This window comes from Trifolium pratense, linkage group LG2 (assembly GCF_020283565.1).
Source record: "Trifolium pratense cultivar HEN17-A07 linkage group LG2, ARS_RC_1.1, whole genome shotgun sequence".
Lineage (NCBI taxonomy): Eukaryota > Viridiplantae > Streptophyta > Magnoliopsida > Fabales > Fabaceae > Trifolium > Trifolium pratense.
Genome location: NC_060060.1, coordinates 64,438,844 through 64,509,102, shown reverse-complemented (window position 1 = coordinate 64,509,102; position 70,259 = coordinate 64,438,844). Strand labels below are relative to the sequence as shown.

General features: G+C 36.4%; 7 protein-coding genes, 2 long non-coding RNA genes and 1 pseudogene across 12 annotated transcripts; 4 read left to right on the top strand and 6 right to left on the bottom strand.

Annotated features, from left to right (window-relative positions):
- Nucleotides 1-9,997: 9,997 nt before the first annotated feature.
- LOC123908333 (beta-amylase 3, chloroplastic-like) lies at nucleotides 9,998-12,913 on the top strand. The gene is made up of 4 exons (XM_045958950.1): nucleotides 9,998-10,649; nucleotides 10,861-11,071; nucleotides 11,355-11,465; nucleotides 11,952-12,913. Exons 1-4 carry the CDS (start codon nucleotides 10,108-10,110, stop codon nucleotides 12,723-12,725), a joined length of 1,638 nt encoding a protein of 545 aa, XP_045814906.1. The 5' UTR covers nucleotides 9,998-10,107; the 3' UTR covers nucleotides 12,726-12,913.
- Nucleotides 12,914-18,998: 6,085 nt separating this feature from the next.
- On the bottom strand, nucleotides 18,999-21,087 carry LOC123908332 (signal recognition particle 54 kDa protein 3-like). The gene is made up of 4 exons (XM_045958948.1): nucleotides 20,994-21,087; nucleotides 20,250-20,402; nucleotides 19,623-19,737; nucleotides 18,999-19,496 (listed from the first exon to the last, which is right to left on the bottom strand). The coding sequence occupies exons 2-4, from the start codon at nucleotides 20,295-20,297 to the stop codon at nucleotides 19,252-19,254; spliced, it is 408 nt and encodes a 135-aa protein (XP_045814904.1). The 5' UTR covers nucleotides 20,298-20,402; nucleotides 20,994-21,087; the 3' UTR covers nucleotides 18,999-19,251.
- Nucleotides 21,088-38,168: 17,081 nt separating this feature from the next.
- Nucleotides 38,169-39,462, bottom strand: LOC123908331 (signal recognition particle 54 kDa protein 2-like). Its single transcript, XM_045958947.1, has 4 exons — nucleotides 39,034-39,462; nucleotides 38,842-38,956; nucleotides 38,442-38,746; nucleotides 38,169-38,283 (listed from the first exon to the last, which is right to left on the bottom strand). The coding sequence occupies exons 1-4, from the start codon at nucleotides 39,262-39,264 to the stop codon at nucleotides 38,191-38,193; spliced, it is 744 nt and encodes a 247-aa protein (XP_045814903.1). The 5' UTR covers nucleotides 39,265-39,462; the 3' UTR covers nucleotides 38,169-38,190.
- A 1,125-nt stretch (nucleotides 39,463-40,587) lies between these two features.
- Nucleotides 40,588-49,671, top strand: LOC123905227 (annotated as a pseudogene).
- Nucleotides 42,661-48,953, bottom strand: LOC123911147. The gene is made up of 3 exons (XR_006810382.1): nucleotides 48,921-48,953; nucleotides 48,712-48,784; nucleotides 42,661-43,119 (listed from the first exon to the last, which is right to left on the bottom strand). It is a non-coding gene; the product is annotated as an uncharacterized LOC123911147 (long non-coding RNA).
- LOC123911146 lies at nucleotides 43,235-44,215 on the bottom strand. Its single transcript, XR_006810381.1, has 2 exons — nucleotides 43,784-44,215; nucleotides 43,235-43,707 (listed from the first exon to the last, which is right to left on the bottom strand). It is a non-coding gene; the product is annotated as an uncharacterized LOC123911146 (long non-coding RNA).
- On the bottom strand, nucleotides 45,014-47,365 carry LOC123911145. The gene is made up of 2 exons (XM_045962502.1): nucleotides 46,847-47,365; nucleotides 45,014-45,503 (listed from the first exon to the last, which is right to left on the bottom strand). Exon 2 carries the CDS (start codon nucleotides 45,411-45,413, stop codon nucleotides 45,021-45,023), a length of 393 nt encoding a protein of 130 aa, XP_045818458.1. The 5' UTR covers nucleotides 45,414-45,503; nucleotides 46,847-47,365; the 3' UTR covers nucleotides 45,014-45,020.
- A 1,100-nt stretch (nucleotides 49,672-50,771) lies between the features above and the next one.
- LOC123907909 (beta-amylase 3, chloroplastic-like) lies at nucleotides 50,772-53,700 on the top strand. The gene is made up of 4 exons (XM_045958367.1): nucleotides 50,772-51,541; nucleotides 51,629-51,839; nucleotides 52,012-52,122; nucleotides 52,706-53,700. Exons 1-4 carry the CDS (start codon nucleotides 51,003-51,005, stop codon nucleotides 53,471-53,473), a joined length of 1,629 nt encoding a protein of 542 aa, XP_045814323.1. The 5' UTR covers nucleotides 50,772-51,002; the 3' UTR covers nucleotides 53,474-53,700.
- Nucleotides 53,701-54,857: 1,157 nt separating this feature from the next.
- Nucleotides 54,858-57,841, bottom strand: LOC123907910 (probable serine/threonine-protein kinase PBL19). Its single transcript, XM_045958368.1, has 4 exons — nucleotides 57,366-57,841; nucleotides 56,644-56,904; nucleotides 55,864-55,986; nucleotides 54,858-55,503 (listed from the first exon to the last, which is right to left on the bottom strand). Exons 1-4 carry the CDS (start codon nucleotides 57,684-57,686, stop codon nucleotides 55,147-55,149), a joined length of 1,062 nt encoding a protein of 353 aa, XP_045814324.1. The 5' UTR covers nucleotides 57,687-57,841; the 3' UTR covers nucleotides 54,858-55,146.
- Nucleotides 57,842-62,791: 4,950 nt separating this feature from the next.
- LOC123909447 lies at nucleotides 62,792-65,881 on the top strand. 4 transcript variants are annotated; one of them, XR_006809923.1, is made up of 6 exons: nucleotides 62,792-63,379; nucleotides 63,755-63,814; nucleotides 63,901-64,037; nucleotides 64,198-64,245; nucleotides 64,382-65,096; nucleotides 65,487-65,881. XR_006809923.1 is itself a non-coding variant. In XM_045960290.1 (5 exons), exons 2-5 carry the CDS (start codon nucleotides 63,798-63,800, stop codon nucleotides 64,663-64,665), a joined length of 486 nt encoding a protein of 161 aa, XP_045816246.1. In that variant the 5' UTR covers nucleotides 62,792-63,379; nucleotides 63,755-63,797; the 3' UTR covers nucleotides 64,666-65,881. The 4 variants fall into 4 exon arrangements, 3 of the variants coding, with proteins under 3 accessions (XP_045816246.1, XP_045816245.1, XP_045816244.1); XM_045960290.1 differs by having other exon boundaries at nucleotides 64,382-65,881; XM_045960289.1 differs by having other exon boundaries at nucleotides 62,792-63,404; nucleotides 64,382-65,881.
- Nucleotides 65,882-70,259: the final 4,378 nt, after the last annotated feature.

Genomic DNA, 70,259 nt, shown 5'->3' with positions numbered 1-70,259 from the left:
AGTGTAATACCTAGAACTAATATTCTATAACTTAAATTGCAATTTTCCGTTGCGTATTTTGTAAAAGATTTAATAAAGGTAGAATTACTTAAAATAATGGGTTCGAGTGTTACAATTGGTATCAGAGCCCCGTTGTCTTCGGACTGTGTGGGTTATGTGTCGATCAGAGCAGGTCTGTGCAGTCAGACCAAGTGAGTATTGTGTGTCAGTCGTGTTTGTCTAACGATTTTGGTGGTGTTTGTTTTGTGAAATCATTCATGTTGTTCGTTTAGGAACTATGAGTGATGTGAATTGGATTAGATTATCCATTCTTTTTGTGAGTAGTTGTGTGAGTATTATACTTCTATGTTTATAATAGTTGTATATGCTTAGAGTTTAACCTTTGTGTCATTTAAACTTGGTTGATTGATGCTTATTTGCTAATTGTTGATGATCCAGCATGATATAAAACTGCATGTGATGATCCGGCATGATATAAAACTGTATGTGGTAATGATTTGAAATAATTTTTAAAACTAATATTATTTCTTGAAGATTTTGGTGAAAATATAGAGTTATTTTCTTTTGGGTAAGTGAAAATTAAATTTCCAAAATAGTGAGAAGAATAGGATGTTAGTGTATTCTAGTATGTGGTTGATATATGTTTTGTTTATAACATGTACTAGACTAATACTAGGAACTTGAATTACTATAAATTTTATGAGTAAAAACATGAAGATATCATAATTCTATGTTGTGATTGTTGATGCATGATTCTAATTGTACTTTCAAGTCTATAATGATGTTATATGCTCTAAGTTTTAAATTTTGTGGATCGGTGAGTCGAGAAAATGAGATTTTAGTGGGCGTAAGTTCAAAACCGTAGCAGAGCACCCTAATTTTTGGATGTGCTCGCTAGGCGAAGAATGAACCTCGCTGAGTCTCGCTAAGTCTTGCTATATCCTGTGAATGTTTTTGACTTGTCTCGCCGGGAGCTCTCTAGCTTTTGCTAAGCGAGGGAGCCAGACAAGAATTTCATTTTTGTTGATGTCTTGTCCTAAGTTGATTGGATGTGAGATTCTTATCTTCTTATGTTTGTTAGGACTAGGATAAACGTGACTATGAATTATTGCTATGCAATGTTCATTTTTCTTGTGTTGTTTTGATTTCCTAACTTTGAGAAGTGAGGGAAGTATAGGTTACTTGGATGCTTGCATGATTTTGTGTAAGGGTTTAGGTATCGTGGGTTAGGTTTTGTCCCTTGTATGCGACATGCGTGTAAACGATGTCGATACTAGTTTCTTCTTAGGAAGAATATGTTTAGAGACGATAGAACCGTTAGGTGTGAGCACCGGAAGTTCTAGTGGAAGAGTACGAGTGAGTTTAGATAAGTGGGGGAGAAGGTTATATCCCTCCGAGATGTTTCGAACGTGAGAAGATTGGATGTATAGAGATGTTCTAGAAGCGGAATATTCAGGAGTTAGTGACGTTGTTCGAAGTGGAAGAATGGGAGCAACAAGTTGTGAGAAACTACTAGAAGGGAAGTTGTCAGACCAAGTGTTTTGCCGTAGGGGCGTTAGTGAGATTGGTTAAGTAAGATGAAGAGCATTTGGGACGATCGATGATTGTGTGTTGCACTAAAAGTATGAAGGCGTCATTTTGTGGACCAAAGTTTAAGTACCTATTTGATCGGAAGGAGTCGAATATGAGGAAAGAGGGAGTGATTAGGATTCTTGAGAGGTGATGATTTTGAAGTAAGTTGTCATCCAAGTGGATCGGATGTTGTAGCGGATGCTTAAGTAAGAAGTTTTATGTGTGTCGAGCATATGGTAGTAGGTGAATTGGTTGAACAATTCGGAGTTCTAAGCCTAGTGTGCAAGGTGATTTCTAGAAGAGGTTTGAGAAGCTTAGAGAAAGAGATGTGAAGATTAGTGAACCGTTGGTGTTAATTAATCGATGAAGGGAAGTAAGTTTTAAAGTAGATGAGAATGAAGTTGAGAAATATCATAATATGATTGGTATGTTTGTTGAATCGTTAGAAGTAAGGATTGTATGAGTAGTCAAGTTTATTCGACGATGGAAGTAGGATAACGATTCGAAAGATTTTGTGAGAGGCTTGTCGAAGAAAGGGTAATTAGATTTGGATAATGTCAGGGCAATTTGTGTCGAAGTTGAATGAGATCCTAGAGGTGGAGATGAAGCTAAATGAGAGGTATCATTTTTGAATGATGAAGAATAAGAAAGTTAGCCGTTGGAGAACGTGCAGAGAATGAGTATATGAGGTCATGTTGGAAGTGACTTGTGCTAGGTGAGAATTTGCGAAAAAGATTACCGCACATGTGAGTAGATGTTGTGTTTGAACACATATAGTGAGAAGTTGAAGGTGATGCCTAAGGTAAGTGTCGGAGAGAATTTGGTAGTGCCCACAAGATAAGAGTAAGTAAGTATTTACTAGGAAATTTGGATTTATGAAATAGGAAGGTCAGTGGAGACTAGTGTTGTTAGATGCATCGTGGATGTTGATGTGGTATGGTCACAATCGGTGACGATGAAGTAAAGGATTTTAAATTGTTTCATCGTGGATGATGAAACGGTAGTGATTTGGTGTATAACTTAAAATGTATTTTTGGACGAGAATTTTTGGAAATTTTCTAGAGATGTCATATTGGGAGTAGACAAGGAGTCATTAGTAAGAATACTAAGACGGAAGTTGATTAGAATTTAATGGATAGAATTAGATCGTATGGCGAATATTTGGAGTTTTGTAGATTAAATTCAAGAGTTTGATTTTGGTATCGAATGTACTAAGGAGGAGTTTATAGATAGCTATTCATAGAGAGATGATGATTGGTAGAGGTCGGAGGTGAATAAGAAACCGATGAGTGAATAAACGGAGAAGAGTATGCTTGTTGCAATGCAAGATGATGAGGAACATGGATAGATGGATTCTGGGAGAATTGAAGATGTCATTTTGGAATCAACGAGATAGAAGTTATGATTGTTTGGAGAACCAATTTTAGGCAGTGGTCTAATTTGGAAGTAGCGAATTACTAAGGGATTAAGGAGAAGTGGTATTGGAAAATGTTTGGATTAAGGAATGCAAAGGTTGGTTAAGAGATTACTTGGGAACATAATAGTCGTATTTGGATTCGACTCAATGATTGGAGATATGTGAGAAAAAGAATTTGACGGTTAGAGACAGTAGTTTTTAGCATGTGTCAATGAAGTTTGAGAATGTTGGTCATCAAGTGATTGTTGGAATTGAACTATCAAGTGATATGTTTGGAATAAGACCCGATATGAATAAGTGATGTAACACGGGTAAGTGATTCATGAGGGAGTCAGAGACTTATAGGATTTGTGGAGTTGTGGAAGTATTCCACGGAAGTATCTTTCGGAGAGTGTTCGATTGGTTGTACCTGTTTTGGGGTACAGTTGTGAGTGCCGTAGAATGTGAGTCTGTGGATATTTCGTGCGAAGTTGATGTTTTAGCGGTTTGCTAAGAATGGTTTATGCCGATATCATGATTGTTGACTATCTATCGACAAATTGAGGAACTGGCCGTCCTTGATCTCTTGTTGATAAATAGACAAAAATTGTGTTGGATGGGATAAACTAATTTTGTCAAACTTGGTAATGTGTAGCGTTTTGAGCGTTTCGTTGGAGGGTCGGATACAGGAGTTATCCGGAGTTGTTTTAGTCGCGTAATTTTCGAGGGCGAAAATCTTCTAAGTAGGGGAGAGTTGTAACGACCCAAATTTATTATTCACTATTTAAGTGTTTAATTATTTGGTGATGTGGTTTTTAAGTAAGATAGTAACTTTAAGTTATTTATCGAGAGTTTTAGTTAACACGCGAGTTAGTGAGAGTTAACGCAAGTTGGGCCAAGCTATTGGGCTTGAGGCCCAATGGGCCTTGGCATGTGAGGGGCGCCCATATAGGGCAAGGTAGAGAGAGAAATATCATTATTTCTCTTGTTCTTGGGAAGTAGAGAGAAGGAAGAGAAGAGGAGAGCTAGGGCAAGAGCTTGGAGGAGGGATACGAGGAGCAATCGTCGAGCTTTCGTCGGATCTAAGGTAAGAGAGTAGATTTCATATTCGTGGGTGACTCAAGGAAGGGGAGAATGTCGATTTCTCCTCACCCGAACTTCCTCCACCCCATTTTCGTTTTAGTTTTGGTTGGATTTTCTTAATGGAAATCGAATCTAAGGTTCATAACATGTTTAACATGCTTTTATCATGATGTATGAACGAATTTAATGGTTAAAAACGAAGTTTATGAATGATTAAACTCAAGAACTTTGTGTTCTTGAGAGTTTTGAGTAAAAGTGTTAAATCTCTACTTTTTCGTAGTAAAAATGGTAGATCGGTGAAATGAACTGTCCTTTTGTGTTTAGATATGTTTGTTACACTTGAATACAAACTCATTTGGGGTTTATAACATGAAAAATGGGATTTTTGGGTGAATTTGGGTGGAAATCGCATGTTTTGAGCATTTCTGGTAGGAGTTGTTCGCTACGGCTCGCTACAGCTCGCCACGAGCATGAGTTCCACTGGTGTGGTTCGCTACTGCTCGCTAAGCCTTCGCTCAGCGAACATGGCAGGTTCGCTACGGCTAGCTAAGCCCTCGCTCAGCCACCGTGACAGCACAACACTTTGCTGTTTTGAAAATTTGAATGACTTTGAGGGTTCTAATATGTTATATTATGTATTTTACCCAGTTTTTCGCGTAGATTCCGATTCCGGAGTTTGTTTTATGATAAAATGTATGCTTAATACACTTTACTTATATTATTAGTATTGTGTTAAAAATGTGAGGAAATGCATGGTATGTGTTGATGATTGTTGATGATGTTTGTTTAAATATCAAAGAAGTATATTAAGGTGTTAATCAACTTAATAAAGAAGGATATTAGAGTATGTTATTCTAATAAAGAAGTATATCGAATTATGTTATTCGATATAGACGTATATTAAGGTATAGTGTTATCTTAATAAAGACGAAATGTTGGATAGTGTTCCACATTGTAAATGACGAGCAAAATGCTAATTGTGTGAGTGTGAATTCATGAATTACATACATGCATTCATGAATTGTTGATGTATATTGGATATTCCAATAAAGACGGATATCGGATTATATTTATCCGATAAAGACGAATATTAGAGGTGAAATACTCTAATAAAGACGATGGTACCACATGCATTAGATATGTCTAGGGGACATAGCATGAAGATTGTGGCATTAGATTGCATTAGGATATGTGTACATTATTTGATATTTGATATGTGACACATATGTTTGCATTTATGTGATAATTGTCTATGTGTGTTAGACTTGTTGTATGTGTTGATTGTCCGATGATTATAAATGTAATTGACTTCAAGTTCTTGAGGATTATGTTTGATATTTGATTATAACTTCTTGTAGTTTATAATTAAATGAGATTAATGAAGTATATGCATGATATATGAATGGCATGAATATGCATGAATGTTGATGAAGTGTTTAAGTATAATTTACTTACACTTGTATATTTTGAGTATGTTGTCTAACTCTCTTTTATGTGTTATGTGCTGGACCGTTGGGGGTCCAGATTCACAGGTTTTGTGGTTATCGATGTCGAGTCGTCGGTGAAGCTCCGCTCTGATTGTGACACGGGAAAAAGGGTGTACTCAGGGTATAAAGTCTTTATGACATTCTTGTATTTATTTGTAAAACTATACATTTTGATAAAGAGGATTATTTTGTGTAAACACTGTTTTTACTAATTAATTATATTAGTATTATTTTGATTGAAGAGTGTAATGCTCGAACCATGACTTTTATAATAACAAACTTTGATTTTCCACCGCGTATTTTGAAAAAGATTTTACTAAAGGTAGAAATATATAAATAATGGGTTTGGGTGTTACATGACGCGCGTCCACGCCCACTCTCACTAGCGGCGCGTGGGGGCGCGTGCGGTGCCAAGGAGACTCCAATTTTTTATTTTATTTTTACATAAAACTAGTAAATAATTTTCTGAGAATTTTGGGACCAGTTTGGTATTTTTCTGAGACCTGGAACTATTTTTAGTTAATTAAATGAGGTAAATATGCTTTTATAAATATAAGATATTAATAAAATTTTCCCAAAATTTTATTTAGGGTATTTTGAATTATTTGGAACGGTTGGGGATACCTCACTCTCTTCGGTTTTATATCGTCTTAAAGATTTAAATTTATTTCACAATTTTTATTAAGGGTTAAATATGTTTTTGGAGAACAACTCTTTGAAACCATTCCACAGCAAAAATGGTTTCATACCGTTATACACTGAAACCATTAGTCTAGTTAAATGGTTTCATGGCGTTATACAGCGAAACCATTATTATAGTTAAATGGTTTTATATGAGCATTAGTGTCAAGATGTTATACACTGAAACCATTAGTCTTGTTAATTGGTTTCAAGATGTTATACACTGAAACCATTTGTCTAGTTAAATGGTTTGATACTGTTATACACTGAAACCATTATTATAGTTAAATGGTTTTATATGAGCATTAGTGCCAAGATGTTATACATTGAAACCATTAGTCCTTTTAATTGGTTTCAAGATGTTATACACTGAAACCATTATTCTAGTTAAATGGTTTCATAGCGTTATACACTGAAACCATTAGTTTTGTTATTTGGTTTCAAGATGTTATACACTGAAACCATTAGTCTAGTTAAATGGTTTCATAGCGTTATACACTGAAACCATTATTTTAGTTAAATGGTTTCATATGGGCATTAGTGCCAAGATGTTATACATTGAAACCATTGTTATTAAGTAAAACATCACATAACCATTTTACAAAACCATGCTACATAAAGCAAAAAATCATATAAAGCAATTAGGGTTAGTTTAGTTGAAAAAATTTTGGATAGTATGCATGAGATATTTGATTCGATCATTTCTTTATTGTAAAGAAAAATCTATATATATATATATATATATATATATATATGTATATATATATATATATATATATATATATATATATATATATATATATATATATATATATATATATATATATATATATATATATATATATATATATATATGTAATTAATGTATGAAATTTTATTTATATTGTGATTATGATTGATAAAACTTAAAATTAAATTGTATGTTTGACAAGTATGCTTTATATATACATGAACCATTCGTTATTATGTTGGGTTTCGAGGGGGTGTATGACGAAAATTAATTAAAAATGGACTTTTATAATATATACTTCAAAGGAACAAAAGTTATTATTTAATTGGAAACGGGGGGCGCGCTAGAAATTTGGGGGGGTGCGCTAGAAGTTTGGAAGAGGGAAAAAAATTGGGGGCGCGCTAGAAATCTAGGGGAGGAAAAAAATTGGGGGGCTCATAAGAAATCTAGGAGAAAAAGGAAAAAAAAAATTGGGGGGTGCGCTAAGCAAAAGGGGGGGCTCAAGTAATGAGGTAGTATATGGGGGCCGCGCGAGTAATGGATTGCCTAATTTTGGGCTTGGGCTGACTTTTGGTTGACTTTTGGTATAGGAAATAAATATGGTGGGTGTAGGAAACAAGTTTATGCATGGTGCATAAGTTTGGGCTTATGCACCATAACCTCACCCATAAATATGGAATAGAGTAAAATATCAAATTGTCAAGTTTTTCTTAACTCTAACCGACGACTTTGACACTCTCATGATCTTGGTAAACTTTTGTGGACTTAAGAAAGACCCGACTATCTTGTATTTGGTTCTGTTGTACTGTAATTAATTGATTGGACTAGCTTTCATTCAGTTATGTGAAGTTCAGCTGACCTTAATTTCAGATGTTTTTTGTTGTCGACATAAACAAACAATAATGAATTATTAATTTGAGCAAAATGCATGTATGGTGATATACTAAAGACGCGTGAAGGGAAGCAATCAAAGCTTTCACTTGTGGCTTTGAATTGAAGTTGGTGTACGCGGATGCATGATTAGCTAATGCAGAACCACAAACAAAGAAGAAACAACATTTAGCATAGTTATCATTTCTCATCAGTGGTTAAGAAGCTACTACTACTCTATAGGAGTGTGAAACTAAGCAACGTGAAAGTGAGACTTTTTCACCTTCTCTATTTGGACTCATTGTGACAATCAAGTTAGATTCTCGTTAGAAAGAGCTAGAAAGCGACTACTAATATCGACTAGGCAGAAATTCCAGATCCTTCCTACATAAAACTATTTAAATTCAAATTGAATTGATGTATGAAGCACGGACACCTCTATGATTAGGTGTGTCGCGGTGTCCGACACTCATATGACAATCCTACGACATGTGTCGGATAGTTCACACCGGTGTCCAAAAAAACTTATTTCGACATTCCTTTCATCGGTGCCCGACACCTGTAAGACACACGTACGACACCGACACCTGTAAGACACACTTACACGACCAGTGTCCTAAAAAATATATTTTTCTTTGCTTATACTCTTCTTAGACACATATCACACATATCTACAAGTGTTAAAGATGTGCCGAAACAACAATATTAATCGATGGGAGATTGAAGAGATTACATTTTGATTACAATATTTTTAGATTTTTCAATAGTAGATGGATAAATAAAGGTAAAATACTATCGTATCTTATTTTAAAACTTTTTTTAAGAAATAACTTGCTCAACTTAGATTTATATGTATATATATTTTGATTCTTAATTTATATCTTTTATAAATATATAGCGGTGTCAATGTCCGATATCTTTTACTTTAGCAGTATCATCGTGTCCATTGCATGTCTGTGTCAGAATCCGTGCTTCACAAGAAGCTGATGAAAATAATGAAAGAAAACTACATTACCATCACGCCTTACATATTTAATCGAGTACACCATCAAAGAAATGTCATTTTCTTTTAAAAAACAATAATATTTGGGGAATCATTTTCTTCAAGGCTGGCCACATAATAATGCTTCTTAAGTTTCTCTCGGTATTAAAATATCAAGAAACAGTCCTCATGGTTTAGTTCAGTTGGTAGGGACATCACATTATATGTGTAGGAGTTAGAGTTTGAACTTTGAACACTCCACTTATTTATCTTTAAGGTGAATTTTCTAGTCACTTACCTACTTAACAAAAAAAAAAGTATATCAAGCGACGCAAATCATTTGACTACTTGATAAAAAAAATATATCAAGAGACGCAAAATTACTATTAATTGGATAATATTAATAATAGTAGTTATAAATTTTGACAAAAAAAAAGAATAGTAATTTTTGTTAAGAAGTCTCACATCGATTACGAGATGACCCGAATAAATGTTTATAAAATAGTGACAATCTTAAATTAAAAATTCTTAAACAAACAATTACTTTTATGTGTTTATTTTTAAATTGAGTATTAAATAAGTTATTTTCTTATATTTTTTCCTTGTTTAAAAAATTATATTGTTGAAAAAATAAGTTGAGTTTTTAACTTTTTTTAATAAAAAAATATCAAAATACAACTCAAATTTATGCGAGGTGGAGTGAAACGAAGATCCAAATATCATTAGGAATACTCGAACCCCGTCGAATATGAATTTAGGTTCTACTTTTTATCCCATTATTAAAAATTAACGGGTCTATGAATATCCAAATTTTAAGAATTTGAGTTCCAGGAGGACATGATTCATCCCATCACCATGTCTACCAAAGTGGACACTTTTTTTTATTTATAAAAAGGTCGACATTTTTATTCACTTTAATTTATTTGTCAAGTTAGATATTTACTTTATTTTTTATAGCAAAGATATTTATTTTCAATGTCCACAGAAATAAAGATATTTATTTTCAAAATAAAATATCATAATGGAAGAGGTGGTAACACGTAAGCATGGACCGACGAGTTTTTGATTTTTTTTGTACTTTTAACTTGACCCACCATGCGTCAAAACAAAAACCTTGACCCACCAAGGTTCTCAAGTTCAATTTTCCCGAAAGAAAAATCTACTTATTTTTTATTTTTTAAAAAAAGAATTAAAGAAACATTTATCTTCTATATATATTCTCTTCCTTGCTCCAATATATCTTCAGCTGCAAACAGAAATACACACTAGTCAAAAAAAAAAAAAACCTGAAATATAACACAAAAAAATGGCTCTAACACTTCGTTCTTCAATTTCCTTCATTAATAAAAAAGAAACAAGAGTATTAAAATCTCTTGATGATTTTTCTGTCAACAAAGTTTCTTGTCCAAAAATCAAACCATCTTTTGGTTTCAAACTCAAAACAAAGAGTTCAATGCAAGAAACACATTTCACAAAGGAAAACACCAACTCTGTAGTTAAGAAAAACAAGAAATGGGAGAAGATTCACACACCATCGGTTGCGCATAACCACGATGCTGATTCGACTAGAGTACCGGTATTTGTGATGTTGCCATTAGACACAGTAACAATGGGTGGAAAATTGAATAAAGCAAGAGCAATGAATGCTAGTTTGATGGCACTAAAGAGTGCTGGTGTTGAAGGAGTAATGGTTGATGCTTGGTGGGGTTTGGTTGAAAAAGATGGTCCTATGAAGTATAATTGGGAAGCTTATGTTGAGCTTGTTCAAATGGTACAAAAACATGGTTTGAAGCTTCAAATTGTTATGTCTTTTCATCAATGTGGTGGAAATGTCGGTGACTCCTGCAGGTATGATTATAGCTTAAGTTCATAATTTTTAGCTTATAAATTTGTATGATTATAGTAGAGTTGGTAATTGTTCTTAGCTCATGAGTTTAGAGCGTCTATTTACCGGCTTTTTATGCTTTTTCAGAAGCTATTTCAATTAGCGTTTGAGTTTATAGTTTATACTTGTATAGTTGTTTATGAGGCTAATTTTGTTTTTACAACGTTTTTAAAGCATTCCTCTGCCTCCATGGGTGCTAGAAGAAATCAGCAAGAACCCTGATTTGGTTTACACAGACAAATTAGGGAGGAGGAATCCTGAATACATCTCATTAGGCTGTGATTCGGTACCTGTTCTTGGAGGAAGGACTCCGCTTCAAGTCTACGCCGATTATATGAGAAGCTTCCGCGACAGATTTAGAGATTATTTGGGCAATGTTATCATAGTAAGTAACTTGCAATTCAATTTTGTAGTTAAATATGTAATTAAGAAACTTGGTTGAGATTTTTCAATAGTATTCGGTGTTATCGTATCTTATAAAATACATTTTCAGCCAGACATTCGTTCAAAACTTTAACAACGATGATCATCTTTATTATAACGTCCGAAATAGTGGTCTGATCGATGTCAGACCACTATTTGTGATTAATAATAGGGGATGACTTGATGCATATATATTGGCAATTTGGCATGTATAAAGTTCTAATTAAGACTAAATTCATTTACAGGAAATTCAGGTGGGACTTGGTCCTTGTGGAGAGCTGAGATATCCATCTTACCCAGAAACGGATGGAACTTGGCAATTTCCAGGAATCGGAGAGTTTCAATGCTATGACAAGGTACAAAATCATAAAGTCATTAATTTTTAATTATTTCAAGAAAAATAGTCCAACATCATAATAACATCAGACATGTCTCATTACAATTAGATTCTTGATCACAAAATATCTTAGTTATAACAATGACATCTCACATGTGACAAAATTACAAAAATATCTAGCTACTAATAAAAAATCTCTTTTTCATATATAAAAAAAACACAATTTTTCTCTGTTCTATTTTTTAGTTGGATTTTTTGTTTGTTAACTAAAAATATCTTATTAGTCCACAAGTTGTGAGTTCAACGGTAAGCTATAAAGCATGAATACTCTTTGAATTAGGTATGTTCAATTGGTGCCGGACACTTGTTCAATCGGTAAGCTATTGAGTCATGTTCTTACATCATTATCAGTGTTGATGTGTTTGTGTTAGTGTTTGTGTCATGTCCGATGTTCATGTCTGTGTTTGTGCTTCATAGAGACTGTAATGACTTGTTTTTCATACAGTATATGAGGTCTTCCTTGGAAGCATCAGCACAAGCAATTGGGAAGAAAGAGTGGGGAACAAGTGGACCTCATGACTCGGGTCAATACAATCAATTTCCTGAAGATACAGGATTTTTCAAAAGAGAAGGAACATGGAACACAGAATATGGAGAATTCTTTCTTGATTGGTACTCAAGCAAACTTGTTGAACATGGTGAGAAAATCCTTGTATCAGCCAAAAGCATATTCCAAACAAGTGGAGTGAAACTATCAGCAAAAATAGCTGGAATTCATTGGCATTATAATGCAAGATCACATGCAACTGAATTAACAGCAGGTTACTATAACACAAGGTTTCATGATGGTTATATACCAATAGCACAAATGCTAGCAAAACATGGTGTTATATTGAATTTCACATGCATGGAAATGAAGGATAGGGAACAACCTGGTCATGCGAATTGTTCGCCGGAAGGATTAGTTAATCAAGTGAGAATGGCAACAAAGATTGCAGGTGGAGAACTTGCTGGTGAGAATGCATTGGAGAGATATGATTCAAGTGCTTATGGTCAAGTTTTGTCAACAAGTGGATTAAGTGCTTTTACTTATTTAAGAATAAATAAGAGGTTGCTTGAAGGTGAAAATTGGAGGCATTTTGTGGATTTTGTTTTAAGTATGTCTGATGGTGGTAAACAAAGGCTTTCAGAATCTGATTCTTATGGGACTGATCTTTATGTTGGACACATCAAAGGAATTAAAGAGACTGAAGTTATAATAGAGATTGCTCTTGTGTGAACAATGAACACATATTTCATCATGTTGATGGCTCATACGTATAGTTAAAGGTATATTGAATTGCATGTTAGGATTATTTATATTGTAAGTTACGACCAATACTATTAAATTTGGTGCGTAGTAGTATTAAAGTGAAGATCACTTGTATTATTTGAATATCGAAATATTGATAGCGTTTGTGACACTTATATGTTTGTGTTTATTTTTCTTTTATTTTTTATCTTATATGCTTTTTACATATTTTAAAAATACACATAAATTACACTTGACAAAAAATTGTCTAAATATTTATTGTGCAAATTAGGTTAAGTTTCTAATCCTCTTAAAAAAATCAGATTTATTCTAATTCTAAGTTTTAACTCCCTCATAAAATTAGACACTTTTGCTATCTGCACTCCCTGTTTATTTACTACTCCTTTCTTAACTACTAAACCTTACTATTCACACCACCCTCCACATAAACCCTATCTAATCTAACTATCTTAGTAAAGCTAAAAGCCATCTTTTGACCTCAGAAAATAAAATTCAAAACAAAGAACAATGGGATGAAAATAATATCAGGCCCAAAAATAGGTTATATGTAACATACCATGCGTAAAGAATAAGCTCCAGTGATTTTTAAAATCAAGGGAATGAAAGACACTCAAGTAGTTAAGTTTTTATTAGTGGATTATGGCTTCTTGCCGTTATTTCGTAGGAGTATATGTTTACTATCAATTGTTTGTGCATATAAACCAACAAGAACCTGAAAAGAAAAACATATAGCTAGGTTTTTTTTTATATAATCTCCAATTTTAAGAGCAATTAAACATGGTGCAAATGCAAAATTAATAATTAGAACTGAAACCGCGCTCAATCATCCACACTTTTCTCAGCTTTTATTATTATACCAACATTTCATAACAATAATCCACAACACTAAGAAGAAGCCATCCAATTTGATTACATGAAAATTGGGGTCAATTATCATTATCAGAAATACACAAATCATTCCTAATCAATTGATCTTAATGTTTTAAAAAATCAACTTTTTTGAAGGGTTTTTCCCATATCCGATGAAAAAATAATCAACATGAGAAATCAACAGCAGCGTAATTATCGAGATCATGATTTTTTCTGAAATAGCCATCTTTTTTTTTAATGAAATTATGAATCTTTTTTCTTACAAACAACTAATTTCACAGAAAAAAAAAAACGAAGATTGAGGTAAAAGAAAAGATACCCTTGAACATTTCTGATGGTTTGGTTGAACATAATAATAATAAATATCTTCGTAGAACATTTTATTTTACGCTAAATGCTAGTAATAACCAAAACATTATATCGAAATGGTTAATAAGTTGTTCGGAAGAATTCGAGTTCGATCTCTAATAAAAAAAATAAAAAATAACTCAGACTAATTGAAAATATATCTTTCTAATTGTTCTTTATTATTTTTTAATTGCAAGGAAAATAACAAAAAAAATAAATTAGAGAGACAATATAATTACAGATTTTGTCTTTGGTCCCCAATTAAAAATTTCTCAATTTCGGTTCCTCCCTCATATTTGCATACTACTAAAAAATAGTGTTGGGACATGTTTAAAATTATAAGAAATTGAGATAATAATGCTTTAATTATCGTTCATCTTTTCATTCCACACCTGGCTTGAAAGAGTTTGAGCTTTGGAGCATACCATTTGATCAAAGTCAGAGCTAAAGCTCCTAAAGTACAAGTTTGTTCATCTGAATCATGATTTCTAACATAACATATTCATAGAAATAAAATTCATCTAATGCTTCATATAATCAATCAATCATACCGATTTGTTTTGTGAGCAATAGCTACAATCAATACTGTTTGGTGGAATTGAATACAAATAGTTTTGTGCTATGACCAATTTGTAAAGAGAACAAATTGAATGAAAATTCTCTATCATGTATATTGATTCCATCATATGGTGGTAACTATTAACAGAAAAGCTATTCCATTGTATGGTAACTACTAACAGAAAAGCTACATTAAGGGAGAGCTAAACTACAGTATAGGAACCAACAAGCCATCACCCATCAGTAACAAATTGTGAGATATAGGAAACAGAAAAGCTAAAGTAAAGTATATGAATAGTATAGGAAAAACAAGCTATCATCAGTAACAAATTGTGAGATATAGGAAGGAATAGGATAGGAACAAACAAGCTTGTGGCATATCTGAATTGCATTTCATTTCATTTCAAGCATCCATGTACTCTTAAGTGCATCATCCAATATCATCACCTCATCTCATCACATCACCTGAAAAACCAAACTATATATTGATTAATAAACACTTGTATCACAAAAATAAAAAGAACATAGTGCCTAAATAGTTGTTGATTTATGCCTAAATAGAGGATGTCAATATAAAGCTTAGAATTAGAACTACCAACAAGACAAACAGATGGTTGTTTACAAAACATATAAGTGAAAGTGAGACCAATTGATTCTTAACATATAAATCAGAGACCAATTGATTCTTAACACTAAGTCAGACCAAATGAGACCAATTGATTCTTAACAGTATTTTTTTTTTTTTAATCGGCAAACTTGATTCTTAACAGTATATATAACATATAAATGAGAACCAGAAGTAAAATCTTGTCAACAGATAGAACCAGTGGACAAGTCAAAACTGAAAAGTGTGACAACAATCACAAAACCAAAACTATTAATCAATAAACACTACTACTCATAGAGAATATAAACCAGTGAACAAAATTATAAACCTTACCTCTCACTCAGCAGGAAGTAAGGATGCTATTGTGATGATTTCATGCAAGACTTCAGCAGTGTAATCTTCATTGGTGTTTCCAATGACTTCTTCAACAGAATTTCTTACCACAAAATTATTTAAAATCAAGCTGTCTTCATCTTCACCATATGTTAGAATACGATTGAGAATGAAATTCTTCTTCTCAGTGTTGACAGCAAAGGTAAGTAACAGTTGTGAATTTGGGGGAAAGTAGAACCTGTCATTTTCCGTCAATGCTCCGATCGGCATTAAAATTGTCCTAGTATCGGATTCGATGAAAGTCCGAACAGAATTTGAATTTGACTCTTCTCCATAGGAGAAGAAATGAATATTCAAAGCATTCAATGCAGAATGCAAGTAATGATGTATAAGATGACAATCATCATGGAGGACTATGATTTTCGATGATTTAAAGCAACCCAACATCAGAAGTTGATCCACTCTATGAAGCACTTGTAAAAACTTATTAGATTGAACCAAGAAATCATGAAACTCAAAGCATGATGTAGCACATTCCAAATTTGATGCTTCAGGATTGTCAAATGTTTCAAGGGCCTTCTGAAGTAGTTCTCTATAGTTCATTCTCTCACGATCAGACATAGTCACAAATATCGTTTGCTCCATCATAAAGTTTCAAAAAAGAACAATATTTGTTTCAACAAAATGTTGAGAAGAAGAAGGGTGTGTGTAAACAAGTTTCAAAAAAATATTAGCGTTGGAGTTAGTTATAGTTTCAAATTGTTCAATCTTGATTCTTGATCCTAAGCAGCAACCAACCTGCTGCCATCTCTGTTTCACAATTTTAAACCGTTAGATTGACTTCAGGAAGCTTTACGGCATGTGTTTTTATTTTCATTAGCGGATATCATTTGTCTTTTGTTCAAATCATCTAATTAAGGTTTTTTTTTTCACAGGAAAATTAATTCACAATGGTGCTAGCTGCTGAGCATAATCACGTACTCACATGACATATACTTACTTAATGTATTTCTTTTTTTTTTTAATATATTTAATAATATTAAAATCATGTTTTGTTCAAGCCACTATGTTTGTTCAAGTCAGCTCATTGTAAACCAAAAAAAAATCATGTTTTGTTCTCTTGACAAAAAAAAAATTACTCCCTCTGTTCCTAATTAATACTCATCCCGAATCCGGCCCGCTTATATTAAAATTAAATTTTACCTCTTTTAAATTAGAAATCCTTAAACAATCTCTTAAATTTCATTCATATGTTTATTTTTTATTTTTAATTTGAGTATTAAACAAAGAGTTTGAATTCACTCCATTTCCTGTTATTTTCATTTCTTCCATTACCAAAGTTTTTAAATATTATGGAGTGTATACAAGATATTTTGACTCACTTAATGTCACACTTTTGCATTTATATTCTCAAAACTATATAATAATGGAAGAAATGGAAAGACTTTTTTTTTTCTTTATTTAAAAAAATATCGTTAAAAAAAATAATTTTGGACTTTTAATTTCTTTTTTTAATAAAAAAATATTAAAATACAATCCAAATTCACGCGGGAAGAGGCGTAACGGGATACCTGAACCCCGTCGGGGATACTCGGTCCCCGTTGAGTATGGGTTTGGGGTTATATCTTTTATCCCCACTCAAAATTGGGATGGGTTTGGGGCAACCCGAACTTTATGGGTTTAGGTTTGGGGAGGAAAAAATTCGTCCCAGCCCCGTTGCCATGCCTATTATCTCCTCTAACCATATTGGTAGCATGCTTGCTTGGTTCCATCAACTTGGTTTGTTTCGAGCAGAGCTATCAAACTATTATATTGATCCTTAGTCAGAGAGACATTACCTTCATATGTAGCTCTCAGCTGTGCATTGCCTGCATCATGATAACCTTCATCATTATCAACACCAGCATGATTTGCATAAGCATTGCCTTGATGTCCTCTTCCAAATCCCCAATTGGGTGGATAACCATGTTTCTTATAACAAATATCAATTATGTGACCATTTCTACCACAATAGGTACAGACTTTATCTTTGTAGGGATTGCCTCTGCCCCTGCCACCTTGATTATTGCCACACCTAGATTATTACCATAGCCTCTACCTTTGCCATAAACTCTACCTTGACTCTCATCATTCTTGCTCTCAAGTTGAGCATGAATACCATAAATTCTGTTGTCTTTCTTCTTGTAAAACAATAGAAAGAACCTTATTGATAGTTGGTAGTGGCTCCATCAACAGTATTTGGGAGTTGGGACCTTACACTTTGATATTGTTCATTCAATCCCATAAGAAACTGAATGATCTTATCTTCATTCTTGAACATTCTTGCATTGCGCATAGCTGCATAAACACATGGAAGTGGACATGCACATCTTGGCATGGGTCGAAATTGATCAAGTTCTTCCCACATGGATCACATTTCAGAGAAAAATTCTGACACCTTCAAAGCAAGCTTGAAATTAGAGATATCTTGATACAAAGTTGCAACACGAACACAATCACCTTGCAGATATCTTTCTTTAAGATCGTTCCATACATCTACCACATTTTCGATGTAAACCACACTCTCTGCAACTTGTGGTTTCATCGAATCGATCAGCCATGAGTGAACTAAATTGTTGCACCTTTCCCATGCCACTGCCTTGATTGTTTCTCACCATCGTGCTTACTTGAAACGATAACTATCTGGATTATACCGGGCTCAATGATACCATATTAGTGTTACATTCATAGAACTAAGAGAAAGGAAAATTGAGAAAGGAATGAAAATGATTCTCGTTAATTGAAAGAGAGGGAATTACAATGTTATATACAAGTTGTAATCTCCTAATTAACTATACACGTGGCATAAGTGCCTCAATAACTTCTACCCTGTAACTACCACTTAGAAATGGGATAACTTGCAGGACAAGTTAGTCAGTTTCTTCTTCTATTGTTAGAAATTAGAAATATTAACATTGTAATTGTTAATATTTAGGATGAAAATTTGACTCATACCCAGTGGGCACCCGCAAAAAATACCCAAAATTGGTAGGATAAAAACCCGCATTTTGGGTATGGCAATAAATATTAATAGGGACGACAATGGGTATGGCACATGGGTTTATGACCACAAGGGTTTATTGTTTCTATATAGCAATTATCTGGTAACATTGTAATTGTCATGTAGTTTTGGTCTTTTATATCTTTTTTACAAAAAAAATTCGTTTGTCAATATTGTTATTCTAAACGTAAGAGAAAGCTGCAAACTAAACTCACGTGACTTCGAGCTTGTGAAACACTTGCAGCAATCTAATCTCTGTCAAAGACATCGCAACAAAATCTCCTTTAAATGCTTATGAGCTTGTTTTCGTTTTCATCATTTCTTCCAATTATTCCTAAAAAAGACGTCCTTTTTTATTGTTCTATGCCACATGAGTTTTTGTTAACATTGTAATTGTCATGTACTTAAATTTCTGTTAATTGTCATGAGTTTATGTTAGCGTCGTGTTCGTGCTTCGTAGTTTACACAAATGAAAAATGTGATATTAAATTAACTTTGCCTAAAAGGATTACCATCTAATTAAGACTTTTGCAGACAAATAAATCTGCTTAAACAGTGTATTTCTGAAATCAATGTAATTGTCGTCATGGTATCAATATTCTGAAAAAATATTTCTCAAGAAGAGATTAATTAGAACAATGAAGAAATATTTCTCAAGAAGAGATTAAATATTAGAACAATTATGTCTGTCGTGCTCCATCAACTAATCACCAGCACCAAACATTCCCATCTTGTCTTTAGCAAATCCTACGTACATTCTTCATTATAGTTTGTAACCCGCCAATGCCACCAAATTGCTTCAATATTTGTGGAGAGAGGGCACTCATGTTACCCTTTGGCATTTTAAACCTTTTCCATATATTTGCAAGACGTTTGTACTCTTCCACCATCTCCAACACTTCCCTAACTTGATAACCGGAACCTCGAGCTATTCGCATCATGCGTGATTCATTCATGAGCTTTGGGCTTGAACTATCCAGCTCTGAAACATTAGCATAATATTAACGTTTAAGTAAAAATATATTACAGTATATTATTTCAATGAAAGCATAAAGATATATTGCATGCATAAAGTTGGTATTTTCAACATTCAATTCCTAATGCATGCCTTCGTTTGTCATTGAATCCATCATTGTCATGTAACGCTTAACTTTCATCTGGCTTTCTTTCTCACGGCCTTTTGGCATTAGTTCAGCACTAAACGCTGGAAGCATGGAAAACACCTACATATATCAACGAATGAGTCAAATAAAATAGCAGTCACCAGATAATTGCTATATAGAAACAATAAAACAAGCGCTCATTAGATCATCCCCAATGGAATGGTCTCTCATTTTTAAGATCCCGTACCTATGAGGTACCCAGATTGGGGAAAAATAATTTTGGGTACCTAATGAACACAAGGTCTCAAATAGGTACCTTCTCTCTCCGCGAGTTCCACTCTTTTAAAGATTAAAATATTGAAATATAATAATATAAGTTTTTTTTTGGGTACAAATAATGATATAAGTTTATTGATAGATAATTAATAGATTTTGTTTAAAAAGTTTGTGTGAACTGGTGGTTGGCGAGATTGAGTGCTTATTATTAGGTACTACTATTAAAAAAATTATAAATGAATGTGTATAAGTGAGACCCATTTAAATACTCAAAAATAAATTTCTACATTGTGGATGTTTATGGCGCATCAAATGTAAATATATAAATAAAAAGTCATTGAAACATAGTTAATAACCTCGTTGATAGGACCCATTTTGAGTAGGCTATGAAATTGGTCATACATAATCCTCAAGGTGAAGTTTCCTTCTCTTTTGATGCAATTCAGCCTGTTGATCCACAGGAACAGCTTTATGAATTCTGTCCATCAACCCGGACAAGTCACCCATGCCTAGTTCAAAAGCCATTTAACATTGACAATGATTAAAGATTACATATTCATAGGAACTTCCCCTAAAAAAATATATGCATAGGAACTTGGTAATCATTGAATGTCCTTGATATATTTAGAGTGGATTGCCTCCGGTCTGAAATTAAATGGAGGGTGTCCAGTTTCTATTTTCACCTTTAGATTATATTTTTTTATGATTTAATTAATGTAGAAAAGGAAAATTGAGTGGTCATGATTCAACTGCACAAAAACTTAACAGGAGACAATCCTCTCTCTGATATATAAACATATCATGAAATATATTTCTCATTCCTATAAAATTACGGATCTTTTAAACTAGTCCCTATAATTTTTTTACCATTTAGTCCATACATTTTATAAAAATAGACGCTTATAGAGGGTATGGAGTAAAAAGGTTGAGACAAAATAAAAGCACCCATTTTATTAAAGGTATGGACTAAAAAATGATAACAAAAAAATTATAGGAACTAAATTCAAAAAAGGAATATTCTATAAGGAGTGAAAATATATTTAACCTTATAATATATTGCATTGTACCGATGAAGCGAAACAAGAAAGTAAAAAGTAAACCTAATAAACAACGGACAAATGGCCGGACTTCAAAAACTTCAAACTCATCCATATGTTCACCGGTTCCAAGGAATATGACATGACTCTTTGTCGCAGCAACACTGCGCATATAACATTAATAAGACCAATGTACCCAAAGCAAAATAAACAAAGAAATAGTACAAAATTACAAATACAGGTTTTGCCTCATCTAAAATGAACTCTCACTTTAAAAGGAAATCTCAATGCTAATATTTAAATACAAACCGTTGAATTTTTTAACAGTTAAGATCTTACTCTATGGAGGTGGATCCTGAAAACACAATCTTTTTAAAGGCATCTATGACTTTGATACTAGTGTGTGTATTATCAGCTGGTAGTAAGACTTACGCGCTAAGAGAACCACCACCCTTGGCATGGCCATCTGATCTTAACTGTTGATCAGAACAGGTAGAAGGCCAGCTGGAAGTCCGTTGAGCAGGTGGTAGGCAGCAGGTCCGAGCAGATGATCCACGGAGGGGGGGGTTATACCTGCAGGTGCTCCGATGCCAAAGTCAGACAAGGAAAGAGAGCAAGAGAGATACTAGAGAGAGAAAGTAAATGAGGGAATGAATAATGTTACCTAGCTCTCCTGTATAAGAGAGCTTATATAGCCCCCAGCTCTGGGCCAAAGGTCCTCTTAGTGGGCTGGACTAGCCAAGGCCCATTAAGAGGGACTACCAAGATATTACCCTTAGATAGTGGGTGGAGTAGTAATTTTACCCTATCTTGGTGGAGAGGTTGTGCCATGCTGACATGGAGGTGGTTGGGCAAGCCATGTGGACTTTGTGAGGGTCTAGGTGGACTAGCATTAGTCTAGTCCAGAACAGGAGCCCCCCAAGTCGTTGCTCCTGGGCATAGGAGTGATGACTTTTGATGTGTGCCCAAGTGCAGAAGGAAATCTCCTTGCAACCTCTCTTGAACAAAAGTGGACGAGGAAGTTGCTCGTCAAAGCCTTGCTCGTAGCAAGCATCTGCAATGTTTTGCTCGAATCGATTTTTCGAGAATGTTTAATATCTTGTTCGTAGTTATGGTTACGAGGAAGTATGTGTTGCTCGTATCTCCTGCGAGGAGATATTGCACAAGATGGAATAGTTGCTCGTTGCTATAGCGAAGAGATAACAACGAGAAGTATTGTTGCTCGCAACGCTGACGAGGAGATGATTTTCAAGAAAGAATTGTTACTTGTTGCTATGTTGCTTGTTGCTCTGGTGAAGAGATAGCGACGAGGAAGTCTTGTCGCTCGTTGCTATGACGAAGAGGCTAGCAACGAGGAGACTTTATTGCTCGTTACTATGACGAGGAGGTTAGTAACGAGGAGGATTGTTTGTTGGGAATGTGAAAGGGCGCATTTACTGCTTTGATTTTTACGAGGGAGTGTAAGGACCATTGGATCAAAGCGTCTCTTCATTCCCCTGGCTTGATCTATAAATAGAGGAGAGTGAATTTCATTTTCACTTTTCACTCTCTCTCTTCAATTGTAATTCTGGATATTCTCTCTGAAGTTTCAACTTACTTGTCAGATCGTTCTTCAGATTTTCTTCATATTCAAGGTAATTCTTCCAAACTTTGTTACTTAGATCGATTTTTGCTTTCCCACCCAGCTTTTTATGTGTTTTTCTGGGTTTTTGCATGAAGAACGCTATGAATTTATGAACGTTAGGATGAATGTGCCGGGCACCGTATGAATTTTAGTGCCGGGGAGCTTTCCTCCCTTTTGAAACTCTAGGTTAGATAACTAGTGCCGGGGAGCTTACCTCCCCGTTTCGAACTTTGATGGTTTGTTAGGTGATGGGGAGCTTCTCTCCCCGTTTCAAACTTTAGATAGTTCGAATATGCCGGGGAGCTTGCCTCCCCGTTTTCAACTTAGAGAATTTTTTGCATGAATTTTGTTGTTGAAATTTCATGCCGGGGAGCTTACCTCCCTGTTTTTTACTTAGAGGATTCATGAAATTTGTTGTCAAAATTTCATGTCGGGGAGCTTATCTCCCCGTTTTTATTTGCCTTACCCTCATCGGTTTGATTTTGATTGCCATTTGAAAAGGGCTTTGGTCGGGGACAGCGTCCTCGTCCTATCTTGCGCCCTTTCACTTGAACTGCGGTGAAAGGGTGGATTTGATCATCGAATTCACTTTGTTTTTACTGCATTTCAGGTTTTAAAATGTCAGAATCCGAGGAGGTGGTAGAAGTGCAGGGTCCGGAGAAATATGTGTTGGTCGACTGTATAACTGATCCTGCACTGGATTGGGTTGCTCCTGAGCCCCGGGGAATAGCTTCGGCGCTTACTCCCGAGGATCCTAAATTGCATACCACTGTCGAGCAGAGGAGAGCAAACGAGCCCAAACACTGGTCGACCCGTTTACCTGGGGAGGATGAACGGGTGTGCTCGTCTTTTGACGGGCAGGCTTTTGCTATGTATGAGTTCGTCTTTAAAGAGATGAGACTTAGACTGCCGTTCAGCCCTTTTGCGGCAAGTGTTCTCAAAGCCTTGCAAGTGGCTCCGTCACAGCTGCACCCTAACTCCTGGTCGTTTATAATGGCGTTCGAGCGTCTCTGCATGTATAAAGATGTTCGTCCCAGCCTTCCCTTCTTTTTTAGGATATTCAAAATTCAACGTAAGCCGACGAAGGAAGTAGGACGAGCACCTCGTCAAAACTGGGTTTCGTTGAAGCATCACGAGGATGTCAAACTTTTTAAGATGTTCGTGGACTCCATTAAGGATTTTAAGGAGAGGTATTATATCGTCCGGCCAGAGTCTCCTTCTGCCCGGGAGAGTTTATTGGAACTTGAGGAGGATATAGACGAGCAAGGTGTTGCTCGTAAGGATGCCAGCGGGCAGGTCATACTTCGGGCAGTTCCTAAGTTCCCGTTGAGCTGGTCGTACACCCACTTCCATAAGGAGCCTAAGGAGTATACAACCGGGGATGCAGATTTGTCTCCTGAGGACAAGGCTGCCTTTGAGAGATTGAAGGCCTTTGTGGCCGGTTTTACTCCAGGGGTCTGGACGACTCGTAAGGGAGTTACAATAAGGGACGAACACGGGGAGCCGAAGACCTCTCCTCGATACATTAATACTAGGACCCTCCTCAAGTGCAAAAATGCCGGGGAGGTTAAATTGTGTTTGGGTATTGTTTCCTTTCTTTTTAACTTAGAAAAACTTCTGTTATTGTTGTATGTATTCCTTGTCCTTTATTTAACTTGCTCGTCATATGTTTGCAGACAAAATGGAGACCATTGCTGAGCGGATGTTGAAGGCTAAGCAAAATGAGAAGGCGAGCAAGTCTGGCCAGTCGAAGAAGAAAACTGTTGCCAGAGCTTCCCAGGAGGTGAGGCCGGGGACCCCTTCCGTGCAGGTTATAGGAACCTCGGTGGGAGTTTCGGATACCCCTACTTCCTCGGTTCGTCCACCTCCGGCAAAGAGATTTAGAGAAGAGGAAGCCGATGAAACTCCTACGGGCATGGGCGCATGCAGCAGGTTTCCAGTTCCCCGGTGCTATACGGTGGAGAAATTTTTTGAAAAATATCCTCCTGAGGTCTTTGATGCCGAGCGGTCAGCAATCCTTGACCAGGAGCCAGAGGTCCGTAAGCAGCAACATGCTCGTGATATGGCTGCTATGGTGCGAATGATCTCGAGCTCCCTTGTCCTTGGTGACGAGCGGGAGTCTCTACTCGAGCAGCTGAACAATGCCCGGACCAGGCACGAGCGGGCCAAAAGTCGGATCAACCAGCTCAAGATTGATGTGGATGATCTCAAGGAGAAGCAGAAACATTGGGGTGACAAGGTGGAGGAGCACCGTCAAAGGAGAGAGGAGTTGGATGCCGCTCGGGCTGAGATTGAAAGGCTTACCGCTGCTATGGTGCCGGGTGAGAACGAGCACAAGGCTGCCGAAGGCTTGACTACCCGAGCAGACTTGGTCAAGGTGATTGCTCAGTTGTCCCATGACTTTGTTGAGGGCACTGAGTATGCTTTTGACAATGCCATTCAGTAAATCAAGCTCCTCAACCCTGATGTGGATTTGGTGACCCGGGGAATGCATGTGAACGGGGAGGTCAAAGATGGCCAGATTGTTATCCCTGATGGCCTAGCCGTCTCTGATGACGAGGAGGATGATGCTGAAGTGGTGCATGAGGAAGATCATGGAGACGGGCAGGGTGATGGGCACGAGCAGGAAGATAGGTGCGAGGAGTAGATGTCCCTGGCTTTTCTATTGTAATTTGTTTTGTCTTTTTGAATTTTGAGGCCTTTGAGCCATGGTTTGTAATATTGGAACAAGTGGGCTTTTGTCCCCGTTTTATTTTTATGACAATTCCGGGCAGGTGCCCGTTTATTTATCTATGCTTGTTTATAACTGCTCGTCTATACCTGCTCGCATGTATGTTTACATTTTCTGCTCGCATGTATGTTTCCTCGTCTTTTAACTTAGAAATTTTTACGAAATTTTGTTGTTTAAAATTTCAACCGGGGAGCCTCCCCGTCTCTTTAACTTAGAAAATTTTACGAAATTTTGTTGTTTAAAATTTCAACCGGGGAGGTCTGGTCCCTACTTTTAACTTAGCAAAATTTTATGCTAATTTCTTGCTCAAAATCTGAGCCGGGGAGCTTGTCCCCATTTTAAACTTAACGAAATTTGCTGTTTAAACTTCGTGGCGGGGAGCTTCTCTCCCCGTTATTGAGGTGCTCGACTGGGCATGCTGGTATGCTCATTCGAGCAAGTTGGTGTGCTAAGTTTTGCCTGTTTATTTTTATGCATGTTTTGTATGCTTATCATATTTTTGCATGTATGAATGCTGCGCTCGTTGTTATTTTGCCGGGGAGGTTTCCCCTGCTTGATACTGAGCATGTTTTATTGAGGGTAGTTTCCTCTGTTTTGACTTAAACAGTTTAGGGAACTGTATAAGCACTTAGAGTTGTTTCTAAGTTACGCGAATACGAGCACGCTAGTGTACCTTTCTTCGCAACCTGAACCTCCCATCGCGAGCTGGGTGCTAGGTCGTGGCACGGGGACGATGGGCTCGTTTCGAGAGTTATCCTCATCTAGCAGGAGTTCCATTTCCCTTATGGTGAATTAGTTCCCCTGCTATGGTTTTAGATGAGCACGTGTGCCATGGTGCCCTCCGTTGTTTAAGGTGCTCGACTCGTTGTGTTCTGAAGTGCGAGCAGCCTTTTTGGTGTGGCAATAACTTAGCTGTAATATTGTTTCAATTTCTGGGCATTCCAAGGTCGAGGAAGTTTCTTTCCTCGAAGGTCCTCGAGATAGTATGCACCATTTTCTGTTTTGTCAATGACGCGGTATGGTCCTTCCCAATTGGGTGCAAGTTTGCCGCCCTGGGAATCTGCATTGCGTCTTAGGACGAGGCTTCCCACCTCGAATTCTCTTTTGATGACTTTGGTGTCATGCCGGGCAGCTATTTTCTGCTTCAGGGTGGCCTCCTTTAAGGAAGCTCCTGTTCGAATTTCTTCGACGAGGTCAAGCTCCTCTCGAAGTGCTTCGTCATTTTGCTCCTCGTCTAGAGGTTGCTCAGTCCGACGAGATGGTTCCCCAATCTCTACGGGGATAACAGCCTCCGTTCCATATACCATTCGGAAGGGGGTCTCTCCGGTTGTGGAGTGTGGGGTTGTTCGATAGGACCAGAGTACATTGTCAAGCTCTTCGACCCATTTCTTTTTGTTTTGGTCGAGTCTTCTTCGTAACCCTCTCAGGATTACTCTGTTGGCTGCTTCAGCTTGCCCGTTGGTTTGGGGGTGCTCGACCGATGTGAAGTGCTGTTTGGTGCCCAGGGCAACAAGGAATGCTTGAAAATCTTTGTCTGTAAACTGTGTTCCGTTGTCTGTGACTACCACTTGTGGTATTCCGAATCTAGCTAGCACATTTCTTTTGAAGAAGCGCAGGATTCTGAGCGATGTGATGTCGGAGAGGGGTTCGGCTTCCACCCACTTTGTGAAGTAGTCCACTGCTACTATTAGGTAGCGATTTTGATAAAGTCCTTTGGTAAAAGGACCAAGTAAGTCCATGCCCCACCAGGCGAAGGGCCAAGGGGAAGACAAAGATTTTAGTTCTTGAGGGGGAGCTAAGTGCATATCCCCATGCCTTTGGCATTTGTCACATTTTTTTACGTGGTCTTTGGCGTCCTGTTGCATAGTAGGCCAATAGTATCCTGCTCGTAGGGCTTTCCTGGCAAGTGATCTCCCTCCCAGGTGCAGGGCGTTAATGCCCTTGTGGACTTCGCGCAGGATGTAATCTGCTGTGTCCTCGTCCACACATTTTAGGAGAGGAATGGAAAATCCTCTCCTGTATAATTTTCCGTCGAGGATGACGTAGGAGCAGGCTCTTCGTCTGACTACAGCTGCTTGTTTCTGGTCGTCAGGGAGAGTTCCGTGCTCGAGGAAGTTGTACACTGGAGTCATCCAACAATCTTTGTCGCCAATGACGTTTATGTCCACAACCTTGCTTGGTTTTTCTATGCTTGGACGAGGGAGTATCTCTTGGATGACAGATTTGTTTCCGCCCTTCCTTTTTGTGCTTGCCAGCTTGGATAGGATATCTGCCCTTTTGTTGTGTTCGCGGGGAACATGTAATATTTCAACGGAGTTGAACTTTGTGATCTTTTCCTTTACTAGCACTAGGTATTCAGAGAGGTTATCATTTTTGGTCTGATACTCTCCTAGCACCTGCGAGGCGACTAGTTGTGAATCTGTGTAGATTTTTATCTCCTTGGCTTGAACGTCCTCGGCCAAACGTAGTCCAGCGAGGAATGCTTCATATTCTGCTTGGTTGTTTGAAGTTGGGAAGGATAGTGCTAGGGACACCTCGATTAGTAAGCCATTCTCATTTTCAAGAATGATGCCTGCACCTGCTCCTGTGGCGCTTGATGCTCCGTCCACAAAGATTGTCCATTTATCTGCTCCGTCCACTGTAGGGGAGGAGCTCGTCATCTCTGCGACGAAGTCAGCTAGGACTTGGGCTTTTAGAGCTTTTCTGCTCTCGTAACGAATGTCGAATTCTGAGAGTTCGAGGGACCATTTGAGCATCCTGCCCGCCATATCTGGTTGGCCAAGCAAAGATTTGATTGGTTGGTCTGTTCGGACCACAACTGTATGAGCCAAGAAATAATGTCTTAGTCTCCTCGCAGCATAAACTAGTGCAAGGGCTATTTTTTCAATTTGTTGGTACCTTAGTTCAGGACCCTGCAAGGCTTTGCTCGTAAAGTATACTGGTTTCTGCCCTTCGTTTGTCTCACGAATAAGAGTTGCACTTACAGCCTCTGAGGCGACGGAAAGGTACAGGTATAATACCTCCTCGTTATTTGGTCGTGAGAGGATAAGTGGCTCTGATAAGGCATTTTTCAAATGTTGGAGAGCTTGCTCGCACTCATCTGTCCATTCGAAGACTGCCTCTTTCTTTAGTAATTTGAAAAAGGGAAGTGCATGTTGTGCTGATTTGGATACAAATCTGGAAAGCGATGTTAGCATTCCATTAAGAGTTTGTATGGACTTCTTATCGTTCGGAGTAGGGAGCTCGGCAAAAGCTCTGCACTTGTCAGGGTTGGCTTCAATTCCTCGCTCGGTTAGGTAAAACCCCAGGAATTTTCCTGCTCGGACCCCGAAGGTGCACTTCTCTGGATTGAATCTCATTTTGTATTTCCTGGCCTGCTCGAACACCTTTCGAAGGTGCACGACATGGTCGAGTTCCTCGGGGGATTTTACGATCATGTCGTCCATGTATACCTCGAGCATGTCTCCTATTTGTCCTCGGAAGACTTTGTTCATCATTCGCTGGTATGTAGCTCCTGCATTTTTAAGAACGAAGGGCATTACGTTGTAGTAATAGTTGCCCGACTCAGTCATGAAAGCTGTTTTTTCTCTATCTGCCACTGCCATTGGAATTTGGTTATAACCTGAATAAGCATCCATAAAAGATAACAATTTAAAGCCAGAAGAATTATCAACAAGTCTATCAATGCAAGGTAAGGGATAAGAGTCTTTAGGGCAAGCCCTGTTAAGATCGGTATAGTCACAACACATCCTCCACTTTCCATTAGATTTTTTGACAAGTACAACGTTGGACAGCCAGGTTGTATACCTGGCCTCCGAAATGAAATTTGCCTCTAAGAGGTCTTTTACAGCTTTTTCTGCAGCCTCCGATTTCTCAGGAGACTGCCTACGCCTACGTTGTACAATGGGAAGTGCAGAAGGATCAATAGTCAGCTGGTGACATGCTATGTGGGGGTCCAAGCCGGGCATCTCGGAAGCGTGCCATGCGAACAGATCAGCATTTTCCTTCAAGCAGGCTTCAAGTTGCTTCCTAGCAAGTTCGGGGAGCCCAGTCCCAATCTTCACTGCCCTGCTCGGGTCTTCTCCGAAGGGCATCAGCTCGAACTCCCCGTCTGGAACTGGACGACGGTGCTCTTGGCTTGCCTCGTCGTCTTCCTTCTTCTCTTTGCGGAGCTTCCTCTCATCCTTGTTTTCCTGTTTGGAGAAGCGGTTGTCGAGGTCGATGGAGCTGATTTCTGGCAAGGGCAGGGAAGTTTTTGCCTTGGACTTCTTGGACTCGGGGAGCTGCCCGATATACTCATTTCCTTTGGAGGACGCATTGAAGACTCTTCTTGCCGCTTCAATGTCTCCATGCAGTGTCGCAACTTGGCCTTTGTGAGTATAATACTTCATCTTGAGGTGGGCAGTTGAAGGGACAACCATTAAATCAGCAATAGCTGTCCGGCCCAGGATGCACTGGTAGAGAGAAGGGCAGTCTACTACCAGGAATTTCACTTTTATGGTTTTCGAAGTTTCTTCAGAGCCAACGGTGACTAGTAGGTCTACATATCCCCATGGCTTAGTTGTTGCTCCATTAAATCCGGAGAGATCAGATCCAAAGTAAGGGGTGAGGTAGGTCTCATCTAGTTGCAGAGTCTTGAAAAGTTGGGAATACATGATATCACAGGAGCTTCCTTGGTCGACCAGTACCCTGCGGACGTCCATATTTGCCATGTCCACTCTGATGAGCAGGGGTATCTGGGAGTTTGCAGTTCCACCGGGCAGCTCTTCCATATAGAAGGCTAAGGGCTTTGATTGCCCTCTCGGTTTATCCAAAGTTGCATTCAGGTTGGAGGAGCCATCTATCAATTCTTCAAATTTTCTCTTGATGGATCCCACAGTCTGTTTGTCGAAACCTCCACCAGAGATAACCATAGCTTGGGCAAGTGCGTCCCATTTGTTCAGTGTGGGAGCAACATAGGTGTCGTCCAAGTAGTCAGGGACAAAAAAGTCTTCAGGTCTGGAGATGGCAAGGGCAACTGGCTTGTGCCCGGATTTTTCTGGTGCAGCTTCTTCGGTGTTGCTGGTCTCAGCAGCTTCTGCCCGGGGAGCATTGCCCCTCTTGACGTATTGTTTGATTTGCCCATTTCTAATCAATATTTCAATGGCGTCCTTCAATTGGATGCAGTCGTCAGTCAGATGGCCGTAGCCTTTGTGGTACTTGCAGTATCTGCTCTTGTCTTGGCCAGGCTTTGAGGGTTGTTGTCTTGGAAATTTAATTCCTGCTTTAGTGAACTCAGCTGAGTTGCACTCTTTCCAAATTTCTTCCCGAGTTTTACTAAGGGGAGTATAGTCGCTGAATGTGCTGGGAGGTCCACGGGGCTCTCTAGGTCTTTCGCCTCTTCGTCTTCCTCCTCCCCGGCTGGACTGTTCAGCATTTGAATGAGGAGCAGGTTGGCTGTTTCCTGCTCGCCCATAACGGGCAGCATCTGCAGCTTGTTGCTCCTCATATTGGATGTAGGCTTGAGATTTGAGGAGGAGGTCGCTAAAGGTGCGTGGTTTTTCAATTCCAACGGCTCTTGCAAAGTCACTGTTTGGCCTAAGGCCCCTTTGGAGCAGGTACTTCTTCATGTCATCAGTTGTTTCTACCTGGACGGCTTCTCTGTTGAACCTCTCTATGAAACTGCGGAGAGATTCATTATCAGCTTGGAAGATGGCGTCCGGGACTGCCTCGGTTTTTGGTTGTTTGCGGGAAGCAGTGAAGTGCCTGCAGAATTGGTCAGTCAGATCCATCCATGAGGAAATGGAGCGAGGAGCTAGGCTGTGGTACCAGGCCATAGCTCCCTTTCTTAGTGTATTTGGGAAGATTCTGCATCTAATTGCTCCGCTGACCCTCAAGAAGTTCAGGGTAGCATTGATTGATGCGATGTGTTCATCTGGGTCAGTAAGTCCATCATAAGCTGGGAGAGCAGGTGGTCGTTCAAATCCCTTTGGAACGGGTGCTTGAAGGATGTCGTGAGATAAAGGGCAGCGGGGATCCTCCTCGTCGCTCTCTTGTGAGTTGAGGGGAGGTGAACCCTCGCGATTAGGAGTAGGGCTCCTGGAGAATTGGTCAGTGTGATAGCTGCGGCTTACTGACTGCCCTTGTTTGGTCATTAAGCTGAGTCCCTAGGGAGAATGACGACGAGGAGGTGTTCGGTCCACAATTTTTCCTTTTTTCACATTTGGAGAAGATATACCCTCGCGGGGAGGGGAGACATGGTCTCTTTTCTTGCCAGGTTGCTCGATCCTCTCGAGGGCAGGTCGTCGTTGTTTGACAGTTTCCTGACGAGGAGGGGATTGAGAAGTAGGAGTTCTCCTCGGGGGAGAGTTGTTCCTTGAGAATCGCTGATTCCTTTCCAAGCGATCGAGTCTCAGATTCTGCTCGTCCATTCGGCGATTCTGGCCTTGGAGAACTTCGGTGGTTTGTTTCAGGGCAGCTATGAGTGCTGCTAGTTCAGCATTGGTAACTGAAGCAGCAGACAAGTCGGTCTCTGCTGATTTGCCCTGCTCGGACTGAGGGCGCTTCCCTGCCTGTTTCTCAGTCAAGACGACCAAGTCGCCATCCTCAGAAGTCCAGGAAGTTTCCTGCCCGTCTCTAGGGTCTGACTCGGGGAGGGCCTGGAGGTCAGTGATGAGAGCAGGAGACAGACGGGGAGAAGATGGAGGAGCAGCGTCCTCAACGTCATTGTTGAAATGAGATGAACTGGCCATGATGAAAAAGTGATTGATTGGTTTTGTTCTTTGGTTTTCTTGTTCGAAATAAAGAAGGGGAGAACTCAGATCCCCACAGTCGGCGCCACTGATCTTAACTGTTGATCAGAACAGGTAGAAGGCCAGCTGGAAGTCCGTTGAGCAGGTGGTAGGCAGCAGGTCCGAGCAGATGATCCACAGAGGGGGGGTTGTACCTGCAGGTGCTCCGATGCCAAAGTCAGACAAGGAAAGAGAGCAAGAGAGATACTAGAGAGAGAAAGTAAATGAGGGAATGAATAATGTTACCTAGCTCTCCTGTATAGGAGAGCTTATATAGCCCCCAGCTCTGGGCCAAAGGTCCTCTTAGTGGGCTGGACTAGCCAAGGCCCATTAAGAGGGACTGTGATGACAAATTGTCACACTCTCTATTCCATGCCTATTTTAGCAACATTAGATACATTTTAGTAGGTTTTTAGCAATAAATATGAGAGAAATCTAACCATTAGCTTGATTACTTATTTTGCAAGAAAACAGGAAAAACTGCAGGAAATGAATGCTTTTCACTACGCTGGGGGCGTAGCCCATCACGCGCCGCGTGATGGAGCTCACAGGGAGCCAAGATTTTCACTCTGATCACGCGCGGCGTGATACCTGACCACGCGCGGCGTGAAGCTTTGTTCAGGAACTGGGTTGCTCTCTGACTTGATCACGCGCGGCGTAGCTTTGACCACGCGCGGCGTGAAGTCTTGATTGAAGAAGAAGATTGCCTCTGACTTGATCACGCGCCGCGTGATTCTGTTACCACGCGCGGCGTAGTTGATGGATTTGCAACCACGCGCGGCGTGATAGATCTGGCGCGCGGCGTGGTTGCGTTCTGTATATATATTTTCTGCATAATTCTGTTTTCGGTTGGAAAATTGGGCGAAATTGGACTACATTCTGGTCTTGGAACTTGAAGATCGTGATTCAACACTCCGGTGGAGAGCTCCAAGCGCATCAGATCATGGATTCACAAGCCGTGGCGATGAAGCGAGGAAGCGAACGAAGAACGATGAGGAGCTAAACTCCTTGGAGGTAGGATCTAGGATAGTCTAGAATGTAGGGAGATCATGTGTAATATGTTATATGTGTAAGAATCTACTCTTTTCATAGTGATTAATTTGATGCAATTCAATGTTTAATGCTTTACAATCCTTCATTAGTGTTGTAATGATTTTGAGTTAAGTCACGTGCGAGAGTATTGATTTAATGTCTGAACTGAATTGTATTGAGCGCTCGAGTGTCTCCGGTCGAGAGATTGAGGCATAGAGTGTAGCGAACGATTGACGCGCGTTAAGATCATTCGTTGTAGGTAGCTTCCGCCCGAGAGATCGGGGGAGTATCGACAACGAATAGAGTGGATTTTGACAAGAGATTGCGATTCACTATTTTGTCGATCTAGTTGTTAACACTTGAGTAGATTCCTATGATATAGTAGATTGCATGTGGTTGAACTATAGACTAGGCGATTCCGATGATTCTACCTCGCTTTTCCATTATATCAAGCATATTTTCTAGCAATTCATTACTCAACATACCCCCAATTTATGTGTATTTTCTGTATAATGTCTATGAACACCGTTCGACTAGTTTGATCACACAATCCCTGTGGATCGATATTTTTATTACTACGTGATTTTCGTGCACTTGCGAAATTTATCATCAAGTTTTTGGCGCCGTTGCCGGGGATTGTGATTGATTCGACAAGGCGATAGTGTTCATATTTTCTGTGTTTTCCTTATTTTTCTGTTTTATATTTTTCTCCCGGAGCGTTCTACTTGTGTGTTTCCTTGTGCATGCGGAGAACAGGTCCAATTGAGCTTTATTTCGAGTCTGAAATTGAGAAAGCAGCACGAGCAAATCGTAAAGCGGAAGGAAGGCATGTTTGAATCATACAATCAAGAGGCACTCTTAACTAGTTGCAAGTTCAATAATGTGTTTCTACAAATCATTACCAAACAACTAGAAGCTCAATGTATGGTGCAAGCAACCTTTCAAAATAATCCTCATGTCAACACCTACAATCTTGGAGTGAAGAATCACATGAATTGTTCTTATGGAGCTAATCCGAGTCAAGCATTTCCTCAAGATCAACATTTTGAAGATCACCTTGAATCTTTTGAAGATACTCTTATCTTGGCCATGAAGATGACTCAAAGCAATTTTGAGGTGATGAAGGCAAACCAAGAGGTGTCAAGCGAACGTCATGAAGCCTCCATCAAACATCTCGAAAACCAAATGGGTCAACTAGTAAGGCAAGTCTCTTCTCTACAAACTCAAAGTGGTTTTTGTGGAAACACCACGGATCCTCGTAATGAAAGTTGTAATTCCATTAATTTGAGGAATATAGAAGTTTCATCACCGGAAGTAGTGGAGAATCCTAAGAAGGATGAGAGTAAAAATGGTGTAGTTGAAAAGATGAGGGATGGTGTAGTTGAAGATAGAAAAGAAAATAAGAAAGAAGAAAAAAATAAGGAAGAAAAAGCTTATGAGGGTGAAGTTGAAAAGAGAGTGGAGAATGAGTCTAGTGCCAAGAAAGGCAAGAAACCTCTTGTGAAGGACCCCAAGTTTCAAGTTCCTTCACCATATGCTAGAATGCCTTATCCGAGGATGAATAAGGTCAAGAACCAAGACCTTGAAGTGTGTGGAGTGGTATCCGAATGTTTCAAAGTGGAAGTGCTAGAGGAAGTGGTAAAAGATGAGAAAGAAGAAGAGTGGGATCATGAGATTGAAATATTTCTTCAAAACTTGGATAACCCCCTAGAAGAGGAGAAAGAGCCAAAGGCGATGAAAAAGCCACCAGAATTAAAAGAACTTCCTCCTAAATGGAAGTATGTGTTTTTGGGTGGCGACTCTAGGAAACCCGTGATCATAAGTGATTTGCTCACTCCACTAGAAGAGAATGACTTGTTAAAAGAAGCGGAGAAAGTGAATGACGACCTAGGATGGGTCTTTGATGGTGTGGTTCCTATCTATTGTTTGCACAAGGTGGCCAAAGAAGAAGAGCCCAATCCGGTTGTCAATCCTCAAAAGTCTTCCACTTCAACATTTAAAGCTTCGGTGAAGAAAGGTTCTAAGAAATCTCCATCACGGTCTAGTAAGAAGGAAAGAACCAATTTGAAGACCAAAGGGGAAGATCTCAAGAGTGATTCGGGAAGTGTGAAATCATTACCTATTGATATTAATACTGCTCCGTGGAATGAAGAGAACAAGAGGAGCCGGGTTGAATCAAAGTTGAAGTATCCTCCCTAACTTGTGATGATGAAGCGTCAAGCTAATGACGAGAAAGAAGCGCTGCATGGGAGGCAACCCATGAGTTTACGGTCCTTTCTTCCCTTTCACTCTTATGCTACTTTATGAATAATAATTTGATGTTGCTTGGATTTGGCTGGATTGTACTATTATAACTTTGAATTTGAACTTTGTCTTGTTTGATTGTGGAATGATTTTTACTTTTAGAGTTTGTTTCAATAATTTGGCATGTTCCTTCTAGTTACTTGAGTATCAATTGCATGATTTTCTCCGTGTGTGATATGTGAAACCTGCAGTGCAATAGCTTGTTGCACTCATGTGATCAAGAGGCAAAGGAAGGGAACGCACACTTTTTGACCGGTTCTTTGATTCGACCCAACCGAGAGGTATTGAGCCAAACACTCCTTTTTCTTCTATGTGTGATATCCACTCATGTATTGTCTCTCGATTTTGCTTGTCGTCTTTGTATTTGATTGGTACTTTTGTAGCACACACGAGGAATGTTTCTTGGTACCTTTGAGCCTTTCTATCCACCCTTACATATAATTATCCTTTGCTTAACCAATTTGAGCTGAAAAAGAAAATGTTATTTTTTTTGCAAAACCTTAAGAAATTTTTGATGAAAAAAGGAATGACTTTCTTGGAGGTTAGACACCTAATTAGTGGTTGATGCGCATTGCTCACTACTAAGTTTGGGGTTGCTCTTTGGAATTAGCAACAAATAAAGTTTGGGGTGAGGGTACTAGAGAACTTACACAAAAAGTTTTGATTTGAAAAATTGAGAAAAATTTCAAATTTGGCAAGAAAAAAAAAAACAAACAAAAGTGAAAAAAGAGATGAATGTGAAAGAAAAATAGAAAAGAAGTACAAAAAGAAGTGATAGCCGTGAATTCAAAGAATTGCAAAACTTTGTTTGATGATTTGGAAAAGTTCTCTAGTCCACTATATTTAAAAAGGGGTTTGGTTTATGAAATTTTTGACCTTAGGGGGATCTAACTCCAAGTTTTTCTACTACTTATCCCAAAATGTCACCATCCACCCTAGCCAAGCCACGTTATAACCCTAAAAGACCTCTAATGTGTGTGCACAAAGTGAACCGAATGAATTCTTAGATTACTTGCAAAATTATTGTTGACTTGCAGTGATGTGTTGATTTGAGTGAAGTACCAAAAAAACTGAAGAGTGCATGTGAGTAGTGTGATGAAATCATAGAGCTTTGGTCAAAAAGTGTGAACTACTTGAAAATGTCTTGCGGGAACGATTGTGCAATTGAGCATTGTTTGCAGGAGGATCATTGATCATCAGGTGAGTCTCACGTATGTATGATTCGAGTGAATTTAAGGAAAATGCCAAGGTCTTGACACAAAAGCTTGAGGTAAAAGTTGTTTCCTTGAGGACAAGGAAAGGTTTAAGTTTGGGGTTGTGATGACAAATCGTCACACTCTCTATTCCATGCCTATTTTAGCAACATTAGATACATTTTAGTAGGTTTTTAGCAATAAATATGAGAGAAATCTAACCATTAGCTTGATTACTTATTTTGCAAGAAAACAGGAAAAACTGCAGGAAATGAATGCTTTTCACTACGCTGGGGGCGTAGCCCATCACGCGCCGCGTGATGGAGCTCACAGGGAGCCAAGATTTTCACTCTGATCACGCGCGGCGTGATACCTGACCACGCGCGGCGTGAAGCTTTGTTCAGGAACTGGGTTGCTCTCTGACTTGATCACGCGCGGCGTAGCTTTGACCACGTGCGGCGTGAAGTCTTGATTGAAGAAGAAGATTGCCTCTGACTTGATCACGCGCCGCGTGATTCTGTTACCACGCGCGGCGTAGTTGATGGATTTGCAACCACGCGCGGCGTGATAGATCTGGCGCGCGGCGTGGTTGCGTTCTGTATATATATTTTCTGCATAATTCTGTTTTCGGTTGGAAAATTGGGCGAAATTGGACTACATTCTGGTCTTGGAACTTGAAGATCGTGATTCAACACTCCAGTGGAGAGCTCCAAGCGCATCAGATCATGGATTCACAAGCCGTGGCGATGAAGCGAGGAAGCGAACGAAGAACGATGAGGAGCTAAACTCCTTGGAGGTAGGATCTAGGATAGTCTAGAATGTAGGGAGATCATGTGTAATCTGTTATATGTGTAAGAATCTACTCTTTTCATAGTGATTAATTTGATGCAATTCAATGTTTAATGCTTTACAATCCTTCATTAGTGTTGTAATGATTTTGAGTTAAGTCACGTGCGAGAGTATTGATTTAATGTCTGAACTGAATTGTATTGAGCGCTCGAGTGTCTCCGGTCGAGAGATTGAGGCATAGAGTGTAGCGAACGATTGACGCGCGTTAAGATCATTCGTTGTAGGTAGCTTCCGCCCGAGAGATCGGGGGAGTATCGACAACGAATAGAGTGGATTTTGACAAGAGATTGCGATTCACTATTTTGTCGATCTAGTTGTTAACACTTGAGTAGATTCCTATGATATAGTAGATTGCATGTGGTTGAACTATAGACTAGGCGATTCCGATGATTCTACCTCGCTTTTCCATTATATCAAGCATATTTTCTAGCAATTCATTACTCAACATACCCCCAATTTATGTGTATTTTCTGTATAATGTCTATGAACACCGTTCGACTAGTTTGATCACACAATCCCTGTGGATCGATATTTTTATTACTACGTGATTTTCGTGCACTTGCGAAATTTATCATCAGACTGCCAAGATATTACCCTTAGATAGTGGGTGGAGTAGTAATTTTACCCTATCTTGGTGGAGAGGTTGTGCCATGCTGACATGGAGGTGGTTGGGCAAGCCATGTGGACTTTGTGAGGGTCTAGGTGGACTAGCATTAGTCTAGTCCAGAACACCATCCATTTTGGTGATAATTACAGCTCAGACAGCAACACTCTGTTTGAATGCTTGCGCCTGACCAAAAGCAGCCTGACCAATACTGCTATCCATAACAAATATAACAAGATCGGGTTTCTGAACAACACAGAGAAAATATGTTATAACTTATATTGAACTCTTTTTAAAATATTCGCAGCCTCTGGTGGTGCCAGGAGGAAACCAAAAGAGTGTCAAATGCAAAAGGTTTTACATTCAAAATGCATATTGCTGCATAAACAATAAATGATTATTACCGTTGCTTCTGAAAGTTGACACATTTCTTCAAATAGGGCAGCTTCTTGTTTGTGCCGCCCACTGGTATCAAGAATTATAAGATCGCAGTTTTCTTCCTTGAATCTCTCCACACCTTCCACAACAATTTTGACAGGATCTGACTCCATATAGCTTCCATAAAAAGGAATTTTAGCTTTAGTGGCATTTTGCTTCAATTGATCAAATGCACCAGCTCTAAATGTATCTGCACACACTAAACCTGGCTTCAATCCTTTCTTCTGATAATAATGCGCATATTTTGTACAAGTTGTAGTCTTCCCAGAACCTGGATGAAGATTTCATTATAATAAATAAGTATCTGATCAACTAAAAAAAAATGCTGAATTTAATTGACAGGGGTAAAAAAGTAAAGTAATAAACCTTGTAAACCAACAAACATGACAACACTTGTTTTTCCTTTCTTGGGAAAGAAGAAAGAAGAAGACTTAATTCCGGTAGTAGGATCCAACATTTTACAGAGTTCGTCAAACACAGCCTACAAACAACATGTCAGTATGAAGAACCAATTTTTACGTACAGTAATTTGCAACAAAAAAAAATAAAAATTGTTACTTGTTGGATGATCTTGCGTTTGCTGTGACCGGCAGCGAGACCATCCAGATTGACGATGTTCTTAATATTGGCGTGCATGTTTCGAATGAGCTCGAATTGAACATCGGCTTGAAGGAGAGCTCGATTGATCTCGTTGAGACAATCATGGAAGACTGCCTCCTCGATCACCGTTGAATTGCTCATATTCTGGAGAGCACGCGAAATGCTCCCTCCTAATTGCGCTAGAACCATCTTCCTTTGCTTTGCTTCCACAGATCAACCGATTTCGCCAACTAGGGTTCCAATTTTTGACTTTGATTGCTGCCAATTAGGGTTCCAATTAAGTTTCACTTTGATTGATTTGATTCTATAGATAGATAGACAGATCAACCGATTTCGCCAATTAGGGTTCCAATCAAAGTTTGATTTTGATAGCTTTCCTCGCTTATTTATAATTTATAATAATAACGTTTGAAGTAGCTTTTTTTTCCCTCGTTTTCTTCCTTATCTTTAGAGGTAAGAAGAAAAAAAAAATTCTATATTTTAAAAAAAAATTATAATATAATATAATATCAAACATATCTTTTAACTTTATTATAATAATAAAAAAAAAAATTAATATTTAAAAAAAATTTACCAAATAATTTTAATTTTAAAGCTATTAATTCTAACTTTATGATTATAAGAGTTTCTATGCCTAAAAAAAAAAAGATCAAATGGTATCTTAGTATTTGTTGAGATTTTCATGTTTTATTCCTATCTTCTTATCTAATTATCAAAGTTAATCCCAAACAAAAACAAAATTTTATTTCTATTCTACCCTTTCATAACTAACTTTTATTTTAAATGCATATGGTTTGTTCTCATGGTTGATTTGATGAGTAAATACCCTCAAATTATAAGGAGGGTAGTTAAAAAAAATTTGATCGTCGCCATGAGCTTAACTCAGTTTGGCAGGGACATCGCACTACTTCGCTCCTTGGACCAGATACCAAGCCTTAAAAAAATAGTTAAGATTTAGAGGACTTTAAATCAGGTCAATGGCACAGTGCCTATGCAGCTCAATAGTTAAGATTTTGGGATGATAGATTAATAGCATTCTATCTTGTTATCGGGAATCGGGAGAACTTCCCTCATGCAAATTTTACCTATGCAGCATATGTTTTTGCTTGAGAAATTAAGATTATCATTTTTATTATTTTCAAAAGATTTTTAGCTCAATTTTTAATCGATGTTTTCGCTTGAGCTGCGGAGCATCTGCTTGTGCAGTCCTGTTTATCTTACAAGCTCAAATCTGCAGCAGTTCTTTTGGTTTTTTTTGTTTTTTTGTTGTTGTTGTTACTTGTTAGTGATTGTGTGGTTTGGTAATTGTTGATTTTGGAAAATTTTCCATAGGGGCTATGCTCAACTGCTCATGTTTAATTTGTTTTATGATAATAGTAGCTGATTTGAGTACACAAACTTATACGTTTCAAGAATTCTGGTGAACAAGGAAGCAATGTCTTGTGAAATTTTTTACGTAGAGGGACTCTAATACTGGTTATATTTTGATTGGTTTTAATCTGTAACCTAAGTATGGAATACCCATTTTACCCTGAGGGAAGAGGAATTGGGTATTGGCAGTCTCCTGGAACTCAGTTGAAAGAATCAAGATCATTAGATGGTGGAATCAACAATTTGGTGTCAGAGGATATGCCTGCAACTTCTCTGAGCTCATGAAATTTGATACTTATGCTGGTTTGTGTTCTGGTCCATCCATGACTGATCAGATTATGGCTAATGAGCTTCCCGTCTCTTGCCTCGGTATTATATCAACCACCTGATGAATTCAATATAGTAGAACAAAACACCGGACAATTCCATATGACAGGAGTCGGTGGAAATTACAATAATTCGGAAAGCTCCCCTATTTTTGGGGAGAAAATTGTGCGTCAACAGATGGATAGCCTACATGGTTTATTAGACAACAACAATGATGCAAATAACTTAAGTTCTAAGCAAAACATTAATGACTCTTTACAGCATGTTAATACTTTTGGTATGGACAATTGCATAATCTCCAAGCCACCTGATTTGTCACTTGATGAGAGAGAATGCTGAAAGCCCTGTCCTTTAAAGAATCAGCTGGTGGTCAAGTTTTCTTGACCACTAGTGAGCAACCTTATTTATTAAATGCTTCTTAACCCATATGTCTTATAAATTTGCATATTATATAATAACTTATGGTAGTAATGATGCATGTATTTCTCGTGCTTTTCTGTAGCTTGTAAATTTAAGGACTACGATGTGCCTTTTCGGCTGCTTCCTGAGGCATTTTCTTAAACATGTTTTTTTATTTTCCCACTGGTTTTGCACTTCTTAGAATATTATTTCTTCTTCTGCAGTGTCTTTCGAATAATAAAAGAGCTGCTTTAACAGAGATAGTTGATGTGTTAAGATCTGTGTGTCATGCACATAGATTGCCATTGGCACTAACATGGATTCCTTGTTTTTACACCGAGGGCACAAGAGATGAAACTACTAGAATACAAATTAAAGAGGGTAATTCAAGTTCTAGAGAAAAAAACATACTGTGTATTGAAGAATCGGCTTGCTATATAACTGAAAGAGCGATGAAAGGATTTGTGCATGCATGCATTGAACATCCTGTTGAGGAAGGGAAAGGTGTAGCTGGGAAAGCACTTCAATCAAACCATCCTTTATTCTATTCTGATGTTAAAACATATGATATTAGTGAGTATCCGCTTGTTCATCATGCACGCAAGTTCAATTTGAATGTTGCAGTTGCAATCAGGCTAAGGAGTACTTATACTAATAATGATGATTACATATTGGAATTATTTCTGCTTATCAATATGAAGGGGAGTTCAGAACAGCAACTTTTATTAGACAACCTCTCAGGTACCATGAAGAGAATTTGTAAGAGTTTGAGGACAGTTTCAGGTGCCGAACTATCAGAAATGGAAAGCTCGCACACTACACGAATCCTCTGCCTTTCCTACAAAAATTTTCGTGGGAATAGTGCCAATTTTCGTAGGAATTGTAGCATTTCCGACGACATTTCCTACCAACAGATTTGTAGGGAAAAAAGCTGACTATTCCGACAACATTTCCTACGAACTTTGTAGGAAATGTATTTGTGTCAGGGGACCACTTTCAGTCAGAACATTACCTACGAAATTTGGTAGGAAATGTATTTGTGTAAGGGGACCACTTTCGTCAGAACATTACCTACAAAATTTGGTAGGAAATGTATTTCCGTCAGAACTTTTCAGTCAGAACATTACCTACGAAAATCTGGTAGGTACTGTATTTAATATTTAAAAAAAAAAAATAGCTTCAGGTTTTTTTAAATTGAATTAAAATTAGGTTTTAAAAACTGCACCAAAACTAAATTTGAATTTTGCACCAAATAAATTCAAATTTGGCTCCAAAAATACAAATTTTCAAAAACTGAAAATTCGAACTTTCGCTCTGCTTCATTAAGAAATATTTTGGCGCCCAAAATTTCATTTTGTATAAATCCACTACACAAGGTATCAAATTAATTACAAAGGTCTACATAAGGAGTGAATTGAGCACAAGGTGTGCAAAATCCACTACACAACAAGTCAAGAGGGCAGCCAATTAACTCACTAAAAATTAAGCCTTTGCACAATACCTAAAAATTAACTCATGAGGGCAGCCAATTACAAACTCAGATTTTCTCTGCTGAAAACTAACTCCAATTCCAATTACTAACAGATACAGCAGGAGGAACTAAAGGAGAACTAAAGAGAACAAGCAAGAAGTACAAGCAGAGGAGGGGCTTCACCTCAAGGAGAACTAAAGCACCCACCTCAAAACCAAAAGGGAGGCAGCCTGCCAAACCAGGAAAAAAAAAAGAAACAAACAGCCCAGCAAAGGAACTAAAAAACAGAAACACGGAAACACGGAAAGCAAAAACAGCGCCCCACTCCAAAACTGAAACACTAACCACTATTGAAACAAATACCGGGCTCCCACAACCATTCGTAAAAAAGACACGGGGCTATTTTCAATCTCTCCACACTCCACTTCCACGAGATAACTTTTACCTCGTCAAAAATATCCACAATCCCTTTAAACCTGAAAATTCATTTATTTTATACCCTCACATAATTCATTATTAAGCCAATTACAAAACCATTGCATCCCAAAACAATATAATCAACCAAAGTAGCAATATACCAAAGTAGCAATATGATACACAACATTTTTTTGAGGTTAAACATAATTCATTAAGAACAAGCTGAAACACAGCCATTAATGTTACACGGAACAGCAAACAACTACAGAAACAGAAAGAGGCCAAATTGTACCCATAATACTATTACCCAAATTCTATTACCTATAATACTAGTCAAAGAGGCCATATTGTGAGCACCATAATTTGTGTTCTACCAACAAACAAAACATATATATTTGTCAACCTAGTCATTAACTTCCTACAATCCTTGACAATTAAATTAATAGCAGCAAAGCTAGATTTTCTATAAATACAGTTTACCACATTAGCAGCATCAAAATGAATAGAAAGTCTTCAGCGCTTGAGCCAACAAAACCCCAGCGCTTCAGCCATAAGCAGATCAACATAAAGTCTTCTCTTTTTCATGCACTTCAGACTGTTTCGCCATCCGAGTTACGCAAAATCAGTCCCTAAACTGTACAGAGTTGCTGCAACATCAATAAAAAGAGAGAAAATGAGATATGGGAGGCAAAAAGAGTAAGCTTAAAAAATCAAGAGTAATACCTTTGTTATCTAATGTGTGTCTGTGTCCCCATTATTAGAATTAGTTGAGTCCTCGTGAGGATTAGTTTCGTCAATTGGAGCATTCCTGGACGAAGAAGCTAACATTTCCTTTAACGCGCTCATTTCTCTTCTTTGCTCCTCCATCATTTGCTGCATCATTTGATGCCTCTCTTCATCTTGTTGGGCCCGCCTATTTAGCTCCTCTCTTTGTGCCTGCAACTCCTGAGTCAATCTTTGAATTTCTGCTTGCGCCGCAGGGGGCAGTGTTACAAGACGAGACCTTTCTTCAGGTGTAGGAATATGGATAAGGTTTTCATGTCTCACGTTGGGGGCTAACTTCCCAAAACCATATTTGGTCTTCTTCGTCCCGGGTCCAGATACCTCCTGCCAAATATCTCGTCGGATGATGCCGGGTATTTCATCACGGTTGGAATACTCAGTATGTTTTTCCAGAAATTTCTCAATGTAGTCATCATATAACTTCTGCATACATACATAATAAATAATTAATAAAGTCAAATAAAAATTAATGCATAAAACTATTAGAAAATAATTCAAAAAAATATCAAATTACAAGTTCACATGAGTAGTCTCAGACCGTTGATCCACATAGGCACCCGTGCTCTTTGTGTGAGTATCTTTGTGGATGTCAGGGATGTCTACATTGGAACCCTTCTCTTTTATCTAGTTTTACACACACAACAAAATAATCAATTATAAGGAGTACTAACATATTATTGGATACAAGAAGATCTAGCACAAAAACAAGGAAAGAAAACGGTACAAATAGAGCCAAACACACGGGAAAACTACTGAATAATCAAAACAAAAACTCAGTCCAAAAGCAGACTGAGTTGCTGCTGCAAAAGCAGAGTTGCTGCTGCAAAAGCAGACAAACAGGCCTAATAAAATAACATGAATAGCAGACAATAAACGGTAGCTGCAGCCAGTCGAAAACCACAGTCCAGACAGTAATAACAACATCATTTTGTAAGCTAACAACATAAGTGTGGCAGTAATCAACCTTTGTAAGCTAAGTAACAATAGAGCTTGGAATTAAACAATTTTATAGAATTAAAAACATATAAGACGCTGACAGATCTACATAGCGACATAAATCTACATATATTTCAAAAAATATACAAATTAAATATATTTTTACCAGTTATTGAGCATGACAAAAGACGCTGACAGATCCCTAAATTTAAGCATTTCACTAAAATAGTTACATCAAGTCTTATTCATCACTACAAAATATACCATCTTCATTGTCTTCTTCGTCTATATGTCTATCTTCCTCATTGTCTTCGGAGTTATTTGCATCATCCTCATTGTTGTTTAACAATTCTATTAACACTTGAGCATCAATTTGAGGACCATCAACATCTTTATCAACCAAATTTGTAATCGGATCTACTTCAATCACATCCGGAACATGTGACATTTCATCATCTTGGTAAGGCACTTCAATATCCGGAACTTCTGTTTCAATTTGACCTCTTGGTTTTGTCTTGATAGCAGAACACCACCCTCGTTTAGCTCGGTGATGAGAAGGATAAGGTACATAATACACTTGAGAACATTTACTTGCCAAGATGAACGGATCAAATGAGTTATATCGTCTATCCATTCGTATATCAACATTTTTGTGTTTTGGATCAATTTTTGTTCCATTATTAGTTGGGTCAAACCACTCACAATAAAATAACACAACGTTGTTATCGTATCGATAACTCAATTCAAAAATGTGTTTAATCACACCATAGAATTCATCTTCACCTCCATCACCGACTCCTTTGACATAAACACCACTATTGATTGTTTTCTTACCCATCGTCCATGATTGAGTATGAAATTTATATCCGTTGACAACATATGTGTGCCATTCTTTGGCCATCCTACGAGGACCATTAGCTAATGCTCTCAAATGGTCAATTTGTGGAGACGATACAACTTTTTCCAATTGATCCTTAAACCATTTTGGAAAATATGTAAATATGTCACCAACATTTAATCTTTGAAAATACTCAAGGTATGGTCCAACTTCATTGCAATTAATCATCACATGAACTGCCGCTGACTGCATCTCTGCATCGTTCATCCAATATTTTTTCTGTGCCCCAGAAAGACATCCAGAAGGACGAAAGACAGATAAGATCCACATGCTCCTTTCACATTCATCAATAACTTCATTCCGCGTACTTTTTGGGGTCAACATCAAGTGGGTGAAATAATGAGAGCAAAAATGAGATGTTTCCCGATGCAAGTAGGATGCACATATTGACCCCTCAACCCTTGCTTTGTTTTTCACCGTTCGCTTATATTCACCCATTAATCTTTCAAAAGGATACATCCACCTATATTGAACAGGTCCACCAAGCATAGCCTCGTATGCGAGATGCACCGACACATGTTCCATCGAATCAAAGAAACCTGGGGGAAAAACTTGCTCCAATTTACAGAGAATTACAGGAATATTCTGATCCATTTTAACAAGTTCATCCTTCCTCAGAGTTGAAGCACACAAATCTTTAAAAAATTGACTAACTTCAGACAATGGATTTAAGACATGGTTTGGCAATGAACAAAATGCAATTGGAAGTAACCGTTCCATTAAAACATGTGAATCGTGACTTTTCATTCCCCGCAATCTTCCTGTGTTGACGTCGGCACACCTTGCCAAGTTCGAAGAATATCCGTCCGGCATTCTCAATTCTTTTAACCATCGACAAACAGACTTCGCTTCATCAGAAGTTAGACTAAAAACAGCCTTGGGTTTTAGATATTTGCCATTTGGAAGTCGTTGTATCTCCATTTCTGGTCTCTTGCAATACAATGGCAAATCCCACCTAGCCTTCTCGTTATCTTTTGTTTTACCGGACACATCCATCACCGTGTGTAGTATATTGTTACAAAAATTCTTTTCAATATGCATGACATCAAGATTATGTCTCAGTAAATTGTCTTTCCAGTAAGGGAGATCCCAAAAAATACTTCTTTTAGTCCAATTGTGCTCTTCCCCGTATCCATCATATCTGATCCTGTGGCCAACATCTGGAAATTTCAATAGTCCAAGTCCACTGACTTTATGAAATACATCGTATGATGTTATCTTAGGAGGCGGACCATCAGTTTCTGTTGTGTCTAACTTAAACAAATTCTTTTTCTTCCGAAATTGATGATTTGCTGGTAAGAACCTACGATGACAATCAAACCACGAAGCCTTTCCACCATTTTTCAAGTTAAAAGACTTTGTGTGTTCCATGCAATGGGGACAAGCCAATTTACCATGAGTCGACCAACCAGACAACATGCCATATGCAGGAAAGTCGTTAATAGTCCACATCAAAGCTGCCCTCATTGTGAAATTCTCCTTCCTCGCAATATCATACGTCAATTCACCAATCCACAACCTCTTCAAATCATCAATTAATGGTTGTAAATATACATCAATTCCATCTGTTGGGTTTGAAGGTCCTGGTATAATACAACTCAAGAACATGTAAGGTTTTGTCATGCACATATCAGGAGGAAGATTATATGGTGTAACAATAACCGGCCAACAAGAATAAGGCGTTGCCGACGCTTGGATATACGAAGTAAATCCATCAGAGCACAATCCAAGTCTCACATTGCGCGGATCTTGTGCAAAATCAGGATGCATTGTATCAAAATGCTCCCATGCAAACCCGTCACAAGGATGTCGCATCACGTTTGAATTTGTTTTATTGTAATAATGCCACGTCATTTGGCTGGCGGTCTTCATCGATGCAAACAATCTCTGCAGCCTGGGTATGATTGGCAGATAAAACATTGATTTGACTGAGACCCTTTTTTGTTTGCGATGAATGTCACTGTTGCGGACTTGATACCTCGGTGCATTGCAAAATTTACACTCCTCCAACGCGTCATCATTTGTACTGAACTCATTGTCATAAAACAACATGCACCCATTAACACAACAATCAATCTTTTTAACTTGCAACCCTAACTTCGACACCAACCTACTCGCATCGTAATAACTTGTCGGCATGTTGTCTTTTACAGGAGTCGCATCCAACATCATTTTTTAGAAGAACTCCAAGCAATCTTCCGGTACATTCCAATTTGACTTGGCAGCTAAGAGTCTCACACACATGGATAACTTCGAGTCAGACGCCCCTTCGTAGGACATGTTCACCCCGAGAGCGTCACCGACCATTTCTTGCATCCGACCAAAATTTCCACACTCCGCTTGCGCTCCACTACTCGACACGTCCGTATTAACATCAAACTCAATATTAATATTCATCGGCTCTCGTTCACCATGATGTTTCCACACATAATAATCATTCATAAAGCCGACCTTCTCTAAATGAGCTTTGACATTTTCTGCGCTCTCAATCGACCCACACATACATTTAATACACGGACATCTTATCCCTCCCTCACTTTTAACAATATCTTGCGACATCGCGTAAGTAACAAATTCTTCAACTCCATCCTTAAAACGCGCTTTAACTATCCTACCACCCGGATATTTTCTATCATACATCCAACTCCGATGAGACATATATTGATCAATCTCCTGCGTATATCATTGACATTAATTCAAAACAATAATGATAATATTTTTTACTAAACATCAAACAATAATGATGATATTTTTTACTAATATTTTTTTTTATCCAAAACTAATATTTTTACTAATATTTTTTAATAATCATAATTTTTTTTACTAAACATCTCCTGCGTATATCATCTCTCACTAATATTTTTTTTTATCCAAAACTATATATAGTATAATAACATTTATATTAATTTTTTTATAATAAAAAAACATTTATATTAATTTTTTTTAACTCCACTTCTTTATCAACTAATATTTTTATGAATAATGATAATATTTTTTTTATCCTAACAATTTCAAATAAATTAGACAAACTAACCTCAAATAATGTAATATGATGACAAAAAGCCACAAAAAGCAACAACAACAGCAGCAACACAACAACAATCACACTACAAAAAAAGAATAAATTAAATTAAGATTAATAAAAATAATATACAAAATTATATAATAACTAACTATGTAAATAAAATAAATTGACAAAACATGTACCCAAAAAAATATGCACAAAAAAAAGACAAAACGAACCGTATAATAATCTCATTGCAAAATAGATGTCGGTGCACACAAAATTAGAGAATAGTAGATAGATATAAAATTTAAAGAAAAAAATATGAGATGGAAGTGAAGAAGAAAGAAATGTTGTGTTTGTTGAAATTTGGTGAAGAAGAAAGAAATGTTGTACTCTCCCGTTGCACAATTCAATATTATTGGTAAAGGGTGGTTGGAGCATCATTGATGATGATTGTGTTGCGTTGGAATTTTTTTTTATTTTAAAATAAAACATTTCCGACGAAATGTTGGTAGGAAATGTTCTGCCAATTTAATTTATTTTTAAAATAAAACATTTCCGACGAAATGTTGGTAGGAAATGTTTTTCGATTTTAATTTCTATATAAAATAAAACAATTCCGACGAAAACGTTTGTAGGAAACGTTTATTCAACGGTCAAAGACATTTCCTACAAAAATGGTCGTAGGAAACGTTCCTCAAAAGGCGTGCCACTTAGGAAAATGTTCAGAACCGGTACTGTTCACCTACAAATACAATTTTGGTAGGAAATGTTTGTCGGAAATGCAAGGAATTCTTGTAAGGCAGGATTTGAAAGAACAGTGTCCCGAGTTTCCCCCCCTCATCCACGAGAAAATCTCGTATACCATTTATAAATGAAAACCATGGTTCTGTCCAGAAGCTGTCGTCAAGGGCTTCTAACATGAGAAACAAGGGAAACAAGCCTTCTTCTAACCAGGAGGTACTGTCCTTTGACCCTAATGCATGAGTTTTAATGTGAAATTGCTGCTCTATCTGAGGAAGCATTTGTTAAAAATGATTGTGAATCATGTAGTAGAGAACAAGGGACCAAAAATACTAAACCTCTATGACTATATCACACTTCACTTTGTGCTATAAAGGAGTATGCTAATGGGGCAACAAATCGATATAATTTATTGTAAGTTATTGACAGTTCATCAGGCTCGTCTAATAGCTCTGCTTCTTCAAGAATCGCTTAATTAATCATGATTTTTTTTTTTGAAAAGCCAAAATATTTTCAAAAAAACATAAAAAAAAGTCCAAAAAAATGTAATCCTAATTTAAGATTTCATTCGCTCTCAGATGTACGGATTAATTTTAGTTTTACAGAAAAGTCACACAAGCGATGAGAGTTCGGTGTCACGTCCGTCAATGATTGCTCCTCAATGTAAAATTTGAAGGAAAATGGAGAGATGGACTGCAAATTGTGTAGGAAAATTGACTAAAAAAATGAAGGACTAAAATTGCAGAGCTAAAGTACAATTAAATCAAAATAGAAAAAATATAGATTAAATTAAACTAATATAATATATGAGATTACTCATCATACTTCACTTTATAAATGCATTACAAGCTTTATCTTTATTATATACGAGACTTATAGAGTTTTTTGCAACACATTCTTTCATTTTCAATACTAATGAGTATGACGTGTGAATATAAATAGCGAACAATGTAGATCAATAATTTCTTATATATACTATTAAGTTTTACCGGGTCCGACTCTTTCTTAAAACCCAATTATTTATGTAGTACTATTTCCGATCCTTTTTGTAAGATACAAATGAATCAGCAAAAATTAATATATTTGATTCATAATATATCAATTTTTATTAATCTAGATATTTTTTCTATAAAAAGATCCGAGGAAGTATCAAATAATAAACCAACCGTGAGGAATAAGGGATAACTGGTGGTTCCTTTTTAATTGGGCACACCATTAAAGAAAAGTCGTTTTCTTTAAGCTTAGCCACATAATAATATGCTTCTTAAGTTCTTGATTCCTCTCATAAAAATATCAAGACAGTTAAATAACTATAAAGTAGGTAACAGTTAAAAAGTGAAGCCATGGTCATTAGTCGACATATTTTTTGTTTTGGTATCATAGTCGACATGTTTATTTGTTGAAGTCATTAGATTCTAATGGAAGAGACTGTAACACGTAAACATGGCCGACAAGTTTTCTAACTTTTTTTGCACTATTTCCACTTTTCAAATAAATAAAAAATAAACTTTTTTGTTCTATATATATATTCTCTTCCTACAATCTTCAATTACAAACAGAAATAACACTAAGAAATGGCTCTAACACTTCGTTCTTCAATTTCTTCCATTAGTAAGAAAGAAACAAGAATCTTCAAATCTCTTGATGATGTTTTTGCCTACAAAGTTTCTTGTCCAAAAAGTAAACCATTTTTTGGTCTCAAAGTAAAGAGTTCAATGCAAGAAACACAATTCACAACAGAAAACAACAACTCTGTAGTTAAGAAATTAAACAAGAAATGGGAGAAGACTCATGTGCCATCGGTTGCGCATAACCACGATGCTTATTTGAATAGAGTACCGGTGTTTGTGATGTTGCCATTAGACACAGTAACAATGGGAGGAAAATTGAATAAAGCAAGAGCAATGAATGCTAGTTTGATGGCACTAAAGAGTGCTGGTGTTGAAGGAGTAATGGTTGATGCTTGGTGGGGTTTGGTTGAAAAAGATGGTCCTATGAACTATAATTGGGAAGCTTATGCTGAACTTGTCCAAATGGTTCAAAAACATGGTTTGAAGCTTCAAATTGTTATGTCTTTTCATCAATGTGGTGGAAATGTTGGTGACTCTTGCAGGTATGGAAATATTACTCTTGTTAAACACAGGGCCTTATCTGGTGACAAATTTTGTGAGACTAATTCTGTTTTTATTGCATTTTATAGCATTCCTCTACCTCCATGGGTGCTGGAAGAAATCAGCAAGAACCCTGATTTGGTTTACACAGACAAATTAGGAAGGAGGAATCCTGAATACATCTCATTGGGTTGTGATTCAGTGCCAGTTCTTGCAGGAAGGACACCACTTCAAGTTTACGCCGATTTCATGAGAAGCTTCCGTGACAGATTTACAGATTATTTGGGCAATGTTATCATAGTAAGTACTTTACCAATTTCGGAACTAGTAAAGTTAATAGTATGACATGTACAAATAGTGATTTCTATCGAATGTCGGTGTAAATTTTTTGTTTAATAAATATCAGTGTAAAATTCGTGCATTTATATATTGCTGGATATTAAGTTCTAATTAAGATCAAATACATTTGCAGGAAATTCAAGTGGGACTTGGTCCTTGTGGGGAGTTGAGATATCCTTCTTATCCTGAAACTGATGGAACTTGGTCATTTCCAGGCATTGGAGAATTCCAATGCTATGACAAGGTACAAAATTAAAAAGACAATAATTTTTAACTAATTTTGGAAAAATAGTCCAAAATCATAGTATTAATCTTAGACATAGACATGTTTCATTACAATTAGACCCCTGATCAATATCTTAGTAATAACTAGACATCTCACATGTGGCAAAATTGCAAAATATCTAGCTACTACTAAAAATATCTTGTTGGCTAAATTGTCCTTTTGGCCTCTAACTTCCACAATCTTACCGTTTTGGCCCCTAACTTTCATAATAGCATTTTCTCCCATTAACTTTAGCCCATTTTACAAAAGGCTGGCCCCTTACTGATTTTGACCAAGTTCACGCACATGTGAACAGTGATTCACATGTCACATCAGCATGTCTTGTCACTGAACAATGATGTGATATGGAGTTCATTAGACCATGAGATGTCGGTTCATTGATATTGAGTTTGACATTGTAATGTCGAAGGGGGAAGTTCAAATCTTCTCGAAGAATTAAACAGTTGTAAAATGATCATTAGTGTAGACTTAACTATTAACAATTTCTCATTCCCCAAATTTTTTAAAACAACTAAACTAAAATTACTTACTTGTCATACAGTATATGAGATCTTCCTTGGAAGCATCAGCAGAGCTAATTGGGAAGAAAGAGTGGGGAACAAGTGGACCTCATGACTCAGGTCACTATAATCAAAGTCCTGAAGATACTGGATTTTTCAAAAGAGAAGGAACATGGAACACAGAATATGGAGAGTTCTTCCTTCATTGGTACTCAACCAAACTTGTTGAACATGGTGAGAAAATCCTTGTATCAGCCAAAAGCATATTTCAATCAAGTGGAGCAAAACTATCAGCAAAAATAGCTGGAATTCATTGGCATTACAATGCAAGATCACATGCAACTGAATTAACAGCAGGTTACTATAACACAAGGTTTCATGATGGTTATATACCAATAGCACAAATGTTAGCAAAACATGGTGTTATATTGAATTTCACATGCATGGAAATGAAGGATAATGAACAACCTTGTGATGCTAATTGTTCGCCGGAAGGATTAGTTAATCAAGTGAGAATGGCAACAAAGATTGCAGGTGGAGAACTTGCTGGTGAGAATGCATTGGAGAGACATGATTCAAGTGCTTATGGTCAAGTTTCATCAACAAGAGGATTAAGTGCTTTTACTTATTTAAGAATAAATAAGAGGATGCTTGAAGGTGAAAATTGGAGGCAATTTGTGGATTTTGTTGTGAGTATGTCTCATGGTGGTAAACAAAGGCTTTCAGAAGTTGATTCATATGGGACTGATCTTTATGTTGGACACATACTTAAGGAGAATGATGTTATAATAGAGATTGCTCTTGTGTGAACTGTAAACACATATTTCTGATGGGTCAAGTCGTGCATATAGTTAAGTTAAAAGCGTGAACTACTAGGTTTTTTATAATATTTTTTTGGATTTTTTCAATACATCCCTCCGCATCCAACTTTATTGAGTTTGGTGCATATATAATTTAGTGGATGCCTCAAATGGATAGTCTTTGATATTGTATTGTATTACGATGAATGATATAATGTATAAACATTTTCACAGAACTTATCTCTTTTCAATTTGAGATTTCAAAGGAACAAAAGAGTAACAGGAAAAAAAATAGAAAAATCATGATTGGTATTTCAATAATTCTAGTGTCAAGTTTATTAGAAGATTGGTAAATGGAGTAGTTCATAGCAAGAATGTCACATATTTAGTTACTGGTCAGTAGAGTAGTTCATAGCTCTGTCTACCGTGTCTTCCTCTCTAAGACAATTTCTTCCATATCTAAATAACAACAAAATTTTAACAAAATGTTCATTCAGGTATTTCATCGAACACCTAGAGCACAAACTACCACAAACTAATCCAACAATCATATTCAACGGTCAATATCATTAATCACAAACTAATCCAACAACTAACTAAAATCCCAATTTCTAATCACAATCTAATCAATTTTAAAAAAAAAAATCAATAACTTAAAGAATAATCAATTTCAACACTAACAATCAATTTCGTCAAAAAAAAACTAATAATCAATTCCAAAGATAGGGTGGGTAAATAGAAAAATTCTAACCTTGTAACTTTTATGGGCCCAAAGTGTAATTTAAGATTGACCGGCCTTTATAAAGAGCTTGCTATTTGCACTCTATTTTACATTTTTACTTATAAAACCTGTTTCCGTTTTATTTTTCTTTTCAAAATGCCCTTTTTACAATAAAACAATCCCTTTTTTGTGCCAATTCGTCAATTCAGATTGTTGTTCACCCTTTAGAAACATGTCACGCATTGATGATCCCTTCATTTGTGATTCAAACCATTTGTAACAAATAGTATCTCTCATTTGTAAAAAGGGGTGTGGATAGAAACTCACCTTTTATAAATATTCAAAACCAACCAAATTATTGCATCAATTTAAAAGAAAATTGAGAACTCTCCAATAAGCAAAATAAATAAAATATTGCAGCAAAAATTGTAATTTAAAATGAAGTATTATGCAAATTAGAAATTCTGAGATAAAGGACTAATCTATCGTATTCTTTTAAAATATTTATGCACAAAGAATAAAAAATCTTCATCATATAATTAATATTAAAAAAACCCAAAATTCATTATTAATAATTAACTTGTGCAAAGTTCCGGCGAAAAAACAAAATTGCGTTAAGTTGATGAATCCATAAACATCACATCTCCACCAAAATTCTTAAAGCATTTGATATATGAGTCGCTTCTTATGTATCACTCATTTAACTCATTTTAGTCAAATACGAAACTAATCACTCACACATGAACTTCAATAGTAGTTAATCACTGTATAAACTTCATGGATAAGCTTTGTACATGATTGGGCATGGATTTAGGACTCGTTTATATGTTCCTCTTATTAACTATATTTGATTCTTCATCAATTTATCTTGGAACCAATCTATAGTTAATTTAATTAAGTAATCCAACATTTGGAACCATCTCAGGTCAAGGAAATTGAGAGTTCAAACTAGTGTTTAACTTTATGAACATTCCAATGCTTGTTTCAAATTTTCCACTACTTGACTCATTGATGGCCTATCTTCAGCATTCTTCTTCAAGCAACTATCTGCCAACTTAGCAATTTTCCTAGCTGAATCAAGAGAATATTGTTTCGTGAGTCGAGGGTCTATAATCAAGCTGAATCTGCTAGTATCAGCAGGGTAGTTTTTAACCCATTCTATAAGCTTTTGTTCCGCTATCGGAAGATTTCTTTCAATTGTTCGTCTTCCTGTGAGAATCTCATACAATACTACACCAAAACTCCAAACGTCACTCTTTGATTTTAGATGACCTGTTTCAAGATACTCTGGTGCAGCATAGCCCCTTGTCCCAACTACCTGATAACAATTGGTGTACAAATTGTTAGAATGGTCATGTGGTTCAAGAACCTTATAGCACCGACACTTCTGATCAAAGACATGTGTCAGTGTTCGATACCGACACAATACTGACCAATGTGATTACATTCAATTGTCTCATTTTTCAAATTATTACAGATGTCAATGTCTATGTTGTATAGTTGAGGAATAATGGTTGATTAGTATTGCACATGAATAGATAGTCAAAACAATTATACCTGAATAGCAGTGAAAATTATAATATTTGTGCAATAATTGTGTATTTGGAAAGTGATTATTATATAAGTTTAGCAGTCATTAAAATTGAATATATAGTCCATCATCATGAAGTCAACTTACCGCAGTAGAGACATGAGTCTTGTCACCTGTTGGGCCCTCCCTAGCAAGACCAAAATCTGAGAGCTTAGGATGGAATTCCTTGTCCAACAGCACATTTGATGATTTGAAATCTCTATAGATCACCTTTAAAATAAAAATAAAATAAAATGAGCATGTGAAGAGAAGATATGCAGATTCTATATTAAGGAAAGTAAATCACATAAAGGATAGTCGAATCGCTATAGACAGAGAAAAACCTAAAAATAATCGATTAAACATTATGACGTCGTTTTATCCATGTAGTCGATCCTACTTATTGGAATAAGGTTTGGTGGTAGTTGAAAAGATTATGAGCCAAAAAGGTATACAGTCTGATGTGCATTAAGAATATTCAGTATCAGCTAGCTAACATGCATTGTTATATGTCTTTAGTTTCCATCTTATTCTTCCCATTATGTTATGTTAGTTGGACTAATAGATCAAATAGTCAATATTTGGTCCTAGTCAAAGAACATCACTAAAGATAAGCCTGTGAAATATTGTTTATTTAGTCTACAACAAAATTAATAAAAAATTAAGTTCATGTCAGCTAACTGATATATGGTCAACAAAATATACTCTCTCCGGTCTCAGAAAAGATTCTTTTTTCATTTTTATTGAATAACTAATGTATTTGATTCATATTATGGACCAGATACAATTATTCAATGAACCTAAAAAAAAGAATTTTTGTTTATATATTAGACTAGAGGGAGTATTTTGTACGTTCGGAATGAATTTGCATAAACTGAGGGTAGATACCTGAATTTCCAATCCCTCATGTAGATACTGTAATCCTTGAGCAGCACCAAGCATGATCTGTAATCTTGTTTTCCAAGGCAAAAGAGGTAATGAACGACTGAAAAGATGATCTTCTAAACTCCTATTAGGCATAAACTCATACACTAACAACCGTTGGATTCCACTCTGACCATCAACAGAACAATATCCCAAAAGCTTAACCAAATTTGGATGATTCACAATTCCTAGAAATTGAACTTCTGCAAGCCATTCTTTATGCCCCTTTTAATAAACAGAAAACAAACATATAAAATTGTACACATTTAACACCGTAAATTTAGATAGAACGAACGGACAGAACGAAAAAGATGATTTCAATGAATGTATGATCGTTTAATATAGCGATAGTAAAGTAAGAAGCATAACCAACTAGCAACTAGTCCCCGTGAATTTAGTTCAGTTAGTAGAAACATATTTTATGTACACAGATCACGGGGTTCGAACCTTGAACATTCCACTTATTCACATGGAATTCTAGCAACTAGGCTACCCGACACAAAAAACTAACTAGCATGATAAGAGATTAGGAGTTCGATTTTCATCTCAGCAAAACTAACAAATTAATTATTAACATTGGTTGTTTCAACAAAAACTTATAACTACCTTAAACAATAACTAACTTGTAATTCAACTAATTCCAACAAAATCGCGAACTATCTCGACAAACATGTATATATGTATACCTGAAATCCACGAGTGTTGAGTTTTTTTATTGCAACCACAATTGAGTTACCAATTCCATTTTCAGGAGTAATTGTTCCTCTATATACTTTACCAAAACCTCCTTCTCCAATTTTCAGCACCTTATTGAAACCATTTGTTGCATTTATAAGCTCCCTTAGTGTAAAAACTCTGAAATTGTGTTCCTTCTCTTTGTACAACTCTTTTATACTCCTTGGTGATGAATGAGCACTAGTAGATTTTTTTGTTGCATTGTTTTTCTTCTTTTTATGGTTTAAATCTGGGTCTGATTTTGATTTATGTTTGAAGAAAAAACACTTCATATTGGAATCACTAAGAAAAATATGTAAGAAGTAATTGAAGGTAAGAAAATGAATAAATGAGAAATGGAAATTTAAAGAGGATTTGTTACGTGAAGTCAAAGAAAAAAATGTGTGGAAACACGCGTGAAAGTGCAAAGAAAGAGTGATAGAAAACAGAAGTGAAAAAAGTTAGATATTATTGACCCGTTTTGAGAATTCTTAGTTGCTTCCACACCACATGGTTTTGCTGGTAGGTCCAACTTTTACCCTTCAAGAGATGACATTGACTCAAAAAAAAAAAAAAAACAGTTGTTTATGCTATGTTTTGTAATGTGGATGTAGATTGTTTGCGGTAAAATATTAACGCATTTAAACTACGGAATTTGATCTAATGGTGAGAGGTTTGGTAATATATATAAGGTTTTGGGTTGGATGCATCTGCTCCATTGTAAGTCAAAAAAACAAATTAACACATTTACACGCAATTTTTTATTTGGACCGTTCATATTAGATCAAATAAATAAGATTGAAAATTGTGTCTTTTGTATTAAAATAATTTCAATCGTTAATTTTAGATCGAACGATTGAGATTGATTACAGCGTCTTGTTGTTCCATTAGGAAATCAATTTTCGTTTGATAATTAATATTACGCTGAAAAAATCATGTTGAATTTTGACAAGAAAGAAAAAAAAATCATGTTGAATTACCTGGTATTTCACCGTATATCTTATTCAATGTTTAAGAAGTTTTTTATTTATTTATTTATTTGATTCAATAAGGCTACTACTGTATATAATAGAAATTGGTAGGGAGTTCTTATACAAAAAAAAAAAAAAAAACTGGTAGGGAGTTCAAATGAAAATAGGTGGTGAATCAATTTTGAATAGAAGAAAAATCAAAGAAATGCAATAAATGTTTACTTAATTTCGATGTGTGTGTGACCATTAGAGGTTAAAATTTGTCCCAACTCAATAGCCTGATATTTGAAAATGAGAGGAGAACTACTTACCAAGTACCAACACACTTTTTTTATTGGTTAAAATTAATAAATATTCATTAATAATGAATTGATTCAAGTGGTAAAATATTTGAGTTATCTTTTAAACAGTTAATCAAGAATTCAATATCTAACTATGAGAAAATTATATTGAGATGAGAGAATTTACCTTACGTAGTATCTCACATATTTTCTAACTAAAATTAGTCACCGTTAAAAAGTGTTAAAATTTTTGTATTATAGAATATGTTCTCAAAAGTCCTTCTAGTTTTCTTTTTATACCCCTCTTCAAATCCCACAATCCAAAGATAATTTGTTTGGAATGTGCAATCCATATTTGGAAAAAATTTACAAAAATTGAACTATAAATTGTATACGTTCAGATTGACCAATGTGAATACACTGGAACTAGTAAATAACCGACACAAAATTAAAAAATAACTCAAGGAAGAAATGACATTACCATTCAACAAAATAACTGTGCATATATATTTTAAGATTGAAAATATAGGAACAGGATTTCCTGCAGTAAACTTTTCACACAGTTTCACGCTGTGTTAAATAAGGACCGTCCGATCTAATCTGAATGGTTCAGATTGATTTGGACTGATTTTGTATAGATTCAATATGAACCGACCGATCTGAAATGGACGGATGAGATCTAAAACAACGTGTAACTTTGTGATTTACAACTGCAGTAAATCTTGATCCGAAAATATATATGCACAGTTGAGGTTTGTGGCATCTTCTTCAACGTACCACATGGTTTCTTAGATTCTACACGGTACAAATATAATTCTCATGCCTCTACTTTCTTGTAGTATTATTGCCATTTGCCATAGTAGAGCAGTATGAAGTAATATTGGGTTGTCATCCTTCATAATTGCAGAAAATTATTTTGATTAACATATTGAAAATGCACACAATTCAATGATTTGGTGGTGGATCACCTATCCATCCATTGCATCTTGTATGTGAATGCGATTATGCGATACCCTTGACTTATTACATGCATCACACTTATTATGTTGTATGTAATTCCTTTAACACTTGTCATGTTACATTGCATGTAAAACGTCTAAACATTTTTATAAAAAAAATCACCCATTTATATCTAGACATTGGCTCTAAGTCCCAACATTTTGTAGGATCCAAAGCGTCTTTAATCTTCTTCATTGTTCCTCTTGTCCCATACATTGTGAGATGATACTTATTGTTCGCATAAAAGATTAAGAATTGTTAACCAAGCATCAACACCCTTGCCAAGTAGTGCAACAATAACACAGTAACAGGAACATTAAAATATTGTCAATAAATTGACGCATAAACAGAGACATTTCATCCAAGTGAATTAAGTTGTGTGACAATGAATTAGGTGATAGATTAGATAGACTTGCATTATTTCTACTTTAAAATGATAACCAAATAAATTTAGGAGAGTTTTACTATCACTTACTCATGCAAAATAAAAATTTATTTTGACAACCTACATGTTTCTTCGTGCTTCTTCCTAATTTTCAATTTTATTGTTCCGCTACTTAAGTAGCGGACATTATAAAAATAAAAAATTTCACATCCTCTATCATTCTCTACTTAAGTAGCGGATATGTAAAATTTTAAAATTTTCAGAATTTTACACTTTTTTCTACTTAAAAAAATAAGTAGGGTGTGCGAAAAAATCCGTAGGACGCCAAAAGAAAGAAAATTGTTTTTTAGGCCTCCAAAAGCCCAAAAATACCCTTATTTTGTTCCCAATTTGTTTTGGATTATACAATCCGAAATCAACTTTAATTCGAAACATATAATCCGAAATTGATTGAAACAGGGATAACACATGCACAATGGAATATAACACGTGCAGGGCATTGGTCCACAAGAACGTGGAAGAGAAACGTGTTGTGTTGTGCATTCTCCTCTCTTACATTTGCTGCAAAAGCAAAACATAGAAGTAACCAAACCAGCACAGCAAACTTGTTATTCTTAATCCGCGTGAGTTGTGTTGTGCTTTTTATTTCAGAGAAGAGGAAGATATTGACCATGTATTTTTTAATTGTTCTTTTTCGCAACAAATTTGGAAGAGAATTTTCGTCTGGCTGAATGTGGATTTTATCCCCTTTGAAGTTAGTTGGAAGCACTTTATCTCCTTTGGTGCTTTGGTGAAGAATAAGTCATATGCAAAAGCTCGACATATAATTTGGTTGGCAATCACATGGAGCTTATGGCGAGCCCGTAATAATATAATGTTTAGATGAGATGTCATTAACTTGCAATTCTTAGTGGATCAAATTATTTATATTTCCTGATTTTAGTTTGTTGGTTGAATAGCTTCTTAGTCTTCTCTTGTATTTTCAGATTGGTGTAAAGATTTATTATCTTGTATTTTTAGCATCTAATGATTTCTTTTAGAATTGTAAGGATTTGATACCCCTTGTACACCTTATGATTCATTTTTTGCTTATAAAAAAAGGCTTAATTAGTCTTTTGGTCCCTTAAAGATATTTTAGGGTTCACAATGGTCCCTTAAAGAAAAAAAGGTCAGGATTGGTCCCTTAAAGACACATCTGTTTCTCAATTGGTCCTTTCCGTCAATTTTTTACAAAAATGTTAGTTTTAGTAGACTGAATTATGGATATCATTAAGTGTAAGTGGTCCACCAAAAACCTTATTAATTTTTAAAATTTTAACCATTGAAATTTTTTGTTATATTTGGAGTTAAAATTTAACGGAAAGACCAATATGAGACCAATCCGGGCCTTTTTTTCTTTAAGGGACCATTGTAAAACCTAAAATGTCTTTAAGGGACCAATAGACTAATTAAGCCTAAAAAAAATATGGCATTTGAAAATCTTTCAACAAAAATCAATCAAAACCAGCCCAATAAATATTGTAAAAAAAGAAAAAAAAAATCCAATTATCTTCTCTTTGCAAACGAGTAGGGGTGCTCAAATCCAAACCAATCCAAATAAAAACTGAAAATCGATCCAAAAAACCGAAAATCGCAAAAAACCGAAGTTTTTTGGATGTGTTTGGATGTTCTTTTGTGAAAACCGCTGGATCGGATCGAATTTCGGATTGATTTCTTAAAACCGATCCAAACCGAACCAAACCGCATAAATATATTTTAATATTTATTTATAATAAATATATATATATATATATATATATATTGCATTAACCTTTTTTTTCATTTTAAATTTTATTAATACTATATGTTAGTTTAATTTAATCTATTTTTTTTTTACTTTTTATATGTTTCGAATATAATTGGTAATTATCATTCCAAAATATTAATTTTCAATATATTATATGTTATATTTACATCAAACTTAATATTTATTTTGTCAAAAATGTCAAACTTATAATTTGGATATCCAAAAACTGATCTAAATTAAACCGCATAATATTGGATTGGATTGGGTCAGATTTTTTATATTTGTCATCCAAAATCGAACCAAACCGCAAATGAATTTATTTTTGGATAAGATGAGTTTTTGCCTCAAAACTGATCCAAACCGAACAGCGAGCACCCCTACTAGGGTTGGGAATAGGCCAGGCGGCCTACAGGGGCCTTCGGCCTGGCCTGTATAAGCCTGGTCTGGCCTGACCTGGTTATTAAAAATGTCAGGCTTAGGCTTTGAAAACGGTCTGTTTACATAAATAGGCCAGACTTAGGCTTCTAAAAAGGCCTACGAAGCCTGATAGGCCGACCTGTTTATAATAATTATTATTTATATCTTATAAAAAAATATTATTTATATAAATATTATTAGCTTTTAATTATTGCGACTTTTCGTAATCGTATTTGTTATTTTATTAGTTTTTAATTATTGTATTAATCATATTATTAGCATTTTCTTAATGTTGTAGAAATTATAAAAATTTAAATGTGAACTTTTTAAGGTCTGTTTAGTCTATTTAAAAAAACTATATAGAGAAGCTTTAATGTAACAAAGACTTTTAAACAGGCTACAAGGTCAGGCCAGACTTTTAAAAAGCTCAGGCCAGGGCAAAAAAAATAACATTTAATAGACCACAGGCCAGACTCAAGCCTGAAAAAAATCGTAGGCCAGGCTCAGGCCTGTCAAGGCCTGGCCTGGCCTGTTCCCAACCCTAAGCCCTACAAACGAGTGTCTTACTTCCATTTATCCAGAGTTTTCTACCATTTGTACAGTATTTGATTTATCTCCCCATATCTTGATTCTTAATACTACCATTTATCCCTCCTCCATATTTCAATATTCTTCTCCAATTTCTCCATCTAATCTCTCTTTTTCCTCATCATCAACATTTCGTGGTGGCCGCATATCTGTGTGGCTGTGGAATTAGAGGAAGAACAACATGTAGTTGGTTAGAGTGATGGATCTGGGTGATGTGAGGGTGGATTTGGGAAAGGCTGCGTATTAACTATTAAGGGCAGAGAAGGAATAAGAAAGAAAGAGAAAAAGGAGAAAAAAATCCAAAATCAATTCTGATTCAACGCGGAAGCTTGGATTTGTAGCTTGTCGGTGAACATGAACACTTTTGATATGATCGTGAACACACCATGTTTAGCTAGCTCACTCGACATGGTGCTCCTTTCTGCAAATTTTTATTTCAATTGTTTATATATCTCTCTTAAAGCTTTCTTCGCAGTTGCTTCGTCGTTATCTCAGCTACATCACGGGCTTCCGCTTCAATTACGACATCTTCGGTTGCTCAAGCTTCTGTGTAGAAATGTTATGCAATCTGGCCGGCATTCCTGGTAGTATCTTTTTCTTCTCTTTGATGGTGCAAAAGTAAAATTTCAGAGGGTTCAAAGTATAAAATATATAGGAATATATGTACAACGCCCCTCAGGTGTATGTAGCAACGCCCCTACTTTTTAGCAAATATTTCAAATTTCTCCACTTTTTTAATTATGTGTAAGTTATTTTTGGTGGTTAATGATTCCATTAGTACCTCAATTTCACTTATTTCTAACGAAATTTTCTAAGTGAGATGGAGATTCAAAATCCCATCTTCAATAATTCATACTCTTACCTTGATTTATAGTAGTATTTTCTTATTCCGAATTTTAAAAAAGTATTAAACTTTACTTATTTTTTATGGCAGAAGATGGAAAGGGGAAAGAAGCGGAGTTATAACGTGATGGAGGATGAACCGGTTAATTTTGTGAGTTTTCTACCTTTATTTTGTTACTACATCTTTTCATTCTTCTAATTTAAATGTGAAACTCTAATGCTTGTTAATTTCTACAGCCGAGATCGAGATTCAAAATCTCAAAATTGCTGCCGAAAAAGACCTACGTTTTCCGGTGTCGAGAACTTAGATGACAACACTAAAGTTTCTGCGCTGAAGGCTTCATCTTTTGTCGTTTCCCTCGTCTCATTTTCTGGTATATTCTTTGTTTTTTTTTTTTTCTTTATTAAGACTAGAATTTCTAGTCCTTCAGTAATTTTTGTGGTAAAAATTGCCCCTAAATTAACTTCGATTACTCGTCTCAACACCATTGATATAATGGAGTAAAAATTACCCTATTGCTACCTTTCATACAGGTGCTTCCATATTGAGTCCAAATTGCGGAGCAATTATTGAAAGAGACGGTAATACCAATATTACTTTACGTCATTGTTTTTTAGTTTCCTGCTTTTTCTCAAATGAAAAATCTACTGAAGTTTAGTAGCGTTACACTCTTAAATTTTTAATGCAAGTTTTTTGTTTCATGGTAAAATCTTGCAGGATGGGATTTTGATGTGATCGTGAACACACCATGTTTAGCTAGCTCATTCGACATGGTGCTCCTTTCTGCAAATTTTGCAAATTTTTATTTCAATCGTTTATATATCTCTCTTAAAGCATTCTTCGCGGTCGCTTCAGTCGTGATCTCTTTAGCTACATCATGGGCTTCCGCTTCAATTACGACCTCTTCGGTTGCTCAAGCTTGCTTCTGTGTAGAAGCGATATGCAATCTGGCCTGTATTTCTGGTAGTTACATGGAGAGCGAGCAGGAAGTTGTTGTCTGAGAGGTTCATGGGAACATGAAGCTGTGGTCCGGTAGGTGCTGGGGAACATGAAGTTGTGGTCCGGGAGGTGCGGCAGGAAGCGGTGCTCGTCCACCACATTTTGAGTTGTTAGGAAAAATAATATCGAGAGGAAAACAAAAAGATGGACACTAACATCAAGCAATGTCTCCGCAAAGTGATAGTTAGACACTTTGAGGATATACACCTAGGCCACTTCACTAAAGGAACATCATGTTGTGGTGATAGTTTGTTGGCCCAACACTTATTAGACGCACTGTGTGGAGATGGTTATGTTGTGGCAAAAGATCTTTTGAGCGCTATCGTGGTTAATTTGTTGCTAGGAGGAAAATGCCCAAGAAGTTAGTTCGGAGTTTCTGCACTTTTGATTCCGTTATTTAAGTCTGATGGTGGAATACGCCATATTGCATCAGGTGTGTAGTCGCACTAAGATATAAGAATCAGGTCACCCTATTCAAAAAATTCACCAAAGTAGAAAACCATTAAAAATAATCTCTTTATAAATTCTAACTGCAATCGAAGTTATAGTTTAGTGTGCACATTGTTATGACATTGCTGCCGAATTACAAATCTGTCAACAACAAAGAAATATTGTTTGACATTACTGCCGAAATACATCCTAATGAAAGTAGGGCAACTATTTGTTTCATTAAGTTGCATTATTTCTACTTTATTTGCATCCTAAGAAATGGCTTAACTATTTGTTTCAAGACCTCCGCATCAAGTTTTCCCAAGCTGCTTCTGTTTATTGTGATAGCAAGTGCAAGTCTGCAATTTATCTTGCTCACGACCCTACATTTCAGGAAACGCAGCAAACATATTGAATTGGATTGCCATGTTATCCGAGAGAAGTTGCAGTCCAAACTCATTCATTTACTTCCAGTTCCCTTGAGCTCTCAGCTAGGTGATGTGTTTACTAAGCCATTACATTCTCCTGCCTTTTCTTCTTTGTTATCCAAGTTGGGACTATGTAGCATACACATAGTCCAACTTGAGGAGAACTATTATCTTAACTAGTATTAGTTAGTTTTTACTAGAGTTAGTAAAATAGAGTTAGCTAATAGTTTGTTACATGTTGTAACTTAATAGTTTCTTTCTCTGGTATTTGTAAATAGATATATAGCTCCAAGTCAATTGTAACAAACACAAGGTTCATTATTCATTCATTCTGAGAATAAGATGAGTTTGCTTTTCTCCATTGATCCTCTCATCAATAATATCTTTTCTTGAGTAGTCATTTGGTTAAATAGAATAATCAACTTGGCTTAAATGAATCGATTATTAGAGCAATTTAATTTCACACAACACATTGAATTACGGTCAACAACAAAAAAATAAGTATTGTTATGGCATTATAAAATTAAATCAGTTGATATGCTACATTTGTTTATTAGAGCTTTGATCTATGAGCTTAGCAGACTGAGCTCATACACTATCGTTGTGGCTAATATTTTGAAGTGTAGTCTCCATAAATGATTGTATTGGTGATTTTATTCAACTAGATGAATATATGATTTGGAACACAACTCTAACTAAAGATTGGGCAAAATGTCTTATTAACAATGACGAGGTTGCTTGATTCACTATCCAATTGTGGCTTCAAGGCTTAATTAATCATTAGCAATGTTATTTCTCTGTTTTCCATTTTAATTATAACAACTTATATTTTCATTATAATAGTTACTCTAAGTTCTCCACATGAGTTTAACTCAATTGGTAAAAGATATTGCATCCTGGCACTTAGGGGTGTCAAAAAATTCTATTTATCCATTATTCATCCAATCCATTCACTAATGCATTCATCCGATCCATCAATTAGTAATAAAATTAGTTAATGAATTGGATCGAATTCATTCATTTAGTTAATGGATTGGATTGAATAATGGATCCATCCGATCCATCAATTAGTAATAAAATTAGTTAATGGATTAGATCGAATTCATTCATTTAGTTAATGGATTGGATTGAATCCATCCACCTTACTTTTAAAATTCAGTGGCACCCCACTTATTCAGCTTAAGCGTGACATTTCTATCGATTGGACTACATGACAAAAATAAAAAATAGTTACTCTAAGTTTTAAATCATTGATATTGGGTCAAATAATTATTTAGTCAAACTTTTATCTCTTAAAATAAATAAGGCTTAAATGCAGTTTTGACCCCCCAAGTTTCACAATTGCTTGATTTTGGTCCCCCACATTTTAATTGCTTGATTTTAACCCCCTAAGTTTCACAATTGCTTGATTTTAGCCCTCCAAGTTTCAATTGCTCGATTTTGGCCCCCCAAGTTTACCCCCTTTTGCATTTGCTAGCCCCCCGTTGAATATTTTCATTAAAAATTGGTTATGTGACATTTTAAAATTAAATAAGTATTTAAAAATAAATAAATAAATTACAAATTGTTTTTTAAAAACTAAATTATAATTTTTTTTATTATATGTAGTTTGTAAAATAATTTTGTTATATAAAAAAGTAAAAAAACATTTTATGAATTATTTTTTAAAAACTTTGTAAACTTTTTTTTAAATAAAAAATAATTATTAAACTTTTTATTAAAAAAACAATTTTTAATACATTTTTATAAAAGCAAATATTATTATTTTTTAATTAAAACATATTTATAATTTTTTTAAAATGTCACATAAGCAATTTATATTAAAAAAAGTCAACGGGGGGCTAGCAAATGCAAAATGGGGTAAACTTGGAGGGCCAAAATCGAGCAATTGAAACTTGGAGGGATAAAATCAAGCAATTGTGAAACTTAGAGGGTTAAAATCAAGCAATTGAAATGTGGGGGGCCAAAATCAAGCAATTGTGAAACTTGATGGGCCAAAACTGCATTTAAGCCAATAAATAAGTAGGATATTTTTGTTTTGGCTTTCACTATCAGTTTAATCTGATTTAGGGGTCATTTCTGACATCAAATGTTTCAAGCCCCCTACCGAACGCAATTGCAAAAAATCGAATCGTGGTTCTTCCTATCAAGTTCAGCGTCAATCACCACTAAATCAACTAAAACACTAACATCTACATATTATAGTATAAAAAATAAAAAAATCTGCATATTGTAATGTTTTTATCAACTTGACTATGTGAGACATAATATGTCAATAATAATAGTAACAACTACAACAAAATATTTTTTTTTAAACGAACTAATAATTAATTTCACTCAAAATGTCTAGTTTTGTTTACCAATGTTTTTTTTGTCTATGATATTTAATAAATTTTAGTTCATGATTGTTGAGACAAAATCTTATTTTGATGTTTTAAAGATAACAACCCTTAATTAAATTTTAATTTGATTCTGATTATTTTGTGATCTAACAAGTGCTCTTGAGTGATTTAATTTAAGAACAGATGCAATGGATTAAATTAACCTTGTTTCACTCATAAGAAAAGAATCAAACACGTTTTAGACAAATCTGCCTCAGAGAATGATCTCAGATTGGTCTCCAGACTCACGTGTTCAAAAGCATAAGCACTTATTCAAGTCAACTTGGTACAAGACAAGAATGAACTTTTAAGTTGGACTTATTAAAGGATCATAACAGTGCAAATAAGTCATTTAAGGCAAGGAATTGATTTTGGTTCTTGAGCTTACTCGAATAAGCTTCTTTAAGGAATAATAACTTCACATCTTGCAACAAGGCTTTATGTTCTCCAAGAACATCATTAAAGAAGTTAATCTAGACCAATGAGAACTCAACAACAAGTACATACAGCTTGCAAGGAAGCTTCACATCTGATCCAAGTACAAGTTTATGACATGGGTGGCTACACTCTCCCATAAAAGAGTACTCATTTCACTATTCATGTGTCCTTTGAAGGACAAGTGAACAGTTGCTACTCTATGCCTTTGATGAAGAGTTTACAGCTGTTTGACAACTTGCAACAACTTGCAACAATTCTATTTTCGTTGGACCTTATCCACACCATTTCAGAGAATGGTCTCCAACGTCCTGGAGAATGATCTCCCAGTTTTCTGCACTTAGGTGGCAATCTTATCCAAAGGAATTCAAATCTTATTTTCTCACATGGGAAATACATTTGCAAAGGATATACACTCAGAGACAACTCATTGACAGTTGGTGAAAGAATATTTCTGACCAACAAGTACAATGTGACAGTCAGAGACCATTAGAAGAATGATCTCCTGGAGCATCTCATAGACAAAATCACATGGGCTGTTTTGTTTCTATCACAACGGCTAGTTCTTCACTCACAACGTATATGTGTGATGTCCAAGCAACAAAGGAGCATCTCCATCTATAAATAGCACGTTGGTTTAATTGGAAGAGCAAGAACTTGAAGCACACAAAGCAATCTAATACATTCCATCTCAAGCAATCAAGCTCTCCTTTTCACTCTTACTCTAAAGCTCTTTAGAAATCTAGGATCATATATTTGTAGAGTACTTTGAGTGTATCAATTTGTAAGCTTCACATCCGGTTAGGTGTATAAGCTTAGATCCAAAGAAATCATTGAAAAATCATTAGGATTCTCTCAAGTCAATTGGGTATAATTGATTGAGGTTACCTTGTAAAGGTAGAGCAGCTGGTTATAGCTGGGTACTTTGTGATCTTGGTTTAGATCATAAAGGGTCTTTGATCTGGGCTTAGATCAAAGGGAAGTTTCTGTAATCTTGGTCTAGATTATAGTGGATAATCTCACGCAAGTGGGGACTGGAGTAGCCCATACTATTAAGGGGTGAACCAGGATAAATTCTTTGTGTGATTCTCTCTTCCCTTACTCTTTTTATTTGGGCAAACACTAACTCATTTTACTGCACTTATATTCCAGGAGAACGTTCTCCAGTTAGTCTAACCATTTACTGTCATAGTGTGTATTGTGCTTAAATTGTTTTGCAGTTAAAATTTTAAAGGGTCACAATTCAAACCCCCCCTTTCTTGTGACAAACATTGTTACTTCAATTGGCATCAGAGCACTGCCTCTAAAAGCTAAGCATCTAACAAGTGCTTGAGGAAAAGATTCAGGAAGGAAGTAATGTCCAAACCTGCAAAATTCATCTCAGAAGGAGGATCATCAACTAGACCACCTCTTTTTGAAGGAAATGACTACTACTACTGGAAAGACAAGATGGAACTATTTCTTAGGTCACAAGACATCAACATGTGGACTGTAGTAGAAGTTGGAGACTATACTCCACAAGTCAAAGACTCATTCACACCAAAACCACAGCTTGAGTGGACAACTCAAGAATCTGACAGGGTACTACTAAAAACTAAAGCTCAATTATTTATTAAAAGTGCTTTGTGCAGGGAAGAATATGACAGGATCATGGAATGCAAGATGGCCAAAGAAATGTGGACCACTCTTCAAACACACCATGAAGGAACCAACCACATATAAGAAACAAGGATTGACATAGGAGTACGAAAGTTTGAACTGTTTGAAATGAATAACGGTGAAACTATAGATCAAATGTATGGAAGGTTTACAGTTATCATAAATGAGCTAAATTCTCTTGGTAAAAAATATACCACACATGATAGAATAAGAAAGCTACTAAGATGTCTACCAGAAGAATGGAGACACATAGTAACTGCAATA

Coding starts and splice junctions, on each gene's coding strand:
- LOC123908333 (XM_045958950.1), top strand. CDS start 10,108: ATGGCTCTAACACTTCGTTCTTCAATTTCCTTCATTAATAAAAAAGAA. Junction 11,072..11,354: donor ATTTGGGCAATGTTATCATA/GTAAGTAACTTG, acceptor ATTCATTTACAG/GAAATTCAGGTGGGACTTGG. Junction 11,466..11,951: donor AGTTTCAATGCTATGACAAG/GTACAAAATCAT, acceptor TTTTTCATACAG/TATATGAGGTCTTCCTTGGA.
- LOC123908332 (XM_045958948.1), bottom strand. CDS start 20,297: ATGTATGACCAATTTCATAGCCTACTCAAAATGGGTCCTATCAACGAG. Junction 19,738..20,249: donor AAATGGGTCCTATCAACGAG/GTTATTAACTAT, acceptor TGATATATGTAG/GTGTTTTCCATGCTTCCAGC. Junction 19,497..19,622: donor GGATTCAATGACAAACGAAG/GCATGCATTAGG, acceptor CTAATGTTTCAG/AGCTGGATAGTTCAAGCCCA.
- LOC123908331 (XM_045958947.1), bottom strand. CDS start 39,264: ATGGTTCTAGCGCAATTAGGAGGGAGCATTTCGCGTGCTCTCCAGAAT. Junction 38,957..39,033: donor AACGCAAGATCATCCAACAA/GTAACAATTTTT, acceptor TGTTGTTTGTAG/GCTGTGTTTGACGAACTCTG. Junction 38,747..38,841: donor CATGTTTGTTGGTTTACAAG/GTTTATTACTTT, acceptor ATCTTCATCCAG/GTTCTGGGAAGACTACAACT.
- LOC123911145 (XM_045962502.1), bottom strand. CDS start 45,413: ATGGATAGACGATATAACTCATTTGATCCGTTCATCTTGGCAAGTAAA.
- LOC123907909 (XM_045958367.1), top strand. CDS start 51,003: ATGGCTCTAACACTTCGTTCTTCAATTTCTTCCATTAGTAAGAAAGAA. Junction 51,840..52,011: donor ATTTGGGCAATGTTATCATA/GTAAGTACTTTA, acceptor ATACATTTGCAG/GAAATTCAAGTGGGACTTGG. Junction 52,123..52,705: donor AATTCCAATGCTATGACAAG/GTACAAAATTAA, acceptor CTTGTCATACAG/TATATGAGATCTTCCTTGGA.
- LOC123907910 (XM_045958368.1), bottom strand. CDS start 57,686: ATGAAGTGTTTTTTCTTCAAACATAAATCAAAATCAGACCCAGATTTA. Junction 56,905..57,365: donor TCAACACTCGTGGATTTCAG/GTATACATATAT, acceptor GTTTATTAAAAG/GGGCATAAAGAATGGCTTGC. Junction 55,504..55,863: donor AGACTCATGTCTCTACTGCG/GTAAGTTGACTT, acceptor AATTGTTATCAG/GTAGTTGGGACAAGGGGCTA.
- LOC123909447 (XM_045960290.1), top strand. Junction 64,038..64,197: donor TTCCCTCGTCTCATTTTCTG/GTATATTCTTTG, acceptor CCTTTCATACAG/GTGCTTCCATATTGAGTCCA. Junction 64,246..64,381: donor AGCAATTATTGAAAGAGACG/GTAATACCAATA, acceptor AAAATCTTGCAG/GATGGGATTTTGATGTGATC.